Raw genomic sequence first — 70,076 nt, 5'->3', positions numbered from 1 at the left:
AGAGCTGCTAAGATATGCTACTCTTTACTTTCACTCACAGAAACACCAGTCAGTATCTCTGTATGGATAGGACTCGAACATACTCAGGGGCTTCTTGGGGATGAGAAGTGGAGTTGGGGAGCAGACGCTCTGTATGGCATGTTCCCTTCAGATTTCAGCTAGCATACACGTAAATTAATGCTGTTCCAGTCAGCATCAATTTCTGCTCCATAGGGAACAGGCACATAGGAACGAGCTGTGCTGCCTGTGAGAAATGGGGCCTAACGAGCAATACAGAGCTTCAGGTGCCAGAGGGAAGAGCCTGCAAAATGGATAGACTCCACCTCACACCCTCTCCAGAAATCAGCAAACTTTTTCCCATTACATGCAGAATTCAACTCAGAGTTTCTCAAGTACTTTCCCCCTCCTGTTGTTTTCTCTTTCATTATAGTTAATATCCCTAGAGATTAAATTCCGTGTGAAGCCTTGTGTAGTTTACTTTGCAAAACAATTTCAGTTGCACTGCTTGCAGCTCCTTCCTTTGGGGTATGGATGAGTGTGCGAGACCATTACTGAGCCACCAGGAGGGCTGCTTCTCATAATCTAACCTGGAGGAGACTACAGGCTGGGGCTGGCAAGAACTCTGTGTCCAGTACATGTCATGCAGCACTGACCACCTGCTTGTGAAATAGAATGTTTTATTAGAACTTTTCTCTCCTACGGTCCAGCCCTCCTGGCTACCCCTGCTCATAGGCGTGCTCAGAGGAGCCACTACTCCCAGATGACGAGCAGGAGTAAGTAATTTCAAAACCTTAATAACTTTAATCCGGTGCTTTCAGAGAGCCAGATCTGCTGCAGCTAGCAGAAATCCTTCACAGTTCCACTGAAAGCAGTGACATTATGCCAGTTTACACCAGCTGACCCATAATTTGCATTCACTGAATTGCACTGATCCAACTCTGCCCCCTGCCATTGCAGAGGCTGCGCAAGCCAATTTGTTGCCCTCAGCAATGCTTCAGTGTGCTGCCCCCCACTCCATTCAAATATGGTCCAGCTACCTCCGCCAGGCCAAATGTGAGCGAGTCGCATTGCAACCTGCTGCACAGAGTCACAGCACCAACTTTGTCAGCTTTGGCCCAACTGCCTCTCCAGCATGGCTGAGAAGTATCTGGGTCAAATCTGCTGCCCAGAAATCTGCCACCCGAGGCAGTTTTCTAGCTTACCTATAGCTAAAGCAGCCTTTGCCGCCATGCCCGCTTTCCCCAACACTCAGCAATGCTTATCTTGAATACAAGAAGAATGGTGTGTTGACACTGCTGTGAACTGGACCTATTTCTCTGCACTATTCAGAAACCACTCTGCATTGGTGCTCAGCAGCCACTCAGTGCTAGCCATTTTGTTCTCTGTGCTTCTTTCAGCTGCACACAGGAGCCCGCAGGGTCAAATATCTGATCTTTTCAATGTCAATTTCTTTTATGCTCACCCTATTCTCTTTTGTTTACGGGGCATCCGTAAACTACAGGAAAAAGTTAGCATAGGCAGACAATCAAAATAATATTTAAAAGTCTTACTGTTTTTCCAAAAGTATATAGAAGAGCTAAGTACTAGTTTAATATCCTTATGAGAAAGTACTGTACAATGATGACACAAAAGGTCTATTTTCATGATAGTGTGTCACAAATAGATATAATGGCCAAACAGTAATATTTCCTATTGATCATTATTGTAAATGGAGTAGAAACAGAGCACATTCTCAATACATTTGAAGATTGCAATCTTGTACTGTCGTAGGATGTGGTGCTATTGAATTGTGGAGAGACGGTGAGTTTGTTCTCGTGGTATTTATAGCAAAGAGGGTGTTCATAGAAGCACTGAAACATTCTAATGTTTTCAATGTGTTTTGATTGTTCCTTTCAGAATTCTGATCTCTCCGTCGGATTTTCCAGTATTAGCTGCTGTTTTAGAGAAATCGTTACTGCTTCTGGTTAAAAAAAACTGTTCACACCCCTTCTAAATTGGATTATCTTGTATCAATACAGTAAGATCTATTATGTTGAAGAAACTACTTAACTTTCCGACTAATTCACAGTTACTGCTGCCCCTAGCTATCTCAATAACTAATTTCGTAATTATTTTGCCATGGTGACGCACACTAATGAAGTAGTTATGGAGAGATAATTAACACATCTCTGAAAACTCCAACCATCACTCAGCACTGGTTTGACGGAGCACAGCTTATTACTAGATTTTGCAAGAAACTATGGGTCTGATCCAAAGGGCATTGAAACCAATGGAGATTTTTCCATTAGCTACAATGGGTTTTGGATCAGGCTTGTATAGTCTGATTCAATTCCCCTTGAAGCTGTTGAGAAGATTCTATTGATTTCAGTGGGCACTGGATCCAGGCTTAAATGGAGAAAACCTCACTGGAAAATATGTCACCCATGTAAAAAGGGTCCTTTTTATTATGGAGAGTTTTGCCAGGATATAACTATGTAAAATGTAGTAGCTTGTAGGCTCTTCCATGGGGTTCTGCAAAAAGTAAAACATTAAAAATACTGCAGTCATTCCAACGTACAGCAGAATGTAAACATTGCAACAAATTTTGCAGTTGCCTAATCAGAGGTTGCTAGAGACCTTGTTATAGGATACATTCTATCTCATCCAGCATGGATAAAAAACACAGTACTATGTCACGTATGGTGAATTAAACCTCACTTCATGGATATTAGAACCATTTTCATTGATGTTTTGCAAAGACATTAATTCCATTGTCTGATTTCCCAAAGGGCAGGTGGGACTAGAGAAAAGTCCGTTTTGCTTTTGCTGGCCCTCCATCTGTGAGGATGGAACGTTGAATTGACCCTTCCATCATTTGCCATTAGTAATGACTGAAACCAAGATCTGATAAACGAAAGCAGAACACAAGTGATTAACTTCCATTTCTGCCCGAACCACAGAGTTCACTGTTGATTAGTACACCTGCAGAGATGTCAGCACAGCAGATAATTAAGATAATGAACAGCAATCCTAAATGTTTTTCTTACAGTTATATCAGATAAGGATTCCAGCTCATTATCCTGGCTCAGGTCCTAGCTTCTGTTGCAGCATATTGCATCCCAGCCTCATCTCCTGCATCCACGTGGACACATTTTACTTATGAAGTATAGATTAAAATTTTATTTTAATGAAATCTTTATGTCTGGGGAACTAAAATCTCCCCCAGACTTTCCAGAATAAAATGAGACCTATGTAGTTTTTGACCAATATAAAAGAGTAACAAGCCAAAAATATAATTTAGAAAAATGAATACATTTTGTCTCTGGAGAGATTCAAAATGACATGATGAAGAGTTCTGGAAAGACACAGAAGACAGATGAACAATAGGTGTGTCATTCAAATCTGAGTAATGAGCAACTCAGAGATACTTGATGAGTTTTATTTATGCCGACATGTTGGAAGGCGGTACCCAGTGCTTGTGACATGCACGAATGTATTTCTCATCTCAAGGTCTCACAATAGATACATGGCAGCATGTCTTATCACAATTATCCATTTAATCTAGTGGAAATTGCAAGCCTTGGAGTTTACACTAAGAACAGTTATGCAAAGGGCAATGAGAGCTCTGTTAATTAAGGTTGAAATAGACCTGTATTATCATAGGAATTTTAGCCTACATACAGTGCTGGCTCTAACAGAACTTTATCTATAAGTCTTCTTAGATGCACTCATTCATTAGTTAAGGAATCTTTCAAAAGTGCCCCTCACTGCTCCACTGTGACTGCTAAGCAGCTCAGTGAAAGGCTGGCACCTTTGCGAATGGGTTGGGTCCTTAGAGCCTTTTTTGGAATGTGCTGAGGCAGGCTAGGATTAGCCATTGCCTATTCATCGTGGAGTGCTACGCTGCCAGCAGGACACAAGAAGTAGCATACACGTGGGAAACGTTATGTGGCGGGGCAGATAAGTGCCCCGGGGAACCAAGCAGTGGGCCTCTAGAGGCAATATGGACATATACTACAAAGCCACGTCATGGGCAAAATGCATATTGAGAGGCACGAAAAGGACATTAGAAAGACAGAAATGTAGCTAACCAGTGTAAATGGTCAAGTGTAGACTATACAACGGAGTAGCTAAGCAGGAGTTCTGCTCCCCTGCTCTATAAACATTAACAAAAAGACACAAATACACTCCATACATTTATTGAAAAGGACAGAGATTTGAACCTGGGAACACACATTACAATAGAACCTCAGAGTTACGAACACCTTGGGAATGGACGTTGGTCATAACTCTGAAGTGTTTGTAACTCTGAACAAAACATTATGGTTGTTCTTGCAAAAGTTCACAACTGAACATTGACTTAATACAGCTTTGAAACTTTACTATGCAGAAGACAAATGCTGCTTTTAACCATCTTAATGCAAATGAAACAAGCACAGAAACAGTTTCCTTACCTGGTCAAATCTTATTTTTATCTTTCCCTTTATTTTTTTAGTAGTTTACGTTTAACGCAGTTCTGTGCTGTATTTGCTTTTATTTTGGTCTCTGCCGCTGCCTGATTGCGTACTCCCGGTTCCAAATGAGGTGTGTAGTTGACTGGTCAGTTCATAACTCTGAGGTTCGACTGTTGTGAGCTGGCTAGAGAGCCTAGTTACTAAGAGGAAGCTGCAGCTTCTGGAGCAAGAGAGGGGATGCAGCATGAGAAAGAGGACGATGGGGGGGTGGAGGTGAGGGGTGGGGGGTGGGGAGAGACTGCAAGGGGAGGTGTTAGACCAGGAAGACAGATAATCCCCAGAACAGCCAGGAGGAGGCGCCGCCTGTGTTGAGTGAGTACCCCATGAGACAGCACTTTCCCTTCTTCACATCTTCACATCACAGATCTTCACATCTTTATATGTGGCACCTTCAAGAAATCAGCCAACCATTGACTGATGATAGACTGACAAGCAGCCAGGGATAGCTGATATTTTTATTTTAAGATAAACTTTCAAATGATTTGGAGCGATCAAACTGTACACATATGGAACCTCTTGACCTTATTGTGCTCATTTTCCCTTGCCTGTTTCCTGTCATTATTTGTTATTCACTTGTTTCAAATTAGATCGGAAGCTCTACGTGGTAGGTACAATATCTACTTGTGTGTTTGGACAGTTCAGAGCACAAAGGGGCCCTGCTCTACAAAGTAAGCATAAAATAATAAAATGAATAATAATTGGACCACTGTAGGCTCCTGGGCCCAGCTCTTCAAAGATATTTAGGTGCCTAACTGCCACTGAACTCAAAGGGAGTTAGGCTCCTAAATGCCTTTGAGGATCGGGGCCCTAACCTGTTGCCAAGTGTGGGCCCAGCTCCAATTGACTCTACTGGGAAAAGAATCAGAGCCTATGTGAGCAATGCAATGGCATTGGTTAGTGCTTCCATTTATGTTTTTACTCAGATTTTTGTCCTATTTTACATTGAACTGAAAAATAATTAAGTGCATTGTTCCTTTCCAAAGTCTTTTAATCACTGGTCTGCTGCTGCAGCCCTGGACTTGACAAGAAGGTGATTGATGGGTTATTTTAAATGAGATTACATTTAGTTATTGTTGGAGGTATTTTTTCATTAGCTCTTTTTAAGAGTGAATGTTCCTTACCTAAGACATTTGAAATGTAATCACTCATGTACTGGTACACTGCAACTAGCTGTAGTGACAGTAATTTAGTCATTGTCATTTAACCAACTACTTTGTTGGTTAAAGGAAAGTAGTATTTATAAGTCAGTCTTTGTGCAATTTTATTATAAACCCTATTTGCAGAGACTAAAATAACATCTTTCTGGGCTGAAAAATTGAATGCAGAGAAAATTTCTAGTGATATCTGTTAAAAATTGATTTAATAATTTTGGCTAGAAACAGCTAATTTCCTGTTTCTAAAATAATAATTATTTTAACCAAAATGTTACTGGATAATGGGGGTTAACTCATTTCTATGCATCTAATCTACTTTAGGTATTTCTAGATTGCCTGTCACCACAATGTCTAAGTGCTAAATCCAATGGTTTTGTTTGGTGCAGGAAGATGTTGGTGGATTCTGCTTTTTGCTCCTCTCATGTTCTCGGAAGCTTTGATTTTCATAAGGAGCTTATTTTATTTTTGTGTGCAATGGCTTCTTTCCAAAAGTTTTTACTTTCAATGGATAAAAGACCCAATTCCAGTTTTACTGGAGTTGCTCATGGGATTTCAATAGTTTTAGACACAGTCTCTGTTAATAAATTCATATTTTTGGGAGGAAAATAATCTGTCTAGGTAGAAGCCGAGTTTTGCAAGCTGTCAAGTGCTCTCCTCTCAGCTCACACAGAATTCAACAGGAGTTGAGGGCACACAGTATTTTGCAGGACCACACCTTATAATAAAGGGGATTTAGGAAAACATAAGAATCCGACCTAGATCGTATTCATGAAATAGAATTGATTAACTAGCCTGAAGCATCGTAGTATAACTCCTAGGAAAAAATTAATGCAGCCATTATTTAAATAGCCATGAATCAGGGCCCTGTTAGTACTAATTAATGGAGAGCTTAATGCAGATCATGTTGAAAAATAAATATCACTAGATCTAGACTCTATTTAATATTTGTTTTAAGCTTCTGGCAGAAATCTAATCTGAGGACTGCTAGATTGACATTTTAAATATCAAATCCAAATCCCATCATACTAAAATCATAATATACCCCAAATTTTGTTGCAGAAAATACCTACATTTAACAAATTATTTTAGCTTTGAATCCAGGCCTTGTTACCTGGAAAGAGTTCACAACACCTATCATACAGAAATAAATGGATGTGTACTACTAACTAATGTTAACTGAACTCCAACATATTCCTCAGTAGATCAGTTGCACATCAAGATTCAGTTATGCTTAGTGAATAAGTTATTAAGTGTTCTGCTTTTAGGGTCAGTTCCCTAGCTTTTGTGCATTTCTAGTGTCACAAAGTAATTTAACCTGAGCTCAGGCAATTCTTATTTTATTTATTATCTCTATAGATATATTAATTCCAGAATAGTTTACCTATGTTATGGATCAAAGACTTTTCATAAGATTGTTCAATAGTCAATCTAATTTTATCTGCTGTAATCTATCAGGATATTTCTAATGGACCAATCATCACAGTATCTAGGGGCCAGCTTTCAATGACTTCAAAAGATGTTAGCTACCTAGATGCTTTTAAAAATCCCACTAGGCACCTATCTGCACCTTTAGGCATCTAAATACCTGTTTAAAAATCTAGCCGTAGGTGACTGTTCATTTAATTCCAAGAAGATAGTTGTTCACAAGATCACCAAAACACTATCATAATGACACAACTTTTGCTTGTCTCAGTAGAAAGGAACAGGATGGAATAAGCTTAGAATCTAATCTTCCTCTACAGTTCCAAAGATTGACCTTCTTCAAGTGCTGTGCTATGAGGAAGCTTGCAACACCTCTGTGCAGAAAGTAAGTGTTCCATGGAGTAAAAGGGGCTTTCTGTTTTGTGCAATCCACTGAATTAAATTTGCGTTTAAAAAGATACTGGAATCTGTGACTATCAAGTTTCATATTCCCTCACATCACACACACATTGAAATATCTTAGTTTGGGTGCATATGCTGACTGAAAACTCCACTCCAAATATAGTACTCTTCTTATATATTATAGCACTTATTAATTTGAAAGCACCCCTGATTAGTATCAAAATGCAGTATAAAAGAGTAGCAATACAGCGCACACAACAGTAATGCTCACTGTTCAAAGGTAAAAAATTAGGTAAACTAGCTAGTGTGAATACTGTATTGAAGAGAATGCCTTCAATAAACAAACCTGGTATCTGGATACTGTATATGATACAAATGGAATGACTAGGTTAGAAATGGAACAAAGAGTATGAGCTGGAATATAAACATGAATCATACCATGCCAAAGAGAAGGGACTGAAATTGGCAGGACTTGAACGAACAGTATTGCTACTTTGATACTCTACTGCCATACAGCCTCCTTCACTCTTTATTTCTGAGTCCAGTTGACAGTGTTGTTTTGCATCAAGTGTGGGAAATGTTTAGTGAAGGACATTATTGCATCCTGGATCATCAGGGGTCAACAGGGACTCTCTTAAACACAATCTGCCATTGATTCTACAAAAGCCGAAATTGCTATGCAATGGATGGTCAGTCAAAGCAGAATAAACGTTAAACCAAGGCTGATCGATTTCTTTCAGTAGACCTGATCCAAAGCCCACTGAAGTCAATGGAAAGACTCCCATTGGTGTAGCTGCTGACAATTTCCCTAATGTAGAATGATGCCTTGTCCATTAATCAAGCAGACTAATTCAGTTGAACTCTGCTACCTGAAACTGATTATCATGGAAATTCAATTGTTCTAATGAATGCCATTGTTCTGACTAGATGCCAGCCACAGCTGTCAGAGATTTGGTAGCCAACTGGACCCCACCTAAGGAGCACTTTCCTGCTTAGTTTGCTTAGTTTGCTTACTGCCAGCAAAGTAAAACATTAAGGACCAGATCCTCAGCTGCTATAAACGAGCATCATAGATAAAATGGACACATGGACCAAATTCACCCCAATGTAAGAACTCCCAGTGACAAAGGAAAGCTTAAGGATTTTATGTGATGCCACCTTTAACTTCTACATTTGATCAATATTGGAAAAGCAGCTGAAATGCTTGACAGCTGATGTCAATTGAACAGAATACACACTTAGCAAACAGGAGATTTGTTCTAAACCAAGAAGATACATTTTTATTTCATCTGTCATGCTTTATTAGCTACTGGGGTACTGTTCAGTCAAACCTTCATGTAATTCAATATTTATCTTTTGATAGAGTGCATTTGATTTGAGCCCACATTTACGTACAGGCTGTTCATGAGCATTTAAAAGCACATTTAAAACTAGAAAATATTTCAGAAACATACAGATGAAATTAAGGACACATATTTTAGCATTTGTTTTTCCTAAAAATTGGCTTCTGAGTCTTATTTTAAAGGAGCTGAAACATTACAATCAATGCAAGTTTTCTTTTTATAAGAAAAATAGTTGGTCAACAGATTTCACATCTAACTACACAGCATTCTGGAAAAGAGAAAGCGATGCGTGTTTCAAATAAAATAAATGTCATTATCTCTGTACACAATAACTAAAGTACGGTAATCCTAGCCAGATGGTTTAATAATGCATATATTACTTTATAAGGCAATAAATATTCAAAGTAGATATTAAAATCATACACACCTGGAGATAGGTACGGGTTTTGTTCAGCACTTGTACATCTAAACTCAGAAAATGATACAAAGGATGGCTGTGTCTTTGAACCACCTAAGTGTGAAGTGTTAATAAATCTAGTCTAGAAGGGTTTTAGAGTGGTAGCTGTGTTAGTCTGTATCAGCAAAAATAATGAGGAGTCCTTGTGGCACCTTAGAGACTAACAAATTTACTGATCACCATCATAATACTTCTGTAGAAAAACAAATACTAAATGGTCTTTTTATGAGACAATTTTAAAGTGCATGGGTTGCCATCCATCCAAACCAATTCTATATAGTACCCAACTGGTCCCGAATGCCCATCCAGAGCAGTTATAGTACCACATTTATTTTTCCTCCATGGATGGGAAGGTGGCTCTGGATTACTGTTGGAGTCCTGCTTTCAATCACCATCTCAAGGCCCTGCCTTGTGTCCACTAGATGGAATCCCCTTTGAAGCTTATTGGTGCTGCTTATAAATTGGACAGAGGGGCTGCATTGCTGTTGAACAGTGTGAGGGGACCCCCCCCCAACACAATCTCTGCACCACAAGTAAAATGCAGAGCTTTTGCAGCAATCCCAGTTCCTGCCTGTATCAGGAATATGGCACACAGACTGAGAATAAATTCAGGTTTACCACAGTGCAGAATATTCCTGATAGGCCACCAACCTGGCCCAGCCTCCTTTGTGCATCCACAACTAATATACACCAGATGAAGGGCCATATTTAGTCACTGGCCTAAGGCAAGATGTTGCAGCCTGCTTTTCACCCCCAGCCTTTGGTGCAGAGGTCAAAGATATAAGCACTGTGGGGCTGAGGTAGGAATGAGGTAGAAACCACAGTTGTCTAGCCTCATGTTTCTAATCCCCTCAATGTGTCTGTAGGAATGATGAGTACTCATTCCACAGTTCTCCCCCTACCCAACCTTTTGGCAGCCCTGGCAGAGCGGGGGTGGATCCATAAGCCTTTCATTTCTGTGACCATCGCCCTCCCACAAGGGCCATAGCAAAGGAGTTGCCTCTTTGAGCACAGGCTGCACCTGACAGGCCCTCACATAGACAGTTCAAGGGTGAGGGAAGATCCTTGCTCAACCCCTTCTCCTCACATCTGGGTAAGGGGCAGTCACAAACTGGCCACAACATGGCTTTAGCAGAGTTACAAGGCATAGCTGGCTTAGTAGTTAACAAATTCATTTTACTCATGTGGTCTCTGAACTTTGTTGGTGGCCTCTGAGATCAGTGGTAATCTTAGGCAAGTGATTTCACCTGTCTGTGCCTCAGTTTTACCAAGTGTAAAATGGGAACAATGAAAACTTCCTTTGAGCTCTAAGGAGAAATAGTGCTACATAAGAGCTGAATATTCTCATCATTCTCAGGGCTTATCTACACAGTTGGAAAAGGCGCACTACCTGAGGGGTGATTTCTAAAGCTTATTAACATGTTCCACGTTCGTTGGTCTGTATAAAGCCTCCCGGTGTGCACTAAAGGCTCCCTAGTACGCTTTAATGTAGTCCACTAAAGTGCACTAGGGAATCTTTAGTGTGCACCTGCAGGGTCTACACAGACCAATTAATGCACATCTTGTTAATGAGCTTTAGAAATCACATCCTGATCATGCACATTACCCCACTGTGTAGACAAGCCCTCAGTCTGCCTCTTGGTGCACGGACTTCTCACATTCACTTTCCAGTAAAAAGCAACAACAAGAGAAAACAGGTCCCTGTAACTGGATGCTTATGTCCTGTGATGGTCTGGTTATCAATAGCACTCCTATCTGCCTCCAGGGTGAAAAGTGCTCACAAATATACAAGATTCATTCAAATCAATATACTGTGTGGGCCCTAGAATCTGACTTGTCTTGCAAACAAACAGCAACACGTCTCAGCAAAAGGATATTCATCATTAATTAGCCTGAAGTATAATTAATTCATTTATACTAAAATGGATTTAATCCATAATTCCATAGGAATTCTACTATCGTGGCTCCACTTATTGTAAATATTCAAGCAAACTAATCACATGCATTATATAAAGTAGCTATTTCCAGAAACAAGCAATTATATACTTTAAAAAATGAGAGATTTTGAATGTGGTTTTATAGAGACTTGTAAAAAAGTCTCTTTGATAACTGGGGCACAACACAGACTTATAATTCCCAGTGAACTAATCATTGTGAAATGTAACATAGAAAGATTAACACCGATCTATCAAATTGTTCTACAAATGGTGGTATATGTTTTGATTCAATACAGTATCATTTCTAAAGTCCTGATCCTGCAAACACCTGAGCATGTGCCTTAAGTTAAATGTATGTGAACCTTTGTAGAACTGAGGGCTTAAAACTATACTAAATATCTATAACTCAGATTCCACATCTAGTTCTAGTAATTTAAAGGCCACGTGTTTTCTGTTAGTATGATTGGCACTGATTAATGTAACTGGGGCTGGGACAGTCTTATAAATCCCGGGCCAGCTCAGTTACACTGACAGAACAGAAAGCAAAATCTGGTCTAGAGTTTATAGCCCTGAACTAGCCTTAATTACGTTTGTGTGAATAGTACCCGTGTAACTAAAAGCAGAAACTGACTCATGAACTATACAAACCAAAATACAAATACTTGGCAAACCACATCCTCACAGTAATGGCAAAGTGTGTGTTTTTCTGATCCTAAATACAGATTTAAGTGACCCTCAAATCAACTACCTCTTTAACTGTAATCTCTTATGGCTCCTTGGCTAAGTAATGTGTGTTTTATCATGAGAGATTATATACAGTGGTACCATTAGAAACTGGATGAAGTGTAGGGTTTATCACAAATACTGCCATAAAGGTGTGGTAAGCATTCCATTTTTAAACGATGTCCTCTGTATATTCCACTGCATCCCTGAAAGGTTGCCTCTTTTCTCTTGACCAATACTATATATGGGTTAAACAATGTTTTAAAAAACTATATCGGCACATCTTATGTGACTCCACAGAATCTGTACTCTAAGCTGCACTGTGATAATGATGCATAACACTGGCAATAATAACATTCAGTGGATTGTTTATTGCTCAGTTAGGCAGCAATGAATTTCATGCCTTTAGAGGCCAAACCTGAGCTAGGCTGAAAGACAGTTTTTTCTCATGGAATAAACACAGATTTTCTGCTTTAAAATGGGATTTTTTTTGTCAGTGGGACAGAGGCACAAGCAATAATGGAAGTATCTTTTGCCAAATCATGCATGGAAAATGTCATCTTTCTATTCTATGGCCATAGCTTTACTTCCATACTGATCAAATTAATTATGAAAATTGCCTATATGTTTATCAATATGCCATATTTCCCATTTCCTTGCTTGGTTAAAAAACTTCCTTTAAATGAAAAATTAGAAGTCACTGCTCAGAGTAAAACGGCAGTCTTTTCTGCCCAAAATAAATATTTGGATTCAACAATAATATCACACTTATATTCCACCATGTGCTTGATTAGGTAATTGTTGCCATGCAGCACAAACATTTGAGGGTCAATAATTACATATTTGACCTAATACAATATTTAGAAACACTGGGTTACAGTTGCACTACTGGTGCAGAGCTGCATGGTGAATGAGAGAGCTGGATTTGTACCTTTCAATCACAGAGGTTTTCTTGTCTTTTTAGATTGTTTCTGGTGTTTTTCTTATGAACAATTCTAAAAGAATAATTCTAAGCCAATGCAATTTTAAGATGAAATCTTGGCCCTGGCCCCACTGAAGTCAAAGGCAAAACTCCTCTGCTGTATAAAGCATTGAAGGGAAGGAGGGATGGAGGCATAGCTCAGTGGTTTGAGCATTGGCCTGCTAATCCCTGGGTTGTGAGCTCAATCCTTGAGGGAGCCATTTGGGACAAAAATTGGGGATTGGTCCTGCTTTGAGCAGGGGGTTGGACTAGATGACCTCCTGAGGTTCCTTCCAATCCTGATATTCTATGATTACAGTCTGATTAAGCAATATTTCAGCCTGATGTATACCTTGTGTAACCCCAGGTTGCTCTTTAGTGCTAATTGTTTCTAAAGTCCCATTTGTTTTTAAATAAGCAAAACAAAAAACAAAAAAACCAAATTTCCTGAGACTACATCTTGGGCCAAATCCATGGGCTTACTGAAGTCAATGATAAAATTGCTATTGATTTCAATGAGATCAGGATTCAGACCTCTGCAGTTCTGTAACAAATTGCATCATGTTTTTGAAACTGGGGTAATGAGACAAGTAATAGACTACAAAAAATACAACCCCAAATATTTCATCGTCCTTAAAAACAAACAAACAGACAAACAAACAAAGCCCTCTCAAAGTCCCTGTCCTTCCTTATGTCCCAGGTTGTGTTTTGCTGCTACTTTAGCACAGTGACGGGCCAAAAACAAATGCCAGCTTCACACAGGCAAGAAAGCTGCAGAGAAAATTTGTTCTTTGTCTGATAGAAAAAAAATTCTTTGCAAATTTCAAAGAAAACACATTTGAGAAATCTGTCTGGGCCAGCCCAATTCGATCAAAGCTTTTTTCAGTGGAAAACTGGGGTTTTGATTAAAGGGAGACTATTTTGAGGAAAGTAGACGCTTTCTGAAATATTTTTGGCAGAAAACCAAACCCTGATTTTTTTTCTGCCCCACCGCAAGACCTGTTTTCAGCCAAACTGTTTTCGTTTTCAGTTGCTAAAAACCAAACACTTTTTCAGGTTTTCCACTTTTTGGTGAAAAGTTGAAATTTTCAGCAGAAACACACACACACACCCCCTTGACCAGCTTTAGATGTGAAGAACAAAACTGAGACATCAGGAGAATATAGTAAATTACATACATGAATTTGTAACTAGAAAGAACTCTCTTCTTTCACTGTACTGTCCCATCTATCTTGTGCACCGAAATTAGTGCATTTGCTTTTGAAGAACAAACTGTTACCTGCTGTTTGCATTTTGAGGAAAGCACTTTTAAATCAGAACAGCAAATCTCTCCACTGCCGCCCTCATAGATCTCAGTACCTGTACTTGCAGTAGAAAGGTGAAAACTAACAATAGTCAGTTAGTACCAGAGTCTGATGGGTTATTCACACTCAGGGCTTGTCTACACTTACCGGGGGATCAATGCGCAGCAATTGATGCATCGGCGGTTGATTTAGCAGGTCTAGTGAAGACCCGCTAAATCAAATGCAGATCACTCTCCCATCGACTCCTGTACTCCACCTGAATGAGAGGTGCAAGGGAAGTCAACAGGAGAGCCTCTCCCATCAACATCACGTAGTGTGGACCCCGTGGTGAGTAGATCTAAGCACATCGACTTCAGCTAGTGAGCTGTAGCTCACGAAAGCTCATGCTCAAATAAATTGGTTAGTTTCTAAGGTGCCACAAGTACTCCTTTTCTTTTTACATTATTCACATAGCTGAAGTTGCATAATTTAGATCGATCTCCCCCCTGTAATGTAGACAAGGCCTAAGTAGTACCCTGAGCTACAAGTAGGTCCATCTGACCTCAGTGGGACTACTTACGCTGTAAGGTACTACTCAAAATCGGTTAAGCCCTAAACAGTTTCCTCATTGTGTTCACTAATACACATTAGTTGAATTTACTTAATTACTAGAGCAGTGGTGGGCAACCTGTGGCCTGTGGGCTGCACTCAGCCTGTCAGGGTAATCTGCTGGCGAGCCGCAAGACAGTGTTTACATTGACCGTCCACAGGCACGGCCGCTCGCAGATCCCAGTGGCCCCGGTTTGCTGTTCCTGGCCACTGGGAGCTGCAGGCGGCTGTGCCTGTGGATGGTCAATGTAAACGCTGTCTCGCAGCTCGCCAACGGATTACCCCGATGGGTCGCGTGTGGCCCGTGGGCCTCAGGTTGCCCACCACTGTACTAGATCATGGAAAATATTCATTGCAAAATCCAAAACCACATATGTTCCTCTCATTTGGCATTTCCTGGACTGCTTGAAATGCAACCCAGAGTCTCTCAAAGGTTCCCAGACCTGGGCCCAATCTCATGAGCAGGGCCCTACCAAATTCACAGTTCATTTTGATCAATTTCACAGTCATAGGATTTTGAAAAACATAAATGTCATGATTTCAGCTATTTAAGTCTGAAATTTCACAGTGTTGTCATTGTAGGAGTCCTGACCCAGAAAGGAGTTGGGAGGGTCGTAAGGTTATTGGAGTGGGGGGGGTGCGATACTGCTCCCCTTACTTCTGTACTGCTGCTAGCGGCGGTGCTGCCTTCAGAACTGGGCAGCTGGAGAGCGTCGCCGGCTGGCCGGGAGCCCAGCTCTGAAGGCAGAGCCGCTGTCAGCAGCAGCACAGAAGTAAGGATGACATGGTACGGTATTGCCACCCTTTCTTCTGCACTGCTGCTGGTGGGGCGCTGCCTTCAGAGCTGGGCGCCCGGCCAATAGCCACCGCTCTCTGGCCGCCCAACTCTAAAGGCAGCGCAGAAATATGGGTGGCAATACCACGACCCCCCTAAAATAACCTTGTGACCCCTCTACAACTTCCTTTTGGGTCAGGACCCCCAAATTGAGAAATACTGGTCTCCCCCATGAAATCTGTATAGTATAGGGTTTCACAGGGGAGATCAGATTTCATGGTCCGTGACGTGTTTTTCATGGCCATGAATTTGGTAGGGCCCTAGTCTTGAGATCCCAGGACAATCTATGGTTTCACATCTAAACGAGACAAAAGTCGTTTCTACGGCTGTGAATGCTGAGTTAATATAACCCCCTAACTAAAATTTAGGGGAGATGCACTCCCGTAGACTGAAAGAGAAGGAAACCAACCCTTGTGAACTGCTGAACATCCAATGTCTGCCCCTGGAGGCAGGCAGGCACCTCTTACTGAACTCAATGGGCACTGGAAGGTTTTGCTCTGATTATACCCCAACCATTACATTATGTTTTTGCATTTTCAATCCAAATTTACCACAATGTTTTGCTGGTTTCATTCTCTCTTTGTCTTTGATTCTTCCCCCTCCCCCAACAAGATGCACCATTAACTCAGCATTCACTGCTCCAAGGGTCAAATTCTGCTCTCACTTGCACCAGTTTGCTTTAAGAGGCTTGTAACTGTACAGCTTAATCTGCATCCCACCTGCTTCAATGAGAATTGGATTTTGCCTTATGTTAACGCAGGATTTGCAATCTGCAGTGTCCGTGGCACATTATCTTCCTATTCTGAGAATAATGGATGCCATGGTGCCCCAACCACTTGGCAGTGGAAAATACTGAAGGCCTGATTCTCCACCAGTTTATTAAGATTTCAGTGGAAATACAGGTATAAATCTACTGTAATGGGTTTGAGACCAGGCCCTGAGTTTGTAATGACATTCACTGTACATCCCCATATTAGAATACATCCCAATGAAGAACTTCTGTGCTTCATTTGACATTTGTTGTTCATCCTTAATCAAACACAACTCAAATTCTGTATTATACGTTTAATAATGTAACCCCCATTATTTTGCCCCCTGAAGAGAAGAGCAGAATTGTCAGTGACTCTCAAAGTGCTGTGCTTTTCCCTCTGCAATATGGCAAAATGCACACACTCAAACTGTAAACATCTTCTAACTCACATTTATTCAAATGGTACATTGATAGTGTACAAGATACTACTCATTTCAGATGGGGCCAGCACACCCCAGTAAACACTGTGAAAATCTTTTTACACTATGAATACTGTATTCAAACATTTATAAATATTTGACAGCTCTAGGAAATGATCTACACTTCACTTTTTTTAAAAGGGTTTCTCTCATTTAGATGAATTTACTTCAGCCAAAAAACAAGACAGAGAAAAAAAACTCCATGAAGCTGTTTCCGCAAACAAAGGGACAAATCTTGAGTCCCTTACACAGTTTTTTTATATGACCGTGGTTGGAGTCTGCCTGAGTCAGAACTGAGGCAAAACTATGGATCTCAGGATTTGACTCCAAGCCAGTGAAGGTCTGATCTTATAGGGGCTGAGTACACTCAACTCTTGTTAAATCGGTGGGCACTGAAGGCATTCAGCACATCACACGAGATGTTCACTATGACGGTGTCAGGCCCTAAAGTACCTGGAAGTTCTTGTATGCAGTTGATTTCTCTACGCATGTATGCTACGCACTATCCCCGCAAAGCAGAGCAGGCAGCCATGCTAACTACACTGCACAACAGTTTCCAAAGCTGTCCCCTGCCATGTACCCTATACACAGCCTTCATTACAGATGTGGTTGCCGTTGATGAGGCTGAACATGGCCACTGAATGGTTGGTGCTCTTGAGGGAGGTCATTCGAGTGGTGCTTCTGCCCATGCTTTGGGACCTGATGAGGAGACGGGTTCTGCAGCACAACAGCTGGTTGTTGAACTGTTTCCTAAAACTTTTGCTGAGCAAGTAGAGCGCGAAAGGGTTTACGCAAGAGTTAGCAAAGGCCAGGATTCGAGCACAGATGCTGGTGATGAAGTGCAACACTGATGTGTCTACCTCTGAATAATGGTAGGACCGGTATAAATAGATGATGTGATTAGGAAGCCAGCAAAAAGCAAAGAGGCACACAAACACCAACACTGTCTTGGCCAGACGCTTACGTGAATCGATCTGAAAAGAACAAAGAGAAAAGTAGATTAGCAAATGTTCCTCACTCTGGCAAAAGTTGGTGAAATTGGAAGCTAATTACTTTTCCTGTCACCAGGGCGTGGATGTGGGGGAAATGAGACAGTTATTGCAAGGGAGTCTGGACTGGACAGGACTTTAGCACTGAGCGAGTCAGCTGCCCAAAAAGTAAGAAACCAAACAACTAAAACATCTTTTCTATCCTAAAGATAAAACTCAGGTGAACCTAATGCTCAGTGACAGAGTATCACTAACCCCAGCATGGTCTATAGAAGTCCAAGAATCAGCAACATATTAGCCAGGGTAGGGGCTACCTAGCATACTTCACAGAGTGCAAATACATTACTACTTGGGGCCATGTGGTAAACATACGCGTATACAATGCCGGCAGACCCTGCTCGTCAGGCAGGTGGGATCATTGTTTCTCCTTCATGGAGTCTTCTTCCCCAGCTCCTGTAGCCTTCCTTTCTCCTTCTCCAAGCTTCTTGTATATTTCCTTATTGAAACCCCTCCTAGTCTCCTGGGTTTCTTTGTTCTATGTTTAGTAACTTTTCTCCAGAAAAACCCTCCCCTCAGAGAAGAAGGGTAAAAATGGCTTTCCCTAAGTTGCAGTCACTCTTTAGGATAACTCTTGTATGATCAAACAACCATCATTAACGTTAAGTATTCCCCATTGTCCTTCATCTAGTGAGTACCAGCTGCATGTCCTGTCAGCAATGATGGATCCACATACGTATAGGCTTTCCGTGACACAGAAATTTCATGATACAATTTAATAATATCATCCACCATTCGTAAGTTGCACAGACAGAACCCCCAACTTGTCACAGGGCCATCTCAGAAATGGCTGTGCCAATCTTCCAGTTCAGACCATGATGGGAGAAGGTCGAGGCGCAATGAAAGGACAAACTCCCTGAGGCCTGGCCTACACTAGGAAAAGCTGTAATTTTACCACATGATAGCTAACATGTTACACAGACAGGGCAAGCTGTGGTCTTACATTGATTTAGAGGGCGAAGGGGAAATCCTGAGGGGGGCCTAGGGTTCACCTCGAGCAGCTAAATCTAAGTAAAGCTACAACCTGCCCAGTCTGCACTAGGGTGATACAATGTGTTCTCTCTCTCTCATTGTAAAAACATATTTATGTCCCTAGAGAGGACAAGACCTTAGAGGGGACCCACCATCCAAAAGAGGAAGATATAGCTGCTCCACCCAGGGAACCTCTAGACAGTATTGCATCATGGGAGATGCAATGCCCCCTGGACCTTGCTGGCACAGACAGTGCACTACCACTTGTCTTAAGAGGCTGCTGTATGCATGTCACTTTGTGGTCATGCCCTACCTCCTCCCCACCCTTCCTAGAGTGGCTTTTGCTGCTAGCTCCACTTGCTCTGCATGTAAGTCTTGAAATTGTGAACACCGCTTGGGGCCTCCCTGCTCTTCCATATCCGGGCAGCAGCTGGGCACATTCAGGCCCTTGCAGAGTAATGGGCTCGGTTCTGATTGCTTCAGTTGAGAAGGGTGAGAGCTGAAACTGTGGGTATGACAACATAGCAAAAGCTGTGCACAGGCTCGCTTACCCATGCCTGACTCCAGCTGGCACAGATAACAATAGCAAGGAAGACAGCACAGCAAGCTGGTTACATGCCCAGAGTCTCGCTACGTGCTCTCAAATTCTTGCTGCAGTGTCTTCACTGCTTTTGTTACCTCCTAGCTTGGATAGATCAGGGGTTCTCAATCTTTCTAGACTACCGTACCCCTTTCAGGAGTCTGATTTGTCTTGCGTACCCCCAAGTTGCACCTCACTTAAAAACTACTTGCTCACAAAATCAGACATAAAAATACAAACGTATCACAGTACAATATTACTGAAAACTGTTTACTTTTTCATTTACCATATAATTCTAAAATAAAGCAAGTAGAATATAGATATTGTACTTACATTTCAGTGTATAGTATAGCAAGTCAATGTCTGTGTGAAATTTTAGTTTGTACTGACTTCACCAGTGCTTGTTATGTAGCCTGTTGTAAAACTAGGCAAATATCTAGATGAGTTGATGTACCCGCTGGAAGACCTGTGCGTACCCCCCAAGGGCAGGGGTGGGCAAACATTTTGGCCCGAGGGCCACATCTCGGTGGGGAAATTGTATGCAGGGCCATGAATGTAGGGCTGGGGCAGGGGGTTAGGGTACAGGAGGGAGTGCGGGCTGTGTGTGTAGGGGGGGTGCGGTGTGCAGGAAGGGGCTCAGGGCAGGGGGTTGGGATGTAGGAGGGGTGCAGGGTGCAGGGGGGGCTCAGGGCAGGGGGTTGGGGTGCGGGGTAGAGGGTACAGGGTGCAGGAAGGGTTTGGGGTGTGGCTTTGGCCCGGCACCTCTTACCTCGAGCAGCTCCGGTTGGCAGCGGTGTGCAGCGGCCCTAAGGCAGGCTCCCTGCCTGCCCTGGCCTCGCGCCACTCCCAGAAGTGACCAGCATGTCTGGCAGTGGCTCCTGGGGGTGGGGTGGGGCAGGCGGCTCCGCCGCGCGCTGCTCTCGCCTGCAGGTACCACCCCTGAAGCTCCCATTGGCCGCAGCTCCCCGTTCCCAGCCAATGGGAGCTGTGGAGGGCGGTGCCTGCAGGTGAGGGCAGCGCACGGAGCCCTCTGCCCTCCCCCGCCCCCCCACCAGGGACGTGGTGCTGGCCGCTTCCGGGAGGTGGCACGGGGCCAGGGCAGGCAGGGGGCCTGGCTGCTGGAAATGTTGTGGGCCGGATTGAAAGCCCTGACGGGCCGGATGCGGCCTGTGGGCCATAGTTTGCCCTCCCCTGCCCAAGGGTATATATATCCCTGGTAGAGAAACACTGGTATACACTAGCCTGTCCACAGCTTTTGCTGAGTAGTCGTATTCAGAATCCCAGCTCTCATCCTTGTAAAATTTAAGGAGAGTTAGATGGGTCTCATTTGAGGTATAGATGTTTATAAAGTGTATCAAAGTCTGATCAGCCACTCCTTTACACACTTGTGCTCCTTTTCACACCCCAGTGTATAGCACTGAACAATCATTAGGTACTGCTTGGCACTGCTTGAGGCAAGATTTGAGGCTTTTTGTGCTCTGACCCAATGTGGCAAATGCTATATTCTCATTACTCACATGAAAGTCACATAGTCACATCCCAAAGCACTATAAGTAAATTGAGAATTAAGATGGTCACAACAAGCAGATCTTTTCCCATGATAGAAGCAAGCACGAAGCAGGCAACAGAACACTGCCATAGCACGTCATGACTTTATTTTGTGTTCCTTTAATTGCATAAGCTGAAAATTAGCTATTGAATTCAGAAAAGATTGACATGTACCAGATGACAGTCAAATGTCCCCAAAGATCTAACTGTAAATTAAACCCTGTGGGATAAGTGAACTGTACATATATATTTTTAATGTATCCTTAATTTGATACTGAAGCTATTGTGGCCCACATCTGCACTATGAAGAAAGGAAACAATGCAATAAAGAAATCAATATCACTTATCTAAGACAAAGACCTATCACTGCCGAATGCACTACAGGAGTGAAATCATTGACTGACTTTGCTGGAGCAGACTCACTTTTTGCTATCTTTATAATTCTGTATACAAACCTTTGGGGAAAGGACAGGCGAGAAGTGACTCTTTATACTTCTAGTGCACTTTAGTGGGTAATCAAAGCAGTCACTAAACAGGCAGAAAGGTGGGAGTGGTGGGAGAAAGACTTATAAACATTCAAGAGTAATGTAAGATACGTCCTTTGTGAAATCCCCCCACTTACTATGCTGAAAGCACATCTTTTCACCCACGTGGTGCTACCTGATAACCAGTGATGGGAAAATTTCTAAAGGTTCAAGAAATTCAGTTCAGATCTGTTACTGACAGAGGGTAAAGTCATTGTTTGTACAGCCGACCCCACTGAGGCTAACAGCAGACTTGGAGCCTAAAACACAAAAGCATGAGCCTCTACTGATTGAGCTAAAGTAGCAAGAAAGTTGCTACATGAGAAAGTTGCACCAGCTCAATTTAAGATAAGGATTTAAACTGATTTACTGAAACTGGAGCAAAACCCTGTACTAACACTTATTTCAGTTTAAGCATGGCTTACGTTAGTTTACTTAAAATCAAGTGGGAATTAAGCCAGACTGAAATAATCCACATGTAAACTGAAATAGGAAAGTCCACACAGGGGGCTGTACTAATTTAAAAGTTTAAAAGCAATTCAAGTTAAAGAACTGTAACTTTCTCATTTAGACAAGATCTAAGGGTAGCAGCACACTGGAGCTGGAGGGGTCATTTCCAGCTCAAGGAGACATACCTGTGCTAGCTCTGATCAACCTAGTGTGCTAAAAATACAAGTGGAGCCACACTGGTGCAAGCAACTTGTCCCCCAAGTACATGCCAAGGGTTTCAGACAGGATTGTACTTGGGGCAGCTAGCCCAGCTCACTGTTTGTGCCCCCATGGACACTGTTATTTTTAGTGATCTCTCTTGATCAAAGCTATGAAGGGTATGTCTACCTGAGCTGGAAATAACGCCATCTCCAGTATAAACATACCTTAAGTGCCCTTAGCTGGAAGCAGTAGTAGATTCACAAATCTCCAGCCACTAAATGAGAACAGGTTTCAAAGTGGTAGCTGTGTTAGTCTGTATCAGCAAAAACAATGAGGAGTCCTTGCGGCACCTTAGAAACTAACAAATTTATTTGGGCATAAGCTTTTGTGGGCTAAAACCCACTTCATCAGATGCATGGAGTGAAAAATACAGTAAGCAGTACATTACAGCACCTGAAAAGATGGGAGTTGCCTTACCAAGTGGGAGGTCAGTGCTAATGAGGCCAATTCAATTAAAGTGGAAGTGGCCTATTCTCAACAGTTGACAAGAAGGGGTGAATATCAAGAGAGGGAAAAGTACTTTTGTAGTGCTAACGAGGCCAATGCAATCAAGGTGGATATCGTCCACAAGGGTAATGTACTTTCAAATAAAATAAATTCATACCTGTTTCCTAACATGTATGTTTCCTTCCACAGGTATATTGTAAGCACTCCGGATCAAATTTTTAGCAATGAAATAGTAATACACTGAAATGACCGATAGAGGAATGATGTAAAAGATCAGAAATGATGCCATTGAATGAATTTTTGGATGTAGCCCATCAGAATGGGGGTAAGGAGCACAGCTGGTGAATGTTTTGTTAGTGTCTCGGTCATAGAAAGGGTGCAGGTCAGAAAACACTGCTTCAGGAATGGCCAGCAGCATGGATAAAATCCAGATCATAGCAGCTTTCACACAAATCTTCATCAGCGCGTGGGAGGCTTGGATATCCATCGGTCTCACTATCGCTTTATACCTAAGAGCAAAGGGAAAGAACTGTTACTAACTATGACACTGAAAATAGTCACACTGGGTCAAATGTATCTTTGTCCAATCTTTCACTGAGTCCCCTTTTCATTTTGGAAAATCCCAACAACAGTTTTCAACCGGTGCTGGTTGAAATTTTTAACATTTCTGAAATTTTGCAATCAGCTCAACTTGTCACCAGTTAAGTCAATTTCAGGTGTATTGATTTTGAACATGTACAGATATATTCTGAAATCCACGTATGTGTACAAGTGGCATTAAGAGGAAGTAAAATAAATGAGTGTACTTTTAAAGCATAAACACCGTGACACTACTACTACAAATAGAATAGCACTTCATTCAGTATGGTTCAAGGAAACTAGACTAGATATTGCTTAAAGAGTTTGTAAAAGCTGCTGGTGACTTCTTTTGGAGTTGAGGGTACACAGCACTTCTGAAACTCAGACCTTGTGTTTTCAAAATTGTAACAGATATCCTACCCCTTTAAATTACTTATGTGTGGTCTAGGACGCAGTTTCCATTTGTCCATAATTAATTGTATCCAAATTAACTAGCTTGTGGTGATTTACAGAAGACAAGTTATGAAGAAAGAAATTACATGCTACATTATGTAAATATGCATAATAGATTTTGTGTTTCTGTACACTTTTTCCTTTCAGAATTTCAAACTTTTTTAAAAGTTTGAATTTCCAATTCAGCACAGAAGCAAAATATATTTGAAGCTCGTATGTAGAATGAAAAGCCCATATAACAAAATAGCCACATATAAAAAGAACTCCAGATTGAAATAGGTGCATTTAAAAATTCACAATTCATAAATATATTTAAAGTATAAATTAGAAGTAACAGATGGCATTTAGGAATAATATCTACAGGTTTTATACAGTATTATTAAATTAATCATACTCATGATAATGGAATTTATATCCTATTCTCTACTTAAAATCTAGATATTTTTATTTGCCCAATCCCCTTTTAAAAGAGTATATGGAAAATGAATCCCTATAGAGTTAGGGGTTAAGTGGTCATCATAGAATCATAAAACATAAATGGCGACTCACTTTCTCATAACTGTTCTTCGCGGTGTGTTGAATATGTCCATTACACTTTAGGTGTCTGCACATCACGTGCACCGGTGCTGGAGAGTTTTCCGTAGTGTTACCCATCTGGGTGGCTCTGCCCACTGCTGGGGTCCTCATACTCTGAAGCAAGGATATAAAGGGTGGAGTTGCCCAATCCCCCCTTCAGTTCCTTCACACCGGAACCGATAGTAGGCTCTGATGCATCAGGAAAGGAGGGTGGGTTGTGTAATGGACACATGCCTACGAACATCGTGAAGAACAATGATTATGAGAAGATGAGTAACCATTTTTTCTTCAAGTGCTTGCATATGCCTGTTATACTCTAGGTAACTCCCAAGATATTACCCCAAGAGGCAGGGTAGGGAGTCTCATCAGAAGAGGGACTGCTTCCCAACATTGGCATGCTTCTATGATGCAGCATACAGTGCTTGGTGAGTGTATGAATGGAAACCAGGTCTCTGCTCTACAGATGCCCATAACTGGGATTGTGCCACAAATGCTGCTGAGTTCAAATGAGCTCTTGTTGAGAGCACTGTGTGTTTCTCAGGAGGCATTGCTCCTTTGCCCGCATAGCACATTGTAATGCAGCTGGTGATCCATTTCGAGAGTCTGAGTTGTAATCGGGTGGTCTCTCATATATGCCATAAAAGACGCAAAGCTGGGAAGAGACACAAAAAGGCTTTGTTCTATCTAGGTAAAACACCAATGTTTGCTGAATGTCCAAAGTACGGAGCCTCTGCTTGTCTTTATGTGTATGTGGTTCAGGAAGGAAACTGGCCAGTGAATAAACCAATTAAAATGGAAACTGGCCACCACCTTTGAAAGGAACATGGGGTATATTCTCAGCTGACCCTTGTCTTTGTAGAAGACTGTGGAGGATGGATCTGTGACCAATGCATTCCGTTCTCTCATCCTTGTGATGGAGGTAATGGCCTTTAAGAAGGCTACCTGTGCTGACAGATGTTGAAATGAGCATGATGCTAAAGGCTCACAAGGAGGGTCAATAAGCGCAGACAACAGCAGATTTAAATCCCAAGAAGGTGTTGGGTCTCTGACAAATAAAAACAATCTATCAAGACCCTAAAGGAACCTGGTAGTGATTGCGCAAGTGAAAACAGTCTAATCATCTGTGCAAGGGTGAAATGCCAAGATGGCTGACAGATGCGCCCTGACTAAGGGCTAGATCTGACTCCTTAAGGTACACAAAATGGTCCAGAATTTGGGAGGTGGCCCAGATGGAAAAACACTTCCATTTACTCAGGTAAGTAGCTCTTGTGGGTGGCTTTCTGCTATTAAGGAGTACTTTCTGAACTGCTACTAAGCAATGTGCCTTCTTTACATTCAGCCACTGATGAACCATGCCATAACATGTAGCACCCAGCTGTGGTTCTGTGTCAGGAGATCTCTGACTATTGGTAACAATAAAGGTTCATAGTGGACAATTTGCAGAACTCTGTGTACCACATCTGTCTTAGCCAGGCTGGAGCTATAAGGATCATCTTGCCTTGATCTTGCTTGAGCTTGAGAATGACCTGGGAATCAGGGGTCCTGGCAGGTAGGCAAAGAGGAGCTCTTTGTTCCATGGAAACAGGAAAGTGTCTGACATTGATCCTGAGGTGTGTCCCGCCCTGGAACAGAAGTGGGGATACTTCCTGTTCTGTCAAGTTGTAATCAGATCTACAGATGGGAAACCTTCTACACTGAATATCCATGCTAGAACATTTGTGTTGAGGGACCATTCATGAAGTTTCTTGAAGGCTTTTTCTAAATCTTTCATTGTCACTCAGCATTATAGCATCCTGTTTGTTGGGTCACCTGTTCAACAGGTAAACATTCTTCAGAGCTGAGTACTAGATTCAAAATGGTCTCTACCCAAAAATATCTACAGACACATCCACGTTGACTGTTGTGTAGCCAGTGATATATTGCCCCAAACCACGGTGGGGCTCCTTTTGTCTCTAACTTAATGTACGATTAAGTCAATGGGAGTCTGCCCACTGAAATCAGTGGGAAGACATTGGATCAGACCCATGGATAGGTAAAAGTACAGGAATCTTTGCTTCCCATGGTTACTAATACCACATATTTGGCGGGATGTAGTAGAAAGAGAGAGCCTGAGACATGAGGCCTGGTATAGCGGGTCTGGTGTAAGGCCTAAGGCCTGAACTAAAATAGTCAGGCACTGCTGATATAAAGCAAAGTTAGCAAAAGTTTGGCTATGAGCAAAAGTCAGGCCCTGTTACAAAGCAGATGCTTGCTTGCAGGTTCACGGTCCGATATATGAACTTGGCGAGAACAGAGCTGTCATTGCAAAAACACAAGCATTCCCAGGCACTAAGAATTTCTGTAAACATATTCCAGAAGGCTCGTACCAGAACACCCCGAAGTTTGTTATGGTATACAAGGTTATGGTATAAACACGCTCCCCGAAGATGATACATGGACACACTGTATCCCCCTTAAAGATAAGGTCAGGCTGACAGGGTGATGGCTAGAGACGTTTTGATCAAATCAACAGGTACAAGGTAAAGGGTGGCAACTAGCCACGTCAGCGGGGCAATGCGTAATTTGTTTGTATCGGCGTATAAAAGAGGGGTCAAAAAGGGGGTGTCTTTGGCTGGTCGAGGGGGGAACTGAAAGTCCCGCCATTCACTGAGCTGATCCATTGTCATGGGCATACATGTATTAAGTGTACTTGTAGCACGTATAGGGCATTAATACTGTGCTTTCTTGGCAATAAACCTGGCCAAGCGCCTCTGCCACTGAATGAAGTCTGTGGTCTTTTGGGGCAGTTTGATTGGAGCCTGCTGTACGGACTATCTGGCCAGAACCAGTGCAGCATGCAGCGAGAACACATACGCAGCACATAACTGACCATAGGGGATAATGAGGATCTGCGCTTCTCCTACTCTCTATGTTAGACAGCGAGGTACTTGAGCACATGCCTAACTTTAAGCATGGGCGTAATTGTGACACTCCCCAGTGTACCCAGCGGGGTGAGGCCCCTCACCATTCCCACCACCTGCCTTTAGCATGGAGCAGTCTTTTCTGTGCCTGCTGTGGATAAGCTCTCTGACAGCACAAGCACTGCCTACCAGCCTCCACAGGCCTCGCCTCCTCTGTACAGGTAGCAATAGGCACACACCAACCTCTGGGTCCTCAGAGCATTCCCTGCAGTGCTCTGTTCCTGATCCACTGGAGACTCGCCTAATTACCAGGTCAGCTGTTCCCGAAGTCACAATACACTCAGGATCGCCAGCTGGTTTAACACCACAGCACTTACGCTTACTCTTGTTTTCACTATATCTATCAATCAATCAATCAATCAATCAATCAAAGAATAGAGATTCAAATGGTTTATTGTAAAATAAAATCATAACATGCTTTCTTTTTAGACCTAACTAACAGGTTAACTTCCTGTCTAAAGAAGTTTCTCACCCAAAGGTCTCTCCAGCATTTTCAGCCAAGCCTGGCTGAGATCAATTTTCCCTCTAATTTTTTACGTCCATGTGCGGAATGAATTTTGTTATGTGCACCAATATGGAGGTGATGTATACAGGGGTGGGGCTGGGGGGGTTTGGAGTGTAGGAGGGAGCTCAGAGCTGTGGTAGAGGGTTGGGGTGCAGGGGGTGAGGGCTCTGGCTGGGGGTGAGGGATCTGGGGTGGGGCTGGGGATGAGGGGTTTGGAATGTAGGAGGGAGCTCAGGGCTGGGGCAGAGGGTTGGGGTGTGGGGGGTGATGGCTCTGGCTGGGTGTGCAGGCTCTGGGGTGGGGCCGGGGATGAGGGTTTGGGGTACAGGAGGGGGCTCAGGGCTGGGGCAGAAGATTCCTGTAACCCATGTACACCCCCTCTGTGTCCCTTGACAGATGGCACTGAGAGATTCCTGGGTCACCGTAGTCTCATTCATTTCAAATAGAACTTCGGTGGTAATATTGACAGTTAGCCATGAGCTTACGTACCCTGCTGAAGCAGGGCCTAATTGAAGCTCTTAATATAATGTGCTCTCTGCTATCCATGCAGTGAGACTAAGGGCCTGATCTTGTCATCACACACACACACACACACTCAGGGCCTGATCCTGCCATTATATACATACATACATACACAAGCACACAAACCCCCTAAACTCAATGGCAGCTTGAGGTGTGCATCGTACGGCACCATTCAGCTCTCAGTAACAAACCTAGCCACCACCTTCCTGCTGCTGCTACCCCAGTTTGCTCTCAAATTCAATATCTCTAATTATTGTGTGATACTGACATTTTTCAGTTGAAAAACGCCTAAAGGAATTCCCACAAAGGATTAAAAAGCAAGAGATGATTCAGGGGCCGTAATAAAGGCCAACATTTGGAAAGGAGAACATGCCTTTTGAAGACTCAATCACATAAAATTTGATGCTAGTCAAGAAACACCGTCAGTGCCAAGCATTCCAAGTTGTCTATCTGCACAGAGGAAAAAGCCTGATTGCTGATTCAATTGGAAATATGAATGAGACTGACCTATGCTTCTGTTCAGACTTTGAACTGTTCTGTACCCATTGTACGCATTAGACAGAGAATCACACAGAAGCCACTAATGACCTCATATGCAGGATGGTTGCCTGAGTGCTATGTGCCTTGGGATCCTATTATTACCAGGACAAAGAAATCATAGATGAGGCTTTAAACAAAATCAATTACTCTTTTAAAACCCATTCTTAAGGCACCATACGTAGCAGGAAAGCAGTCAATCATAAAAACATAGGGCTGGATGCTCAGCCAGTGCTGCAGCAGTACAAAGCTGCCCTAAAGCCAGCTCAGCTAGCCCATTTCACAATTCCCCCTCCCTAGGGCACCCCACAGGGTGGCAAAGAGCTGCTACAACAGCTTCAGCGCTAGTCCTTTTTTCTGGACTTTTCAAAGGGGGCCTTGCCAGAATGTCCCTTCCCCTGGCAATTCCTGGCTGCTGAACAGCCTGGGAGAGTCACAGGCAGCCAGCATAGTTTAGAACATGGCTACTCTAATCTGTGCCAGGGGGCTGGTCTAGTGTTGAAGTCGCCACTTGGAAGATCCAAAAGGTCCCTTTTAAATCTTCTCCTGTGAGCTGCACCCAGCTCTCCTCAGCCAAGGCCCAGGAACTGGCCTACTGACTCTAAATGCCAATAAACTTCTGTCTGACTGAATTATGTACGATGAATTTTTCTCAAATTTGAACAAGGCAAGAATCTGCCTAGCAAAACCTGACCCAGTGTAGTCCCTGCCGTTGCCCTAGAAGCAGGATAATAGCTACACATACAATACTCAGTCGTGTTTCACCGAGAGCACTTCCTAGCCTCACCCCTTTTCGTGAGCCGTGGCTAACTGACTCCCTCCAATATGTGGTCTGATTTATTTAATTTTTGCTCTTTTGAATTTGTTATAACTGCCAGAACTAAAAACCACGCTGGGAGAAGAATAGAAGACAGGCTGTTGAGGACACGACAGTACTTAGATCTCTCTAAGTATGTGTCTCTAGACTAGGGTTGTCAGTTTTGGTTGGACATATTCCTGGAGGTTTCATATCATGACATCATCTGTAATTAGAGATGAATCTTTTATTCCTGGAGACTCCAGGGCAATCCTGGAGGGTTGGCCACTCTACTAGTCTAGACTGACTCCCAGCAGGCCTCTGTTTACGTGCATCTGGCTGGATCTGTATTGTGATGATTAGATAATTATTTCCTGCTTCTCCAATCATTGAAACTGCCTTACCTTTCTAATAAATGCCATAGACAAGGGATCTGTATGGTTAGGTTTTTTCCTACTGAGGTTAATATGTCACTGAAAATGTTGGGAAATTGCGTTATCACTCCGATATGTAATAATACTGCCAATAATAATACCACCACTGATGTACTTTCCAGCTTCAGCTACACAAACATTAGTCAGTGCAATGCAAACAGCACTAATGCAGCACCTACAGACATAAACAGACTAATATGTGTGCCATAAGAAAAAAAAACTGCACACCTATTCTCTAAAAGCACTCATTATAACAAATCTCCACACCGGGAACTCTGTTCCTTGCCAGCTGGTGTAAATTGGCTTAGCTCCATTGTGCTCCTCTACAAAGTTAAGACAATTTACACCAGCCGAGGATCTGCCCCCAATGTATTATTGCTCAGTCACCCCTAACTGTAGAGATTTGAGGGGCGGTTTTTATTCCACAGCAATGAGAGAGATGTTCTGTCCCTGCTGCCGCAGTCTAAGTCCCTAGTGTTTTTTTCCTCACTGAGGAGCGACCTATGGATGTTGCATCCATTGCAAAATAACTTAAAAATGACTAAATCTGGGGAAAGACATGTGATGTTTTCTCTCAGGGTTTAAATCCATTTAGCCATGTTTGTCTCCGTTTCCATCATTTGTTTAAAGGAGGTAATTCTGCGCTGTGTGAGGAAGCTGGTGCCCCTGGCAGCCTTACCTTTCTTTTCTGTTTCATGCCTCTTTTGAATTGATGACTCACATTCTCTTTTTTTTTTCCTCCCTCTTTCAGGTCATCAGCTGAAACAAGTGTAGGAGAAGTTTGAATCACTGCATCCCTGCTCTGCCACAAGGCCCTTTGATGGGGGTCCCTGTATTATTTCTGATTGTCCCACTCCTTGAAGGAGATGATATAGATGGGGCAGACAACAGAGCTGGGTGAATAACTGACTTTTTCAGTTTTCTGGCGGTTCTGAAAAAAAATCTGTTTTGATCTGAACTGAAACCGACATTTTCCCAAATTTTGGGTAAATCAAAAGATTTAAAAAAATTGTTTTGGGTCAGATGAAACATTTTGGTTTTGGTCTGTTTTCACCTCTTTAAACAGAGGCAAAGGAAATGAAGGGCTAGAGTTACAAAAACGGAGGAGTTCCCCTCCTCATATCTAGTAGTCCAGCAGTCCGGGCACTTACTCGGGACACGGGGGAGACCAGGTCAAATGCCTGTTCTGGGGCAGGGATCTGAACACAGCTCTTCCCCAGCCCAGGTGAACACTCTAGCCAATGAGCTATTAGGTATAAGGGGACCACTACTACCTTCTCCTTGGTTTTTGTGAAGCTAGCTCCAAACAATCAAAATGTTTTGTTTTCGCTAATGTTGAAAGAAAAATTCATTTCAACCCAGCTAATTTGCTGAAATGGATATGAATTTGTGAAATGTTTCTGTTGATCTGAAAATGCATTTTTTGGGGGCAAAAACTAAATTTTGTCCAAAATATTTTGATTCAGCTCTCACAGAGAATGATTGCCCACTGATCTAGAAGTGGATATCTGGGCTACGTGCACAGAATAACAGAACAAACCATGGGAACCCTTGACTAAACAATGTCAGCTCTTTGAAGAGTCTGGCTGCCTCATCTCAGAGAAGCTGAAGTCATTAGTGTCCATATTAAACTACCCAAAGTCTCTGTCCATTGGGACACTGCTCTCCATTTCTGAGTGTGCACATAACTGAAGGTGTAATTTTGTACTGCAATTATTTTTGCTCACAATTTAGGTCTGAAGTTCTTATTTGTGGATGCAACCAAAGACACAGACTTCCAAGCAACCTAAATTGTGGGTACAAATGAGCATGGCAACAAAAGGGGGCCTGCAACTATTTACACACCTACTTACAAAAATGGAGGCCTGAGCAGGGCCTAGTTTAAAAACTCAGAGTGCATAGGAGCCATACAGCCATTCCAAAGTCTCCTTTCCAATACAGATGTATAAGATATCATGGATTCACAAATCTCAAATTACCCATAGCCCTGGCTTATCCCCATAAACAACTGGAGCCTACAGTTTCCCTGATAAATATGACTTGTCATGAAGCTTTATATGAATTTATAACAGCACGTTTCCCAAAGTCAGTAGTTTCCAGTAAAGAACATGCAATGGAAGGTGAGCCAGATGTTCAACAGCATATCTCAGAATGATGCCTTTTTAGTGTACTAAAAACTCATCTTACTGATCAGAAGTCACACTTACTTTCAGTCTGACAATTAGACAGAGATCTCCCTTTAACATGCACTGACTTGGTGGCAACCAGAAAAATTTCCTCATTACGCTTATTCAAAGGGCAGTATCTAAGATTGCATCTGCCCTCTGATATGATAGGCGTTTGGAGATCTAGCTCAGGAAATGATCTTTACTCAGAATATAAAAACAAACATCTTCTGTATTTTCCACAGTATGCATCTGATGAAGTGAGCTGTAGCTCACGAAAGCTTATGCTCAAATAAATTGGTTAGTCTCTAAGGTGGCACAAGTACTCCTTTTCTTTTTACTCAGAATAGATGATCAGAACATGTAGTGTACTGTCCCCTAGCCTGCTGCATTTCACAGACCCCTCCCAGAACCTCTGTTCCACCTACTTCCTGCACCAGTCCCCTATCAGCCATGCATAGTAATGTCCCCCTTCTCAGGCATTACATATCTGCCTTATTGAGTGTGACTGCTAGGTCAGACTGCACTTGTTCCAACACTCCACCAGATTTTGGGTACACATGTGCCCTTACAGACTCCTGGTCTCTTGTCTCCCAATGCCTCCAGAGATCCTTGGTTTTCCCATCAGAGCACCATTCCGCTGGCCTTTCCCCTCCCACCGCGGACAGGGTTGAAGCCTTACTCCAATATGGCAGAACTCTGAGACTCTGCATGCATCTTGGGGAGAGACATAAGGAGAAAACTCTGCATCACATCTGCTAGACAGAGCATTCCTCTGGGCTTAGAACAAGGCCCAAATATTACCAGCTAAAAAGAATCCTATTGCTGCTGGGTTTTGGACAGTCTATAAAACAAAACCGTAGACCATCCTCTACAATTTATAAATTGGTCAGAAAACTCGGGTATATTGGGGCGGGGGGGAAGTCCGGACGCCTGGGCAAAAGGTTTACAACAAAATTCCAGAAAATTTGCCTGGCCTCTGTTTGAATACAAACCCAACATTCAGACTGTACCAGGTTTGCTGAATACTTTGTGAACCTTTCAGGCTGAGTTGGAGCCAACTGTGTGCTAGTATCAGGTTTTACACTGAAATCATGAGTCTTTTTATTTTTTAATGTTAACTCACACAGTTTGAGTTTTACTTTGAGATGCTGGGTTCATTTCATCCTGAAACTTAAAGAAAAAACTCAGGGGGTAGGGTATTAATTCAGGTGGACTGAAGTGTTCACAGATGTTGAGGTGAATTTCTGAGAAGTGAAACTGCTGAGTTTTGCACAGATCTAGAAAACAAAACTCCCATGAAGTATCTAGTGTGTCCTGCTGTAATGAAGCAAAAAACAACTCTTATTACTGTCTTCCCATATTTGAGCTCCCAGCTGAAAAGAACAGAAAAACATGAACAATTTTTAAAAAGTCAACTTTTCCAAAGGTCAAAAAGTTCAATGTATTTTTAAAATTTCACCTGAACTGGTTCCTCTGTCCCTTTTGCTAAACATAATATGTGCACCTCAAGCTCAGCTCCGGCATATAAAGGGAAAATTTGAAAATTATTAAAGATATGTAACTACAGTTTTCTATTGTCACAGTGCAAGAGTTGCCTCGAAAACATGAAATGTAACGTATGGGCATTATTCAAGCTAACTTAATTTATATATAAAAGGCCGTGAGCAGTCGGGAAAGTAGTTTAATCTTAATACATGTGTGAATTACTATATTAATTAAATATAAGAAGGAGTCTTGTTGATAGTAAAGTAGCATTTCACAGGAGAAATTAAAAAGAAATCTGACTGGACATCTGCAGCAGCAGCGAGCGGAACAATACCATAAACATTGGGTTGTTTTGTTTTTTTTTCAGGATTGAACCGTATGAATATTTATACATCTGTAGATCAGTAAATCAGCAAATCTATTAAATAGATATATTTCCACACATGGTTGCTAGACTGTGCAACTCATCAAGACACTTCTGACAGCTGCCTAGCAATTCATAGAGGGCCTGTTTTTCGTGGGGCTTTGCTACAGATTGTGGTTAGAATGTTTGATTCCAGGGTGGACTTTTGTTGTTGTTGAAATCCGTATTTGAAGCTTGTTGATTTTAATAAATTGTACATCTATACTGGGACAAGCGAATACATAGGCAGCTAGTGTTTGGAATGTCAGTCACTTCCTCTTCCTTTTCCACTGACTTGACATTTCAATGGCAGAGTTAGCATAGTAGGTACTGTTCACTTCTTGAGACTTGAATTCAAATCCTACTCCTCACTGGTGCGCATTACAAAATCACCGTACAATCTGAATGAATTGCAATTTCAAGTCAGGAATGGCTCAGGACTGATACAGCAAAGGGGATTAGAGCAGAATTACATTTCATTGGTATTTTGGGAAGGAGAGCTTAATAGTGACTATTAACAGTGACTGCACTATTCCTGGCTAACATCATTGCTATAGATCCTTCCTGTCATGAGCACTCAAATCTATCCCAAATTAATTTAAAAAATAGAAAACAAATCTGTGGAAGAGGTGAAGTAGTTTACTGCACTGAAATAATGGCAGCCCTAGGGACAGTCTATTCCTTAGCAAACACTTCAGTAGTTTTCTACCAAGGCACCATTTCAGATTTTGGTAGTGGGGGGCAACTCTAACCGTGATTCCAGTGGCTACTTTCTAATAACTTAGATATTAGCAGACAGGAGCACAGTATGTAATTCCTATATAAAGAAAGAAAATGTACTAAATATTAGACCCACGCAGCTCTAATACTAGCATGTTCTGACATCTTGTTTCAAGTAACTTAAGGGACACTGGTTAGGTTTAAAATTTTAATGTATATTCTTACTTTGTTACTAACTTGAATTCAACAATTGAAACAATTGTAGAAAAATCCAGATTACTTTCTATCACTTTTTTGCAGTTCACCAAGCTTGGAATAGATTATTTAACTTTTGGAAACATCCTACTAGTGCAAGAGCCTGTGAGTTTATATTGCAACTGCCTGGGGCTCTAAGGGTGTTACCCCCCTACAAATAATACTCAAGATACTGACTTTAAACAGAAGTGAAACTGACCCTTTCAAGTCACTTTCACAGTATTGCCAACCCCAAATGTTCAAAAATCTTTAATCAGGCTCGCCAACAATCAAGAGATTGGTTTTAAAAACATGAGATTATGTAAAAATAATCAATTCAGTGTTCTTTTTATTTCCCTTCTGCTTTTTGAGCTTTTAGGATGCACTAGGGTCACATTTTGAAGCTTTCTCTGCAGCCACAAGAGCTAGAAACTTCATTTTTCTTTAAGAATGAAGGCTGAAATCATCACATCTCCACTTGACTCCAGGAGCTGGGGCTTTAAGGAAAACAATAATTATCATGAGACTCATGAAAAAATCATGAGTTGGCAACACTGCTTTCACTTCTGTTTAAAGACTAATTACTTTCCAGGAGGCTCTTAAACACAGCACTACAGTGATTGAGATGCAGTTCTCACAGGAGGAGATTTAAAACCAAACATCAAGAACATTCCACATTTTAAAGATGAGAAAAAAATTGAGACTTCTGAGGTATATCAGGGCCACTGCAGGCAGGAAAGGGAAATACACAGGCACAGGACCTCTGAGCAGCTCTTCTTCTTGAAAGAAAGTTGGACGGTCAAATCTTCTAATCCTTAATTAAATAAAACTTCTACTGCCATCAGTGCCTCCACTCATAGATATTAACATGTGCTCAATAACTATACATTTCAGAGTTAAATATCTGAGCCATCATATCCAGAGTTATGCATCTTATATGCATTGGCTCAGGGACTACATTTTCTGGCATATGCTGAACAGTGCTGAGCACACAGATGGTGCCCTGCAAATAATACAAACCATGAAAATAATTTTTGACTTTATGGACTCTGTGGACGCAATTTCTGTTCTTTGTTCTGGAAGTGGCCTGGGTACAGCTGAAACCCTAAGAATTTCAGACATAAACACATCTGATACTCATATGACGTTCTCATTCCTTCCTTTTCTCAAACTCAGAACAAAAAATGACAAAATGTTAAAATCTAAAATTGCACAGCAACCATTGCTCTACAACCCAGCCTGGGGCAGAACCTGCCACCCCTTGGGGGTTGTGATCTCCTTTCATCTGACTCTTGTTCTCTTTCTTTCTTCATCCTTCCTGACCTCTGTGCTGCTTTTCATGGTGTCAACCATGACATCCTTCCCAATTGCCTGGGACCGATTGCTGGAGTCTCAGAGAACTGGCCTTCTTGGTTTTGCTCCCATCTATCAGTCTTCTTTTTTTGCAGCCTACAGCAGAAAGATAGGCTGATCCAGTGTATAGGGAGCTACATAGGTGCCAACTCCATGGGTGCTCTGGGGCTGGAGCAGCCACGGAAAAAAAATAGTTTTGAGCACCCACCAGTCACCCGCCAATCAGCTGTTCAGTGGTGTGTGGGAGGTGTTGGGGGGAGGGGGCAGAGCGGAGATGGGAAGAGGTGGAGGAAGGGTGGAGCCTTGGGGGAAGGGGTGGAGTGAGGGTAGAGTCCCCCCTTACCCCCCCCCCCCGAAAGAAGAAAGCACATGTGCAGAGTTAGCCTTGAGAGACCTGGGTTGTGTTCTACTTCCCCTAGGGACTTCCTGAATGACCTCAGGCTGGTGCCTTAGGGACAGAGTTTCAAAGGTTTTTAGGCACCCAAAAATGCAGCTAAACATCTAGTGGGGTTTACAAAGCACCAAACCTTCTAAGTGCTTTTGAAAATCCTGTTAGCTGCCTAAATACCTTTGAAAATCTGGGCCTTAGTCTCTCTGTGCCTCAGTGGCCCATTTGAACAACAGGGATAACAGCACTGCTCTACCTCAGAGGGGCTGTGAGGAGAAATAGGTTAGATATTGTGAGGCTTTCAGACCGTATGGTGATGGGGCCACATATGTACCACAGGTAGAGTAGGAACTTCCCTGGGTTTTGGCTGTTCCCTGGTTTTGGCTCACACACCTCAAATCTCCCTCTTTTCTGAATGTAACCTTGGCTCAGAGGGCTTGGCTGCATTTCTTCCTTTGGAGTGCCCTGCATTCTCTCTTCAACACTTCCCACCTCCTGCAGAGGGATTCCTGTTTTACAGGCTCATCTAAGGACTTCCAGATCCTTAATTTAATTACCAGCCCTTTCTTATTGTAATCACTCTGCCTCTGTTTGTAAAGGAAACACCGACTCCCTGCCTCAGGGGCACAAGCTGGGAGCAGCACCTCTCCGCAGAACTCACATTCCACATGCATGCAGTGCTGTTGTTAAGAGTTCCACCTGGGAGCACACCTCCTGTAGGAAACTCGTGGGGGCTGGGGAGGTGCAGAAGCCCCTCCCTGTCCCACCTAAATAGTGCCCCTGTTCTCTACTTGTGATTATCAGTCAAAAGTTCTTGCATGAAATCCTGGTCCCACTGAAGTACATGGTAAAACTCTACTGACTTCAAAGAAGCCAGGGTTTCATGGTTTGTCTTTTAATGGCTTTTTGTTGCCTTTTGTGAAATGAGATATGTGGTCTCAGTCCAGGTCCTAGTAGGTGTTGTAGCCGTATATTTAAAAGCATTATAAAATTTGGAAGTCTTAGCAATTATGGCAGTCTTAGCACTGAGGCCAGGAACTGAATGAGCATGGAGACAAAAATGGCCTGCCGATCTTGGAAGTGATCTGCTCTAGAACAGTTCTTAGGCATCGGTGGCGTGGTGGAGAAGCTTACACTGCCCTTGTTCTTGCTCTTCCTAATTTATGGAGGCCTGTACTATGTTTTAGTCTGACCATATGGTATCTTGCACACACATCACAAGTCACTCAGATGAAGATTAACAATCCATTCCACATCGTGAAACCCCAGATCCTGCATTCTTCATGGATAAAAATGGGTACGAGAGTATATAAAAATAACTGTAAAATGAAAAAAAAAAAGAAAGAAAGAAAAGAAGAGAAAAGAGCTTCTTGTTTAGCTAACAGCCTAATTAAACCTGAAGAATCTTTGTTAGTGGTGGTGATAAATGAGAAGGAAAATACAGGTTAATTTAAAATCCCAGACTGAATTTGCAAGGATCACATTTAGAAAGAGCCCATCATTTTACTTGTAAAATAAGCACATCTGATATGGAACCAGTGAAAAGCAGCCCAAAGGAACCCGCACAATACCATGTTTAAAGTCACTTTTCAGAAAGAAAACACAATTTAAAACAATGGTGCCTATCCATTGTTCAGGATGTGTCAATATGTTTGATGCAAGTCCATTTTTCATGATTGCATGCTTATGATTTTCTGCTAAACTCTGTTCTATTTCAGGTAGGTTCTTATGCCTCCCTCATCGTAGTAGTATTTAAGGCTCTGATCCACAAGTCTCATTTTTAGGTTCCTACGTCCAAGTTTTACGGTTCTACTGTGAGCTACAAAACTCCCACTGAGCCGAGTAGGCACCTACACTCACTCAGCATTTAAGTTTTCACATGTGAAAGCTCCCTCAGCACCAAACTTTCTGTCTCTGGGAATGTGCACTGGTGCTTCACGCTAGGCGTCTGGATGCCTACCTCCTGCCTAAGCCCTAGAGTTATGTTATCCATGAACCAGGGGAAGATATATGCTCATCTACCTAACTCCTCTGCTTTAGGTGTACTCCGAGGCTGCGGGCTGGATTGGGTCTCATTCAAAATCTGTCTGGAAAAGGCAGAATCCCATTCACAATCCAGCTGGAGGAGGTGGTGCCCATCTTGTAACTTTTAGCCCAGGGGTTAGAGCCATCCCTGGGAATGCGGGAGACCCAGATTCAGTTCCCCCCCTCTCTGGAAGTGGGGGAAGAAAGGATTTAAACAAGGGGGTCTCCCACCTTGCAGGGGACTGCTCTAATCACTGAACTATAAGATATTCCAATGTTGGAGCTTCCTCAGTCTCTTCTTTTGAAGCTGTTCCGCTGGATAAATAATGAAAGAGTGATTGGCGCAGAGGGACTGGATCCTATGTGGGTGCTCTAACCACAAGGCTATGGAATCACTCACTCTCTCGCTCCCTGTCAAGGTTCCTTCCCCACTCTGAACTCTAGGGTACATATGTGGGGACCTGCATGAAAACCTCCTAAGCTCATTTTTACCAGCTTAGGTTAAAATTTCCCCAAGGTACAAACTATTTTCCTTTTTTCCTTGGACTTTATTGCTGCCACCACCAAGTGTCTAACAGATATATAACCAGGAAAGAGCCCGCTTGGAAACGTCTTTCCTTCCAAAATCCTCCCCAAACCCTACACCCCCTTTCCTGGGGAAGGGTTGATAAAAATCCTCACCAATTTACATAGGTGAACACAGACCCAAACCCTTGGATCTTAAGAACAATGAAAAAAGCAATCAGGTTCTTAAAAGAAGAATTTTAATAGAAGAAAAAGTAAAAGAATCACCTCTGTAAAATCAGGATGGTAAATACCTTATAGGGTAATTAGATTCAAAACATAGAGAATCCCTCTAGGCAAAACCTTAAGTTACAAAAAGACACAAAAACAGGAATATCCATTCCATTCAGCACAGCTTATTTTCTCAGCCATTTAAAGGAATCAGAATCTAACGCATATCTAGCTAGATTACTTTCTAAGTTCTAAGACTCCATTCCTTTCTGTTCCCTGCAAATGCATCAAACACACCGACAGAGCCTTTGTTTCCCCCACCCTCCAGCTTTTGAAAGTATCTTGTCTCCTCATTGGTCATGTTGGTCAGGTGCCAGCGAGGTTTTCCTAGCTTCTTAACCCTTTACAGGTGAAAGAGTTTTTCCTCTGGCCAGGAGGGATTTTAAAGGTGTTTATATTTATGACACTCCCACTCTTTCTGGCCCACAGACTATTGTAAATGTTTATCCACCATGGAGCAGTTGTTTTGTGCAGTACGAAGCAGCCACCTAAGTCATTCCTACAAGAAACTACTTAGGTGCTGAAACTGTCTGACTCCAGGAGAGTGGTTCTGGTTTATGGAACACTAAGCAGAGATAGGCTCCTCCCTGAAGCCTGGACTTAGGCACCTCAGTCCGAGAGAGGTGCAGGGTTTAGGACACACCCTTTCTCTTGGCATCTCTCATTGGCTAGCTTAGGTAACTCCTTGCTTTCTATGCTGGCTTTTGTGGATCTCATTCTACAGTGCCTCTCTCTCGCCATTTGTTGTATAGGGAACCTAGCTCAGACTTTGTGGATTGTAATGTTGTCCCTGGATTTTCTAGGTGCCGCGATGCTGAGCGTTGCAATGTCTCCATCCCTTTGTGGATCCAGGCATAAGTGCCTTCCAGTAGTAAATTGATGGCCATGACTAATATCTGTCACAAACACTTGTTCCCTTTACAGAAAGCTCACCCTCCCAATTCACTTACATCCTATTTTTCTGTTTTATCCCTTGTTGTGTTCCATCTGATGTATAGACTGTGAGATCCCTGGGACAGAAACAGGGCTCTTTTTGGTAATTGTCTGGACAGTGCCTAGCAGAATGGAGCCAGGGTTCCTGACTGTGTTACAGTAATGCCTAAAAACATCAAATATTAAACAATAACCCACCCATAATCTGCTGTTGCTTAAATATTGACACACACTGGCCCATTAGCACCAATTCTGCCCTCAGATTTCATCCACAAGTCCCATTGTATGTGTTTCTGATAATGGAATTGGGTCCACCATGCTTAGGCCATCTGGTGTAACTGGAAGTGTAATCAAAATATTAAGAAAGCTCATGCTGTTTGTGCTGTTTTTCTTGGTGCAGATGGACAAGGGAGCTGAGCTAATGCAAACTAAAACCACGGCTGTTATAAGGGTTTGTATTGTGTTGACACAGTGGAAATCAACACAGGATGTAAGATTTTGTACATCAAGCAAAAGAGATACGCATATCTACATGTATACGGTGCATGCAGCACAATAAGAACTATTCAAAAGCAATCACGAGGAAACAATTCATTAAGGGCCCAATGCAACTCCCACTGTAGTCAAGGGAGACTTTCCACTGAATTCAATAGGAGTTGGATCAAACCCTATGCCATTCAGCAGGTTCAGATTTTCTTATCTGAACCGGAAGTGTTAACGTTCAGGTTCAGAGCTCTCATATCTGAATCCAGAAAGTAATTGTGAGGGAACCATTCAGCAAATTTTCATAGCTTTGAACAGGCAATCTTTTGCTATTCCGGAAAATGATTTACTCAGACTTTACTCAAAAGCTTCCCGTTACTACACAGAAAATTATAGCACAACAAGCAGATTATCTGAAAACAGTGCTTTAGTGCCCTGGAAGCAATACAGAATTTATGAAGTGTTATTGCTAGATTGCCTGGAATACATTCATAACCCAGATGCACATTGAAGTTTTATAACCCATGCTAAAAATGATTTCAAGCTTTTTTCACGCACAGAAGATCAAACCTTTAAAACAATAGCATGGAAATCCAATCTGAGTCGAAAAGCAAGCCACATTGTGGTATTATTTCCCTGTGGCATGTTTTATTTAATCCCACTGTAGACACTATAGTCCACTAGTAATAAAATTGGACAGCTGAATGGATCTACAGGCATTACCCTTTCTTCTGGTATTATACATATAGTTACTAAAGTATGCTGTATGCCTACAGGGAGCAGGAGAGGTTAATTCAACAGGTAAGGAGACAGCTTCTCTAATTTTCAGTCCTTGGATATATCTTCCCAAAGGATGTGGATTTCTTTTCCTTCCATGGTTTTCTTGAGATCAATAAACTGCTATAACAGTACATAGGAGAAGCACACATTGTTTGTATAGTCACACTTACTGTAAGGGACACAACATAGTCTAAGCACAGGACAGAGAGTCAGGTGTGTCTGAGTTTTAATTCCGTTTCTGCTGCTGCCCAAGACAACACAAAGCCAAGTGTTAGGGCCAACGTTTTCAAAAGTAGCCTCAATTTTTGAGTACCCAACTTTAGACACCTCAAGCCTGATTTTCAAAGCCCTCAACTACTGCAGCTACCACTGTCTTCAACTGTAAACAACCAAGGTCTGGATTCACAAAGGGATTTAGGTGCCTAACTACCACTTTAGGCACCTAAGTCCAAAATTCTGATCCTCAAAACTTCCACTCAGCTACCGCCTAATCCAGTAGGCACCTAAACTCCCATCGCTGACTGAGTTTCCACCAAGAAAAGTCCTCTAGGTACCTACATTTCTGCCAGTGTTGCACAGCTACTTAAGGTCTGATGCCTTGTGCATGCCCAAGTCCCAGCAGGCTCCTCAAACTAGGCATTTCCCCACCTATCTTGCCTGCAGAGCCCAATATGGGAAGACTGCTCAGGGGCCACCATAGAGCATGCCTACCAGATCAGACACGCCACCACAAAATACAGGTACTCAGTGGGAGAACCAGTTTCAAATCCCCTCTTTGTCTGACATGGAGCAAGAATTTGACCCCAGACCTCTTAGGAGAGTACCTGAACCTCTGGGCTCTGGGTATCTTGAGGTCTCCTGCTGAAGCTGTTCCATTTTGTATAAATAATTAAATATAAAAATTGGAGGAGAGCCTTGAACCTGACTCTCCCCCATCACAGGTGGATGCCCTCACCATTGGAGCATAGCATCGCTCTCATGCTCAATCAATAGTTATACTAAGTGGAACAGCTTCAACAGGAGAGAGCCCCATCCCACAATACCTAATAGTCTGGTGGATATGGCACACAACTAGGAAATGGGAGAGTTGTGTTCAGCTCTCTGCTCTGAATCAGGCAGAGTAGGGACTTGAACCCAGGTCTCCTACAGCCTGAGAGAGTGTTCAAACATTAGGCTATGGGGATGGGGGTCTACCTCCTCACTTTTTTATGAAAAAGGGCTGATATGGCTTAGGCACCTCACTTCAGGAGAGCGCTCACAGCTGAGAATCCCAAGCAAAGGAAGCTGCCCAAGTCCTTTTGAGGGGTGTAGCTTGGGCCACACCCCTCACCTTCCTATTGGTTAGCTTAGACAGCTCCGCACTTAGCATGCTGGGCTTTGTGAATTTGGAGTCTCAGGTGCCTAACTCTCCCAGGCATTGTATAGAGAACCTGGGCACCTAACTCTGGGCCGTGGAGTCCATCAGGTGTCAGGGCACCTAAAGTTAGACATTGCAGTGGTGACCCTGAGTCCCATTTGTAGATCTAGCACATCACTGTATGCTTGCAACTCCTGCACATAAATTTATCAAATGCTGTTGTATTCTATAACGATGCAGTTTTCTGAAAGAGCTGAGTGGCACACAACCCTGCACTCTGCCAGTATTAACACCTTGATAATCTAGAACAGTGTTTTTCAACCTGTGGTCTGTGGACCCCTTGGGGACTGTAGACTACGTCTAAGATTTCCAAAGGGGTCCGCACCTCCATTTGAAATTGTCCTAGAATGCTTAAAATAAATATGCCATTTGCAAACTCACTGCAACTACACTTCTTCCTCCTGTGTTTTGTGAAAACAAGATTATGTTGGGAAGATGAAAGGCTTGTAACTCACTGCATGAAAACCTTGACATTTGTTTTAACAATCTCTGTGAAAAACTGAGAGTGCGTGTTCAGTGCATGGTAGCCCAGCTCATTTAAATAAAAAAAAAGTGAAATGCCTGTCATGCTCTGAGGGAAAACTCTTACAAACCAACAGAGAAATCTCCGGTGACAGGGACGATAAAATGAATTGCCTTTTTTCTTAGCTCACAGAGCATCACCTACACAGACAGTTTTGACTTTTCTGGGTGGGCCAGTGTCACACGTGTGAGCTCTCACCACATAGCTGTGTCCAGCATACACCCAAGCAGACAAAGTCAGTCCTTGTGTGGGATTTAATAAACACTATTACAAAAACTCCTGTCCTTTGCCAAGACAGGACAATAACCCTGATGAACGGCCTTCCTCCAGCGGGGTTCACTCACAGATTTTAGAAAACATACACACTCTCTCTCCAAGGACTCACCAAGCCTCTTTTAGCCTGATCTCTCTCCCACCACACAGCCACGACTTATTTTCCTGTTCTTTTGTACCCAGCAATGGTGCCTGATAGGCCATGGAGCACAGCTTCAAATACCCCACACCCTTTAGCGCTTTCCTATCTGCCCCTACACTCCTGAAGTGCTCAAAGGAAACCAGAAGCCACCCAGGTGGATACAAAGCCAAACTGCACAGGATACAACCTTCCTTGCTCATACCCAACACAGCTGTACAGATGTGTGCACAATGTAGCCAACCTGACAACACATTCATATTATTGTTACCTCTTCCTTGTGCCCCCTCCCTTACTTGTTGTCTCATTCAAATGTTGTGTCTTTTCTTTAAACAGTCTATGTGCTAAATAATTTATTATTGGTTTGTACAGACCTAGCACAGTGGGGATGTGACCCTGATTGGGGCCTCTGGGCTTTACTGGAACACAAAGAGTAAATAAACAGTAAAGAGTCAGTAGCATGCCCCATCTCATCTAGCAAAACAGTTTCCCCACATCCTATAATTTAACTGATTCCTGTTTATTATGATCACACTATTATTCACAGGTTGGGCTTAAGGGTTTAGCAGATAGTTTGTGAGATGATTCTTTAGGGCAGGGTTCTTAACCAGGGCTCCACGGCCCACTGGGAGACTGCAAGCCCTTTTACGGGGTCCACCCCGCAGGGCTGCTTGGAGTCCTGAGACCTGACGGCTGTCACTCGGAGTCCTGAGCCCCAGCACCCTCCGGGGTTGAAGCCCTGAGCCCCCACTTGTGGAGTTAAAGCCCAGAGTCCCAAGCCCCAGCACCCTGTGGGTCTGAAGCCCGGAGCCCCAGCACCCCGAGCCCTGAGAGAAGCTGCCCCACAGGGCAGAAGCCCCAAGCCCTGGCGCCCCACGGGGCAGAATCCCTGAGCCCGGAGACCTGAGCCTCGGCAGAAGCTCCCCACAGGATAGAAACCCCGAGCCCTCAACCCCATGGGGATAAAGCCCCAAGCCCCCCACCTTGCAGGCCTAAAGCCCTGAGCTCCCCACAGCCCAATGGGGCGTAAGCCCCCTTTCCCCAACTGAATCCCAAAGTGCCCTCCCTCCCTCGGGGCCATGGAGTTTTTATAGCATGTTGGGGGGGGGCTCCAAAAGAAAAAGGTTGAGAACCCTTGTTTCAGGGTACACCCACATTTAACCGATTCAATTTGGGGGGAGGGGGAGGGGCTTTTCAGCTCCCATCCTAGTCTCCTACTCTAGGAGAAATAGAGCTCAGAACTTTGTCCTGGTGTTTGTGCATAGCTGCTAACAATGCCAGAAGTTTTGCAAGTGACAGTTCAATTGTCTAAATAAATTGTAGGTCCCTGGAGGGCAGGTCACTGGAGGAGTTTGTGTGTATGTTAGTGAAGTTTAGCATTCATACAGTAGTTTGCAAACACTCTGTGTGGTAGGATCCCTATTGTATAGATGGGAAAACTACAACAGAAAGATTAAGTGACATAGTTATGTCAACAGAGGAAGTCCACCTCAGATCTACCCTTAGAAAGCAAGAATTCATTGCTCCTAGTCCTGTGCTTGTTCCTCTAGAGCAGAGATGGGCAAACTCCGGAACCGGAACCGGCCCACGGAACCGTCCTGCCCAGACCTTGAGCTCCCAGCCAGGGAGGCTTGCCCCAGCCCCTCCCATTGTCCCCTCTTCCCCACCGCCCCTCTCCCCCACCTCCTCAGCTCACTGCACCACCAGCGCTCTGGCTTACTGCTCCTGCTGGGCATCGCGGCAGTGTGGTTCGCTCTACCCGGGTGGCGGGGCTGCAAGTTCCTGCCACTTTGAGCGGCCTGGTAAGGGGGCGGGGAGCTTGGATAAGGGGCAGAGGGTTCTGGGGGGCAGTCAGGGGCCAGGGAGCAGGGGGGGTTAGGTAGAGGGTGGGGTCCTGGGGGGCAGTTAAGGGTGGGGGTGTGGATAGGGGTCAGGGCAGTCAGGGGACAGGGAGCGGGGGGACGGGGGAGGGTTGGATAGGCATGGGAGTCCCGGGGGGTGGATAGCGGTTGGGGGGGTTGGATGGGGATGGGATCCGGGGGGCTGTTAGGGGCAGGGGTCCCGGGAGGGGGCGGTCAGGGGACAAGGAGCAGGGGGGTTGGATGGGTCACGGGTTCTGAAGGGGACAGTCAGGGGGATGGGAGCCAGGCTGTTTGGAGAGGCACAGCCTTCCCTACCCGGACCTCCATACAGTTTCGCAACCCCAATGTGGCCCTCGGGCCAAAAAGTTTGCCCACCCCTGCTTTAAAACATTCTGTTTCTTACACTGCTGAACTGCGTCTCTTTGTGGCCTGAGATCACAACTGGTCGCTCATCAGAGAAGTTCTGTTCATCCTTTCTAGAGAACACTAAACAAACTGCTTAAAGATCACAAACTTCATGCCGCTGTCCTAGTGAATTCATTCTTCCTTATGACAGGCTCAAAAGGAAGAATGAGCCTAAAGAAAATATAAAACTAATGGTGCTACCAAGCCAAAAGGAAATACAAATATCTCCAAGCCAGTCAAAATGACCTTTCACGGAAGAACACTTCATTGAAAGATTATCATGACTGGCATTTTTTTGAGTGGGCTGTTTCTTAAAGATTCCAGATCTAACTGGAGACTGGTGGAATGGATTTTTCAACAGAGTGGAAAGACATGAGAGCGATCACATGAGGTGATGAAACCATGGATTAATTGATGTTAAAATTAACTTCAGAAAACCAGAGAAGTATGAACATTTGCCCATAAAATACAAACTTTAATTTTTCATTAATGAAAAAAAGTTAAGAAAAGTCACATTTCATTCCTGCAGTTTCCATCATTCTTACTGTCATTAAATAACAATTTCACTTTTCACTTAGCAAAAAAATCTGTGTATGTGTGTAGTGCTGTCAAGGTTAAAGGGTTATTTATTGCCATGTGCTGCAGTGAGCTTGTCATGGACTCTGCTAATTGGGATGCTCTCTTCCTCTGAGCACAGGGTATGTTAAATTGACTTGAATCAACTCATTCAATTATTTTATCTTGAGCTTAAAAATTGCATTCCTTCTACATTGTACTTTCATTAAATTTTTCCTGCCTGATAAATTCAGTTCATTTGGCAATTAAAAGAAAATCAGTAAAGTAAATAAATATATAAAGTTCTCTGTGGCACTAGGGTGACCAGATAGCAAATGTGAAAAATCGGGACGGGGGTGGGGGGTAATTGGTGCCTATGTGAGAAAAAGTCCCAAATAGAGGGACTGTCCCTATAAGATTGGGACATCTGGTCACCCTATGTGGCACTCAATCTGATTATGGTTTTTGTAACTCTTCTGGTTTCTCTACTAAAAGGAACTTAAAATAATGTGGTGGCTCAGTGGTTAAAGAGTCATTATGGTCAAACATCTGGGTTTTCCTATTTATTCCTTATCCCTGATTTCCATATCAAATTAGCTTAATGTAAATACCAGAGCAAGATTGCAAGGCAGCAGCTCCCCAATCACTTCACCCTCCTCTCTCCAATCTCCTTAAAACTCACCTCTGCCATGATGCCTACACAAAGGGGTGCTGTGGCTACTGCTTATTATACTATCATACTCATCTCACTGCTAACTTGTGACTCCTGCCCCCCCCAAATCTGTTTGTTGATTCTACCTGTTGTTTCTCATTGTGTGCTTAGGTTGTAAGATACGACTGTAAGCTGTCTGGGCATGGGACTCTATTTTTACTATATGTTCTTACAGCAGCTAATACACTGGAGCTCTGATCCCTAATTGGAACCTCTAGGGACCACTTCAATAAACAATAATAATAGTATTTTTTCTAACTGTCAACACACTGTGCAACTTTGCCAATGGCGCCTGAGGTACACTAGAATTGAGTTTACTCTTATGCAAAAGATGAACCGGGGAAAAAAGTTTGCGATGCTATGACAAACCCCCTCCACTGGAGACATAAAAGCAGGCTGTGCAGATGTTCATGCTCTCCTGGCTCCACAGCTTTGGTATAACAGGGCAGTGGAGTTCAGATTCTCCTGAGTTCCCCTTAGTGACCATCAGATGCCCTACTGGGCCCCTCAGACTTGGTTACCCTTCGTGTGGATGGCATACCCTGCTGGAATCCTTGGGCTATGCTCCTCCTTGGTGAGGCTCAGATGCCCAGCTGAGTTCTGTGGACTAAGCTCACTTTTAGTGGGGCTTGGATGCCGCTCAAAGTAGATTGAGCAGCTCCTCAGAAATATGACCCTCCTTGTCCTTCCTAACATACTTGGATCAACTCTGAAATAGTAAACAATGAAATTGTAATCACTGGGTTTAAGTGTCAACACTTTACTGAGATGAATGACAAAGTTCATACACATCAAAGCTACCATCTCAGTCTGGCTGCTGATTCAGGCAGAGATCACTGCATTGGTTTACAGGTGGTTCACACTTGGACAGCTTTCTTTGCTCCCATGAGGGTTAGAGTCTAGAGAGATGGGTTTTTTTTTTTAAAAACCATTCTGTAAATTTTAATTGGATTCTGGAACATAAGCTGACAGTCTCCAGAAAATAAACATTATATTACTGAGCATCTGCAAACTGGCCAATGTGAACCCCTGTTCTTTTGCAACTTTATTGTCTCAGCAGCACTGACAATAACCAAAATAAAAATCTTAGTAAACTAAACAGAAAAGGCCCTTAAAGGAACAGTGTCAGTATGATGCACAGGATTTAAGTTTCTTCACTCTAATTAAGGTTAATAGTAGTTCCATGGATACAGCCTCATACAGTGAGTTCAAAATCTACCTCAGAGAGTGGGCAGATTGTGCCAGAAAGAAGGGTGCCTTAGTTCCTTAAGTCATTTTCCCAAAGTGACATTTCAGTGTGGTGCAATTTTCAACTATCAGCACAGTATGATGGGCAAATGGCTTTGAGTTCAAATGGGGCTGAAATTAAAAGTTTCAATCTCTGGAAAACAGCTTGCTACAGCTGCAGTTTTCTGTTCAGCTCCCTTGTTCCAGCAGTAGCTTGTGTTCACTGATTGTTCAGTAAAAAACATCTGCACTGTTTGCTTTTACTGTCAAGTGATTAGGTAGCAACAAATCTTTCCCTTGGTGTAATTTGTTCTTTACAGTGAACTCTTCTTTTCCTGACATGTTTTGAGTGATTTATATTAAACCCATAGAAAGGATACTAGTTTTCAATAGTTTCTCGAGAAAAAAATACTATCATGACAGATCCCTGCTTTTCGGTAACCTCTCAAATGAGCTGTGCTAGGTGAAGAGCCCTGTTGCCTGTCACACAGAAATGAAGAGCACAGGTGGATCACAGGATCCTGTTCTGGTGTATTGGTATAGCTTTGCTCATTTTCTCGCCTCTCTTACAGCGAGAGTATTGGCTTCATTAAGGTGTATGTTTTATCTAGGACTGACACTGATAATGGTGTCTTTATGTGTGCATTAATATACAGTCGTCGAATCACTGTGACTACAAAACTGTATTCCATTCCCACTGACATCTAACCATGCTCTGAAGTGTCATGGACTGGGTTTTTTTGTTTGTTTGTTTTAAAGCCACGGAGCATATGTAGGAGTCGATGTGTAAACTCCCTTTACAATGAAATGAAAATATTTGAAGTGATTTTTGAAGGAAAGCCCAACCAGACTGGCACATGGTTGATTCTATCTTCGCACAGCAGTTTATATTTGATTTCCTTATGAATAGGAAAATACCACCCATAATGTCTTTCTGTGCAGAACAAAACGGACACCATTTTTCTTACTGGCAGAGTTGGTACCTTTGTGAGGTTTCAGAACTTAAAGCAGGCATAGCACTATTCATTAATCTGTTACTTCAATTCTGCAGCCCAGAGTGCAAATGAGACAGTCTGGGCTGTTTGACATAGGCATGCATTTATGTAAGAGCTGTACTGCAAGTGAATTCTTGTAATATATCAGAAAAGTAGGCTGTATCCTTACAAGTAATATTACAATTCAAATGTCTGTTGACTTTTGAAAACTAAAGTTTGTAAAATTGGTTCAAAAAGCTTTACATAAATCTAAAACAGCTTGATTCCTACACTCACAGCAGTTTTAGGAAGTCAAATATAGATAGATAGATAGATAGATAGATAACCTGAACACTAACTGGAAAAACATGTTTGCCAGAAATTATAGCACAGATCAGTTTTGGTTAGATAATGACAAATCAGTGAACCAGGGCAAATCTTTTGAGGGCAGGATCTCTGAAAATCAGACCACTTAGGTGTCTGATACAGATTTAGGTCCCTAACGTCAGGCACCTAATTTTGAATATTTTGAACATACGTGATAAACTGTTGCCTCAGATGAAATCAGCTGTGTGAAAGCTGAGCCATCAGAGAGAAATGATTTCACCTATAGTAAATTGCTACTTCAGTCTCTTCATACTTCTTGAAATATGACCTGGTGAAGACCTGTGACTAAATCATCTTATTTAAAAAACTTGTAATACTGCCTTAGGACAAATAATCCTTCACTAATGGATACTTTTCTCACCAGGCTTTAACTTTATCTTAATCTGCTATCATTTTTCTTTGCATTAAATTAAACTGACCATGTTAACTAATCTGTACAAAGACTCAGTGTAGCCTCAGAAAACTTCCCCACTAACATTTGTGTTTGGAGGCATGAACACCAGAAATAAACTGAAACTGCATTAATCTACTATATTAGATTGGCAACAGTATATATTCTACCTATCTGCATTTGTACCTTTTATGGCCTGTGGGTCCATAAAAGTCTAGATCACATTTCAGGCTTTCAGTAGGAAGCTCACCTGTCTGCTGAGAGAGCTGTAAGTGTGAAGACTGACACCCCCACTGAAGTGAGTTGTATAAAGGGGATAAGTTTACATCCAACCCGACCAAAGAGCCATTCATCAGCTAGGTACCTGCTGGCATCCACAGGGACACAGGTCACTAAGAGGAGTAGATCTCCTAAAGCCAGACTGGAGATGAACAAATTAGGAACATTTCTCATGGACTTCACAGTACAAAATATCTTAATCAAAGTGATATTGCCAATAAGTCCTATCAAAATGATGATTCCATAAATAGTTGGAATAGCATACAGGAAACCTGGGTAGAACCAATCATCACTCAGGATGGAAAGATTTGCACTTTGATTGATGGAGATGTTGCAAAGAATAAAGTTATCCACTTCCAAGTCTAGAAGAAAACACTCTTCAGAAGCCATTGTCTGAATTCAGTTCTACTGGAAGATAATGTTCTTGTTCAAAAATCCTCACATAAAGCTGCTTGAGTTGAGTTTTCTTGCTGTATGCTTGTTTTAAATAGACAGAAGAGACTGAACTTCATACATCACTGTGTGATTTTTTTTAAAAAAGTCACTGAACAGAACTATTTCCATAATCTGGAATCAGTTTGATCCTTGAACTTTTCTCCCTCTCATTCATTTGGCTTGCGAATACGTATTACTGAGTTCTAAAAGGACATTTACCAAATTAAGAGACAAATAGACGCAAGGCATTTTCAGAATCCAGGCTAGTTAAATTCTCAGCATCAGCACACTGTTTCTGAGCAGAGTTCAGTCTGAATTACATGAATTACATTTTGCAAAAACTTTTGATTGTGGCTGTCAAACTGCATTTCCCAGTCTCTTCCGGTACTCAGAACCTGCAGCTGTAGGCTGGGTTTAAATGTGAGGGAAGGGAACAGCTCTTTTAAAGACTCTGATCCTATAGGCAGGAACCTCTGGACGTCAACACTCTCCCTGCTTTGTAGGAGGATAGCAAGCTTGCTTAAATGATTACAGTAATAGTATGGAAGCTGCAGGCTTCTGCTGGAGAATGCCAGCCACCTGCTGGACAATTCAATCACTGCCTGATCACAAAAGAAGTCGCTGTTAACTCTTTAGACCAATAAAACTGTTATTGTTACTGCTTGTTTTTTTCAGTATTATAAGCGAAAAGAGCTTCATTGTCTCATTTAATTCACTCTTGAATGTGGTTCAGGGAATGCCTTAAAAAATGACTGTTTTATTAGCCTGCAAATACCATGATTTGCCCAGCAATTATACCTTTGCAACTGAGAGTGCTGGCATTCTAATATTCAATCTGCTTCAATAAAATAAAATAAAATCATCCCCCAGGACAACTCCACTGAACTTGACCAATTAAGACAAAATCAATATTACAGTTAGCCTAGGTAGACACTTATGAAAACTAAGCAACTGCCATAAGCCTGAAATCTGCACATTATTGGAAACATCGCTATAATTCAGGAATTCCATGGCAATCATGAGGAGTGGTAAATTTTACTGTTTAACTCAGGAATTTCTATTTCTGAGGTGCCTTTCATGCTAGTGATCCAAACACTTCTCTTCAATGTAATTGTATACACAGAACACTAATACACATTTAGATGAAGCATGGGGATGATGTATCTAGGTCACTCCAAGTACTGCAGGTGATCTTTCTTATAAATTAATCAAGGGACCATTATGACTAATTCCTCACTGCTTTATAACAGAAATGCAACTCACAGTATGAGGACTCTGACTTCTGAAGGAATGAGGGTAAATTTAAATCACACTACAAAATTCAATGATGTTATGTAATTTGAAAGTTACCCTTGCAACTGGTTTTGACCGAAAGCACCCCTATATTCACTCCTTACCCACTATTGTAATAACTTTTGTATAAAATATGCCTTGGGAGGTATCATTTGAAAACTAATAACTTGGTGGTCAATAATATCATGGTGAAATATATGTAGGAACATTATTTGTAAAGTTATGACTTCTCCTTGCATGCTGTTGTTAGCACATGTTCAAACCCACAAAGCCCTGACTAGGAGAAAGGTGTTAAACAGGTCTATCCTAAACAAAGGAATGTGTGTTTACCTCAATTTACATATAAGTAGTAAACAGGGTCCTTGAGACAGCAAGAGGGGTGAAATGGGAGAAGACAATGAAATCTGCATTTCAGCATTCATAGGGGAGAAGAAAGAGCATGGATCCATTTTCTCCATGAGACTCCCTATTGCCTTCTTTACTGTTTGAATACACTTTGATTTGAGGGTAATCCTCAGAAGAATCCACGTCAGAGGGTGACTGGACTACAAAACTGAGGAGCAAAAACATCCCAAGGCGTCTCTCTTTCTCTTTCACCTAAGAAGACAAAGGAACCACCCTGTGACTCTGGGGGAGATCCTGTCCTGAGAATTTGGTCAGCTATGTTGCTGGGAACCTGTGGTAAAGATTTTACCTTGAATCAAGTCTAGCTTGTTAAGTTTTAGCTACTAGGAACCGTTTTATCTTTATTTCTCCTGTGACCATTTCTGACTTTAATACCTTGTACCTGTACTCACTTAAAATCTATCTCTTTGTAGTGAAATAAACTTGTTTTATTTTTAATATAAACTAAGCCAGTGTTGCAGTTAAACTGGGCTGTGTGGAAACTCCAATTAAAGTAGCAAAATGTTGAATATTGACCCTTTACAAGGGCAGTGGACCTCTAATATCCAAACTGCCCAGGAGAACGCTGGACAGTGCATAACACACATTTTGGGAAAAATCAGAGCTCGGAGTGGATTGGGTTCGCCCTGCAGGTAGTAATCAAGGCTGCTGGAAGCCAGAATGCGGCTGGTGTTTGCTGACAGGCTCCTGGGGTCAGAGATGTTGGACCAGGGCTATAGCTATACCCAGACACTCAGGGTGTGACCTGCATGCTGTCAGGCTGTTTGTGAGTGGCCCAGGTTGGGAGCTATAGCAGCAAAGCATTGTGAGGGTTATGGGGCATGTGGTGATACAGTCCCTGACTGGTCTGGATTGCACCCTGGTAATTCTGCAAGTAAAACAATAAGCTATCAATTACCAGAATTATTCACAAGAAGGGATGGGTGAATCAAATAACACATTTGCTAAAAAGCATAAATACTGACCATTAGATTGAGCTGAATATTTCCAGATATAATTGGACCAACTTTAATTGCCAGATACTCATGAGTTGTATGCTAAAATGAGGTTAAGGGTCAGGTGGACCATTGTAGCGTATTGGTAACTGGGTTTTGACTCAACCATGTGATCTACGCTTTGCTGCTATCCATTCAGGCCCCGATTCAGAAATGAACTTAAATACATGCTTCACTTTAACCAGGACTACTTACATGATTAAAGTTAAGCACATGAATGACTGCTTTGCCAAAGCGGGGCTCCAGTGCCTACCGGAAGAGAGTAGGAAAAGAAATAAATCTCACTGTTCCCATTTGAAACAAAAAGGTATGACAAAAGTTAAAGTTTACTCTTAAGAACATACCATGCATTTGGCCCAGAAAAATGAACACACACACAATCTCTATCAGACTCTGTTGTTAGTTACTGTAGCAGCCTTTATTTCCTTTCAGGGTAATGGGGAGCCAAATCATGGGAGTCCAACAGAAATGGGATCATGTGGTTATGCAGAAAAGAAGAGAGGCTCTAATAATAGCACCTACTGCATGGGAGAGGGGACATTGCTGGAGAAAAGGATGATTTAGTTGGGGATTGGTCCTGCTTTGAGCAGGGGGTTGGACTAGATGACCTCCTGAGGTCCTTTCCAACCCTGATATTCTATGATTCTATGAAAAGGAGAATGGACAACAGCCATGCAGCATGGTATGTTTTCAATGAGCACCAATGTATACTACTTTAGAAACTTCTGCCTGGATCTGTAATAACTTCTCTTCTGATAATAGGCCATTTTAAAAAATCTAAACAACAAATACAGTCAAATCACAGCACTTGCCAGTCTCATTTCTTTGAATACACAAGTCCGCAACCCATCACAATTTAGGATGTAAAGTCTCCTTCATTCAAACTATTTGGGACAAACAAATAAAAGGAAAATAAGTAAAGATGGGACAATTATTTGAACTCTGTCTTTGTCAAGCGGGTTCCTTTATTTGCCATCCCTCTCTGTCACCTCTTCTTGGAGATCATCTTGCAGTGCCTTTGTCAGCTGTAGCCAGACAGGCAAATCCAGTCAGCTCATCATGTTCAGTGATGTCCAAGAAATGACACTAGGCACTGATAAATGATTGAAAAGTTCTTTAGTTCGTAAAAGTTCTGGGAGCACTGACCTAGTTTGTCAAAAGGAAAAGATGAAGATTAGAAATGGAGATCCAGAGAATGGAAAGTTCAAGAAACAAAGCAAGAGAAGGAAAAGCCAAATACTGTGAAGCTTGAAACAGTATTTATGTTACAAAAATGTTGCGTTGTTTACATCAAACTTAGCCCTGGTCTACACTACGAGGTTAGGTCGAATTTAGCTGCGTTAGGTCGATTTTATAAGCAATGTGTCTACACAACCAACCCTGTTCCGTCAACCTAAAGGGCTCTTAAAATCGACTGCTGTACTCCTCCCCGGTGAGGGGAGTAGCGCTAAAATTGACCTTGCTGGGTCAAATTTGGGGTAGTGCAGATGCAATTCAACAGTATTGGCCTCTGGGAGCTATCCCAGAGTGCTCCAATGTGACCGCTCTGGACAGCACTTTCAACTCTGATGCACAAGCCAAGTACACAGGAAAAGCCCCGGGAAATTTTGAATTTCATTTCCTGTTTGGTCAGCGTGGCGAGCTCAACAGCACAGGTGACCATGCAGTCCCAGAATCGCAAACGAGCTCCAGCATGGACTGAGCGGGAGACACTGGATCTGATTGCTGTATGGGGAGAAGAATCTGTGCAGGCTGAAGTCCGATCAAAAAGAAGAAATGCTAATATATATATATACCAAAATCGCACAGGGCATGGTGGAGAGAGGCTATAACAGGGACACACAGCAGTGCCGTGTGAAAGTCAAGGAGCTCAGGCAAGCCTACCAAAAGACAAAGGAGGCAAACGGTTGCTCCAGGTCAGAGTCCCATACATGCCGCTTCTATGATCAGCTGAATGGCATTCTTGGGGGGGACCCTACCACTACCCCACCACTGTCCGTTGACACCTGCAAGGGGGGTGTCTCACGCAACAGGGAGGAGGATTTTGTGGATGAGGAAGAGGAAGAGGAGGAGGAGGAGGAGGAGAATGCGCAGCAGACAAGCGGAGAATCCGTTCTCCCCGGCAGCCAGGACCTTTTCATCACCTGGAGCCAATACCCTCCCAGGTGGGTTCCCGGACCCTGAAGCTGAAGAAGGCACTGCTGGTGAGTGCACATTTGTAACTACACTGCAGGGTTTAAAAGCAATAGTGTTTAATGTTTGATATGCCCTGAAGAAGCGGGATGCATTCACGGCCAGTACAGCTACTGGAAAAGTCTGTTAACATGTCTGGGGATGGAGCAGGAATCCTTCAGGGACATCTCCATGAAGCTCTCCTGGAGGTACTCTGAAAGCCTTTGCAGAAGGTTTCTGGGGAGGGCTGCCTTATTTCGTCCTCCACAGTAGGACACTTTACCACGCCAAGCCAGTAGCAAGTAGTCTGGAATCCTTGCAGCACAAAGCATGGCAGCGAATGGTCCTGGGTTTTGGTCGCATTCAAGCAATATTCGGTCTATATCTTTCTGTGTTAGCCTCAGGAGAGTGATATCATTTATGGTCACCTGGTTGAAATAGGGGAATTTTTGTAAGGGAACAGTAAAAGAACCCCGTTCATGCTGGGCTGTTTGCGCTTGGTTAAAAGGGATCATCCCTGAGAATAAGCAAGTGGTGGGGGGAGGGGTGTGCTGCACATCCACCCGAAAATTGCAGCCCCTCCTTTTAAATGGCAAACCCAACTGGCATTGCTTGCTATGGGAAAGGAGGGTGCTGCAGTTTGAAACCATTCCCACACGTTATGAAGGCGTAAAAGGCCAACCCTGCATACCCTTTAGCTTACCATGGCTGCCTGGAAACTGAATTTTGTTGCCCAGCTGTGTGTGATGTGTCACCATATTAGCAGGAGCTCAATATAAAAGGCAAAATGAGACCTTGTACATAAAGCACATGTGCTGTCTGCTGTGAATTGCTTGATTCACTGTGAAAGAGTCTCCTTTTTGTTCTCAGAAATGTATCTTCTTAAATTCTACTCTTCCTTTTTATCCCACCGCAGGCGCAAATGTTTCTATGCTCCCCCTATCATCTCCATCCCTGAGGTTATCGCAGATTAGAAGGCGAAAAAAACGTACTCGCGATGACATGTTTTCTGAGCTCATGCAGTCCTCCTGCACTGATAGGGCACAGCTGAATGCATGGAGGCATTCAGTGGCAGAGGCCAGGAAAGCAGTAAGTGAGTGTGATGAGAAGAGGCAGGAGGCGATGCTGAGGCTAATGGAGGAGCAAACGGACATCCTCAGGCATCTGGTGGAGTTGCAGGAAAGGCAACAAGAGCACAGACCGCCACTGCATCCACTGTATAACCACCTTTCCTCCTCCCCAAGTTCCATGTCCTCCTCACCCAGACACCCAAGAACGCAGGGGAGGCTCCGGGCACCCAGCCACTCCACTCCAGAGGATGGCCCAAGCAACAGAAGGCTGTCATTCAAACAGTTTTCATTTGTATTGTGGCTACAATAAGCAATGTGGCCTTGTCCTTCCCTCCTCCCCCACCCCACCCAGGCTACCTTGTCAGTTATGCTCACTTTTTTTTCAATTAATAAAGAAAGAATGCATGGTTTCTGTGACTTTATTTCCTTTGCCAGCTGTGATCGAAGTGGGGATGGTGGTTGGCTTACAGGGAATTAAAATCAACGAAGGGGGTGGGTTTGCATCAAGGAGAAACACACACAACTGTCACACCATAGCCTGGCCAGTCATGAAACTGGTTTTCAAAGCCTCTCTGATGCGCAGCACACATAGCTGTGCTCTTCTAATTGCCCTGGTGTCTGGCTGCTCAAAATTGGCCGCCAGGAGATTTGCCTCAACCTCCCATCCCACCATAAACATCTCCCCCTTACTCTCACAGATATTATGGAGCACACAGCAAACAGCAATAACAATGGGAATATTGGTTGCACTGAGGTCTAACCTAGTCAGCAAACAGTGCCAGCGAGCTTTTAAACGTCCAAAGGCACATTCTACCGCCATTCTGCACTTGCTCGGCCTATAGTTGAACTGCTCCTTACTACTATCCAGGCTGCCTGTGTACGGCTTCATGAGCCATGAGAGCAAGGGATAGGCTGGGTCCCCAAGGATAACTATTGGCATTTCAACAACCCCAACAGTAATTTTCTGGTCTGGGAAGTAAGTCCCTTCTTGCAGCTGCTTGAACAGCCCTGAGTTCCTAAAGATGCGAGCGTCATGCACCTTTCCCGGCCATCCCACGTTGATGTCAGTGAAATGTCCCTTGTGATCCACCAATGCTTGCAGAACCATTGAGAAGTACCCCTTGCGGTTTATGTATGGGTTGGCAAGGTGGTCTGGTGCCAAGATAGGGATATGTGTTCCATCTATTGCCCCACCACAGTTAGGGAACCCCATTGCAGCAAAGCCATCCACTATGACCTGCACATTTCCTAGAGTCACTACCCTTGTTAGCAGAAGGTCAGTGATTGAATTGGGTAGTTGGATCACAGCAATCCCCACAGTAGATTTGCCCACTCTGAACTGATTCCCGAATGACTGGTAGCAGTCAGGCATTGCAAACTTCCACAGGGCTATAGGCACTCACTTCTCAACTGTCAGGGCAGCTCTCATCTTGGTATTCCTGTGCTTCAGGGCAGGGGAAAGCAACTCACAAAGTTCCAGGAAAGTGGCCTTATGCATGCAAAAGTTTTGCAGCCACTGGGAATCATCCCATACCTTCAACACTATGCAGTCCCACCAGTCTGTCCTTTTTGCCAGGCCCAGTATCGGCATTCCACTGTATCAACCTGCCCCACTGGCACCATGATGTCCAAATTGCCACATCCCGTGCTTTCAGGAATGTCTGTGTCCATGTCCTCCTCACAGTCGTCCTCGTGCTGGTGGCTCCTAGCCAGGTTCTGCACATACTACAGGAAAATGCGCGAGGTGTTTACAATGGTCACAACAGCAGCGGTGAGCTGAGCGGGCTCCATGCTTGCCATGCTATGGTGTCTGCGTAGGTAACCCAGGAAAAAAGGCATGAAACGATTGTCTGCCGTTGCTTTCACGGAGGGAGGGAGGGAGGGGAGACTGATGACATGTACCCAAAACCTCCCGCGACAATGTTTTTGCCCCATCAGGCATTGGGAGCTTAACCCAGAATTGTAATGGGCAGTTGAGACTGTGGGAACTGTGGGATAGCTACCCACAGTGCACCACTCCGTGAGTCGATGCTAGCCATGGTATTGAGGATGCACTCCACCGACTTAATGTGCTTAGTAGGGACATACACAATTGACTGTATAAAATCGCTTTCTAAAGATCGACTTATATAAAATTGACCTAATTTCATAGTGTAGACATACCCTTAGTTTGCCATTTCACTGTACCAAAGCATATAACATTCACTGATAGACCTTATCGAAACTTCAACATCTGGCCTTTGTAAATTCAGAACAATAATTTTGAAACAATGAAGATATTTCCCAGAGGTCTTTTCATTCTTACCATAAATTGTATATGGTTGGGATATTTCCTTTAATCATGCACAACACTCACTCTTTGTAGTATTTACACACAATGGGCAGGTAAAGGGATTGCAAATTTATACAAAAGCTAGGTGCTAGATAGCATTTTTCATCTTTCGATGCCAAGTCTCCTTACAAAGGAAGGGAAGTACCTTTACCTCTGTTATATAGATGGGGAAACTCAGGCACAGAAAAGTGAAGTGACTTGGACAAAGTTACCCAGCAGGCCATTGGCAGAGCTGGGAATAGAATCCGGGTCTCCTGCAGCCTAACCCTGTTCCTATCAACTGCATTACAGTGTCTCTCTGACAGATAATGGGACTAGCCAAAGTCACATATAGGACTTTTTCTTAAAAAGGGTCATAAAGCCAACCACTAATAGACAGCTATAAGGAACAAACTCATCCTTATTCCATGAATGGCCACAATGGCCCAGCTTTTCAGAAGAGCTCAGGGCTAGATAGTCAAGAACTCAGTGAATAGAATTTTCAAAAGTGTCTAAATCCCATTGAAAGGCAACAAGACTTAGGGACCTAATTCACGTAGGCCCTTTTAAAAACTTCCACAAACGGAGACAGATTTTCATATGAACTCAGCAGACCCACTGAGACAGCTATGGTCAGCACAACACCCCTGGCAGAGCCCCATAGTGGATGATCACCAGACTCATAATCATACCAATCTTTGGATCGTATGTGCATCCGAGCCAACTGGGTCTGGGCAGAGTTCAAGTACTATCTTTGGCTCAAAGTCTCTAGAGCATACTACTGAGTGCCAGTTCCCTGTCTGAAATCCTTCCTTGGGACATGACACTCCGCAGTCCAATTGTCCTAAGCCCCGAGACCAGTGGTGAATCTCCCAAGCCTCTCCAGTTGCTTAGGCACACTCCCCCAGAGCTCCACCCTTGTAGGCTCTATGGTTTATAGTTTAACTCTTCAGAGACACACAGCAGGTAAAGTAGGGAACACAGGCTTTGCACAGAGAGTTCTTAAACAAACACATACTTCACTATTAGACAGCATAAGAAAGTTACAGATCTAGGCAAGACAATAAAACCTGAATGCAAGTCCTTAGTCCTTCCCACTCCTGAGAGTCCCTGGGTCTTCATCATTGTCTCTGTGGTAAGGCAAAGCTCCCTTCTCTCCTCCTACCCACCTCTCCAGCTGTCTCCTGTGTTTCTGCATTGGGATGGCTGTCCTTACTCAGAGAGCACATCTCTTTTTAAAAGCAGTCTGAGACACCTTGACTGTTGCTCCTTTATGCTGGGATTTTCCATGCACCCATGTGGGACTGCTGGCAGAGAGCCCTTACAACTCATTGGTTCTGCTGACAGAAACTCAATTGTTCTAGTAGGGTAGAGCTATTCAACTGTTGACGGTTCTTGATGGCCCTGTTTCAGCTCCCCAGGCATAGTCTGTTCTGTTCACTATGTGCCAGGTCACTGCTACCAAATGGATGAGCTAATTCACGAGTATTACAACCATAAATTGTATTTCACATACAAAAATAGATTTCATGAGTTGACAGAGACATATTCCCGAAACTGTCACAGCCGGATTTTCAAAAAGAGCTCAATACCTAACATGCTGAGCTCTTTTGAAAATGTGGCCTCATGGGATTTCTCATACCTTCCTCTTGGACGTGAGATGGAAGCCTACACTAGATGGACTTATTGGTCAGATCCAGTATGTGATCCCTGTGTTCTTAGCCATGAGCCACTGGTACTGGGGTGTGAGCCAGAGTCCATATTCGTAGAAAGCCAGGCATTTGAGGTTTGTCCTCTGTTAATCCTGTGGATCCTAGAATCTTCTTATTTTACACTCTTTCTTCTCCTAGAACCTTATCACTCAAGCCCCAGTTTCCAGAGGGGACAAAGTGACTAAAAGAATCCTGAAGAGTTCAGGATCTGAACTACTTTCATGTATGTTCTTAGAATCATAGAATCATAGAAAATCAGGGTTGGAAGGGACCTCAGGGGGTCATCTAGGCCAACCCCCTGCTCAAAGCAGGACCAATCCCCAACTAAATCAACATGTCTTTTTACACAGAAAGGGAAGGATCTGAGCCTAGATGTAGAGGAAGTAGGGGAGAGCAGTGTTGGTGAGGGTTAGGAAAACGCACACTTCAGATGGGCTCATTACTTCACAAGGAGCATGCTTGAGACCTTGCATTTTAATCAATTCAATCCTGCTACTGCTCTTGGGCAGAGCAGCAAAACTTAACAATTGTTGGCTGCTGGTGTAGGATTTAAATTTGAATGTATTTAATTGAAGATGCTACCAGCCAAGCCCAGTACAATGTGACATGTAGCATACACGTCCTAATGTTATGGGGCTTAGGAGTGTAAAAATAACCTCTAGGCTCTTTGGAACCAGGACTTTATCCTCTTAAGTCTGTGCAGTGCTTAGCACAATGGAGCCATGAAATTGACTGGGGCCTGTAGGGACTACCTCCATGCTAATTAACAATATTAATAAGTGAGGAGGGAAAACTGGTGGGGGGGGGTCACCGGAAGTATTGTTTCACTTGCTAGCTATGTTAATGGCAGCCGGGTGTGTGACCTTTTGAGTGCATAAGACCAGAAGAAGCTGTTAAATATAACAAGGTCAGAGCAGCATCAATCTAGGTGAGACGACAGAGACTGCGTTTCAAGTAGCACTATCCCCCTCCCCCATGTCCCTGGCATGCAGAGGGAGTGCACAGGGTACACGATTCCTTGAGATGGCACAGCCTGCTCCTGCTCCTGCACATGATCAGCTCTGTGGCCCAATAAAAATCATGGCCTCAGGTTTTCGCTGTCCCATCTCATCTTCTTCAGCATGGAACACAAGGGCACAGAGGTCAGAGTGATTCCTGTGCCCTGTCAAACAGAGACGATGTCTGAACTGGAATGCATACCCAATTACTTGACTGTGTACATGCTCACGTGTGTTCCCCATACCCACACCGAGTGTCTACACATGGTGTACTGGATATGGGTTTAATGTGGAGGATGCTGTACTCCAACCACACATTGATCAGCACCCAGGTGCGGTTAGCAGGCCAGTCGGCTGCTCTCAGAGCAGGATCCACATTCCCCTGGATTGATCAAAAGAGTGCAGCAGAAAGCTGTTCTGACTCTCGCTACTACCGGTGAAAAACAGGGGGACTGGAAACTTTATAGACTGGGTAAGGGTCAGGCAGAAAAGGGTTCAGTGCATTGTGGGAATGCAGGGTGCAGGACTACTGCAACTTGAGACTTGGTACATAAACTTTTCTCCTGATCACACTTCATGCTGGCATGAGCACGGGGCCATGCCACAGCCTGAGGCGTGTCCTTACCCACACACACCTGCCCTCTCAGCTTACTCCCTCTATCACTTCAGACACATGCTTTCAGGATTTAGATGTGGACAATAAGGAGCTTATAGCACAACCCTGCTTAAGGGCACCCGGACAGTTGCTAGTGTAGTCCTTGCCAGAGACTGTGGGGTGTTCAGTGAGGACACAGAAGCAGGCTGAGCTCTGTCCAGTCTCTGGTGGTGCTGATACCTTTGTTGTCAGATATTTGTCCCTTCCATGAGATTGCAGTATATTCCTGCAGGTGCCAGTTTTTCCAAGGCTGGAACTGTTTCTCTCCTGGCTGCCAGTGACAGACAATTGTTGCAGTAAAATGTTGCAGAAATAAGTTTATAAATCCTTTTCTTCAGCATTAAACTTACTTTTTCTTCTTCAGAGTCAATCATCATGGCCCTCCACAATTCCCCAAGTAATGCAAAGGCAGATAAAAATGGCAATATTATTAATAATAATGATAACACTTAAATTGGGGGGGAAACAAGGCAGTTACATACATTCATTTGTCAAATAGGTATATTTTAAGAAAAATAAACGTATGGTACATTGTCAGCTGGGCTGTTTAACCCATTTTTAACTAAAAATACGAGATTACAAAACGAGGTGACACAAGTCACAGAGAAATGCGCTAAAGAAACACCATGATGTCACATTAGCCTTTATAGTTTTTCATATTGTTTTTGAGGGGGCGGGAGTCATGTAATATAGCAGAGGTTTTCAATAGTACTAATTTTGAACAAATCATTTTGTACTACACCTACTATCACAGTTTGTTTTCTATTATTTTCTCTTCTGTTTGAGTGAGAACAAATCCTGTATAAAGGAAACAATTTGTCTTATGAGTGCAGAAACACTTGCAGTGTGTAACAGTTGCCTTCTGAATTACCCATGTGTTGCTGTCCCAGTAAAGTGCAACAGACTGCTGCACTAACGAAGAGAGGGAAGAGCATCTTTGCGAGCAGGCTGGCTGACCTAGTGAGGAGGGCTTTAAACTAGGTTCACCGGGGGAAGGAGACCAAAGCCCTGAGGTAAGTGGGCAAGCAGGATACCGGGAGGAAGCACAGGCAGGAACGTCTGTGAGGGGAGGGCTCCTACCTCATACGGAGAATGAGGGGTGATCAGCAGGTTATCTCAAGTGCCTATATACAAATGCACAAAGCCTTGGAAACAAGCAGGGAGAACTGGAGGTCCTGGTGAAGGCAAGGAATTATGACGTGATTGGAATAACAGAGACTTGGTGGGATAACTCACATGATTGGAGTACTGTCATGGATGGTTATAAACTGTTCAGGAAGGACAGGCAGGGCAGAAAAGGTGGGGGAGTAGCACTGTATGTAAGGGAGCAGTATGACTGCTCAGAGCTCCGGTATGCAACTGCAGAAAAACCTGAGTGTCTCTGGATTAAGTTTAGAAGTGTGAGCAACAAGAGTGATGTAGTGGTGGGAGTCTGCTATAGACCACCGGACCAGGGGGATGAGGTGGATGAGGCTTTCTTCCGGGAACTCATGGAAGCTACTAGATCGCACACCCTGGTTCTCCTGGACGACTTTAATCATCCTGATATCTGCTGGGAGAGCACTACAGCGGTGCACAGACAATCCAGGAAGTTTTTGGAAAATGTAGGGGACAATTTCCTGGTGCAAGTGCTGGAGGAGCCAACTAGGGGGAGAACTTTTCTTGACCTGCTGCTCACAAACCGGGAAGAATTAGTAGGGGAAGCAAAAGTGGATGGGAATCTGGGAGGCAGTGACCATGATTTGGTCGAGTTCAGGATCCTGACACAGGGAAGAAAGGTAAGCAGCAGAATACGGACCCTGGACTTCAGGAAAGCAGACTTCGACTCCCTCAGGGAACGGATGGGTAGGATCCCCTGGGGGAGTAACATGAGGGGGAAAGGAGTCCAGGAGAGCTGGCTGTATTTCAAAGAATCCCTATTGAGGTTACAGGGACAAACCATCCCAATGTGTCGAAAGAATAGTAAATATGGCAGGTGACCAGCTTGGCTTAACAGTGACATCCTTGCGGATCTGAAACATAAAAAAGAAGCTTACAAGAAGTGGAAGATTGGACAAATGACCAGGGAAAAGTATAAAATTGTTGCTCGGGCATGTAGGAATGAAATCAGGAGGGCCAAATCGCACCTGGAGCTGCAGCTAGCAAGAGATGTTAAGAGTAACAAGAAGGGTTTCTTCAGGTATGCTGGCAACAAGAAGAAAGCCAAGGAAAGTGTGGGCCCCTTACTGAATGAGGGAGGCAACCTAGTGACAGAGGATGTGGAAAAAGCTAATGTACTCAATGCTTTTTTTGCCTCTGTCTTCACGAACAAGGTCAGCTCCCAGACTGCTGCGCTGGGCAGCACAGCATGGGGAGGAGGTGACCAGCCCTCTGTGGAGAAAGAAGTGGTTAAGAACTATCTAGAAAAGCTGGACGTGCACAAGTCCATGGGGCCGGATGCGCTGCATCCGAGAGTGCTAAAGCAGTTGGCAGCTGTGATTGCAGAGCCATTGTCCATTATCTTTGAAAACTCATGGCGATCGGGGGAAGTCCCAGATGACTGGAAAAAGGCTAATGTAGTGCCCACCTTTAAAAAAGGGAAAAAGGAGGATCCTGGGAACTACAGGCCAGTCAGCCTCACCTCAGTCCCCGGAAAAATCATGGAGTGGATCCTCAAGGAATCAATCCTGAAGCACTTACACGAGAGGAAAGTGATCGGGAACAGTCAGCATGGATTCACCAAGGGAAGGTCATGCCTGACTAATCTAATCGCCTTCTATGATGAGATTACTGGTTCTGTGGATGAAGGGAAAGCAGTGGATGTATTGTTTCTTGACTTTAGCAAAGCTTTTGACATGGTCTCCCACAGTATTCTTGTCAGCTAGTTAAAGAAGTATGGGCTGGATGAATGCACTATAAGGTGGGTAGAAAGTTGGCTAGATTGTCGGGCTCAACGGGTAGTGATCAATGGCTCCATGTCTAGTTGGCAGCCGGTGTCAAGTGGAGTGCCCCAAGGGTCGGTCCTGGGGCCGGTTTTGTTCAGTATCTTCATAAATGATCTGGAGGATGGTGTGGATTGCATTCTCAGCAAATTTGCGGATGATACTAAACTAGGAGGAGTGGTAGATACAGTGGCAGGTAGGGATAGGATACAGAGGGACCTAGACAAATTGGAGGATTGGGCCAAAAGAAATCTGATGAGGTTCAGCAAGGATAAGTGCAGGGTCCTGCACTTAGGACGGAAGAATCCCATGCATTGCTACAGACTAGGGACCGAATGGCTAGGCAGCAGTTCTGCGGAAAAGGACCTAGGGGTGACAGTGGACGAGAAGCTGGATATGAGTCAACAGTGTGCCCTTGTTGCCAAGAAGGCCAATGGCATTTTGGGATGTATATGTAGGGGCATAGCCAGCAGATCGAGGGACGTGATCGTTCCCCTCTATTCGACATTGGTGAGGCCTCATCTGGAGTACTGTGTCCAGTTTTGGGCCCCACACTACAAGAAGAATGTGGATAAATTGGAGAGAGTCCAGCGAAGGGCAACAAAAATGATTAGGGGTCTGGAACACATGAGTTATGAGGAGAGGCTGAGGGAACTGGGATTGTTTAGTCTGCAGAAGAGAAGAATGAGGGGGGATTTGATAGCTACTTTCAACTACCTGAGAGGTGGTTCCAAAGAGGATGGTTCTAGACTATTCTCAGTGGTAGAAGATGACAGAACAAGGAGTAATGGTCTCAAGTTGCAGTGGGGGAGGTTTAGGTTGGATATTAGGAAAAACTTTTTCACTAGGAGGGTGGTGAAACACTGGAATGCGTTACCTAGGGAGGTGGTAGAATCTCCTTCCTTAGAAGTTTTTAAGGTCAGGCTTGACAAAGCCCTGGCTGGGATGATTTAATTGGGGATTGGTCCTGCTTTGAGCAGGGGGTTGGACTAGATGACCTCCTGAGGTCCCTTCCAACCCTGATATTCTATGATTCTACCACCTATTAATAATTTGGCATAAATTCCCAGGAGCAGGGATGGTGTCCCTAGCCTCTGTTTGCTAGAAGCTGGGAATGAGCGACAGGCAATGGATCACTTGATGATTACCTGTTCTGTTCATTCCCTCTGGGGCACCTGGCATTGGCCACTGTCGGAAGACAGGATACTCGGCTAGATGGACCTTTGGTCTGACCCAGTATGGCCATTCTTATGTCTTAGTAGACACTGGGTGTCAGCCGTGTTTTGAGTCCTTACGTAATTCCATCTACCTATGCTAAACAATCTATTCCACCTTGTATTTAGCTGTTACACTCTGAATACCTTTCCCAGACTCGAAGAAGAGCTCTGTGTGCCTCAAAACCTTGTCTCTCTCACCAACAGAAGTTCTCTCTGGTGTTCACTGGGGCAGGCTCCAGCCCACCAGCTAATTGTCTCTTCAGTCTTAGCCCCTTCTGGGGGTTTTGAGGCGCTCAGCTCTGAAATGTTCTACAAAAAAAAGCAAATGTAACTCAGTGGTGGGCTGTCCCCAAGTCTTCCGGAGGCATTCCTATCCTTCCCTTCAGGCTTGTTCTCAATCAGTCTCTGATTCGTGCGTTGCTCCCTCCTTGGGGTTTAACTGTTCCTCTCCAGTGGCTGCTCCGGCTAGCAGGCCCATCTCTCTGCAGCTCAGCAGGTGAAGCTCCCTTCAGGCTGAGAGGCAGAGCTCTGGCCAGTCAGCCCTGAACTGAGCCCTCCTCTTTCTTTTTATTCCCTCTTCAGGCTTGGCACTGGGTGCAGATATAGTGGAGCAAGTCTAGCTGGGCCCATAGGCTTTCCTTAACCCTAGCATGGGACTTCTCTGTCTCATCACAGGGACCCTCACACATGAAGTTCCTCCAGGTCCTAACTTGTCGTTCCTCTTTATCAGGGTGTACATAGGCCCAGTAGGGGGTGTTAGTGAGATGCTTTGGTTTGTGGCATGGCACTCAACTTTACATCTCCTTTTCCTCAAATACTGAGGCCACTATGCTTTCAAAAGATCTAAAAGAGGCACAAGAGGTAGAAATACATACACATTGACCAAGGATGTGGTATAACCAGGTAGAGATTAGGTTTAAGAAAGAGTTACGGGTTGGCTTTGATGATGTTTCAGACATTTAAGTTAATAACAGTGGAAATCTCATGAGTTCAGCTCTTCTTGTGAGAGCTGAGCCAATCTGAACCAGAAAATAGGATCCCCCCAGTTCTGAATTCAAACTCCTTAGAAATCAAAGGCTCCAGTTTTGGCCCATCATCTAAAAGTGTTCAGGATTTACAGTCTATTATAACGCACAACACACGTGTGTGCACCGCATTTTCATTATGTTTCTGGGTTATTTTAATATTCTATATGTTGTTCTATTTCAAAATATAAGAGACCACATGCTTGCCAACTGTACTTAAGAGGGTACATTTTCAGCTTATCCAGGAAGGAAATTTATCTGATTGATTTTAATTAATGTGAATTAATAAATTAATTTTATAATGAGGTGACATCACACAGTTGAAACTGCCTGCTGGATGGTACATGCTAGTACCAAAGAAACATTTGAAAGGCTAATAAAATACAATAATAATTATCCTAAGATGCACATGCAAAAAGTACAAAAGTGGCAAAACATTTACTGCAGACTTACAGATCTCTTCATTTCTAGAAGCTGAAGGTTTCCAGAAACTCGTGGACTATGCAGTCTGAATGAAACAAATATCTAGCAGTTAAATTGAAAGAGTACATCTTTTCTTAAAATCCTGGCAAATTCTGCTAATGATATAAATAAAGAAGAAGGCTTCTGGTGAAGTAGTGGACATCTCTGTTCTCATATAATGCCATATACTATGAAAACATAAATCTCTAGATATATCCTGCAAAGCATTTAATGTTTGGATCAAGGTTTATAACTAAAACAAACAAACAAGCCAAAAGCATTATTCAAAGATCCTTTATAGTTTCAAAAGCTTTTGCTAAAAACAAACCTGCACAGTGATCAGGTTATGCTGCTGCAAAAGTACATGTCTACAGGTTATAAATACGGAATGAAATATCACACTACAAACAGAAAAATATTTGTATTGTATCAAAGGCACCATAATATTTATCACAGTTGGCAGCCAGTCTCAGATTATTTGTTTTGATTCAGTTCAGTTCAGTTCTAGCCGTCCTCTTGTATTTATGTTGGAATACATTTCTCCTTGTTTGCACAAACATTAACTCTATATAAAAATGCCATATTTATCAAGAATTGTTACTGAACATGTGGAGAGAGTGTTCTATTTAAGGTGAAGCATCAGAAATGTCTATATCAACAGTATTAACCCTCTATAGAACAAAACTTTAGTTGACCAATGATTATATTTATATTGCTAAATCTAGCAATATATTGTACACTATTTTCATTTAAGTGATATTCTTAACAGCACAGAGATATGCAGTAATGCCTAAACTTACATATTGTATGCATTAAAATATTGCTGAGGTTTTATGGTCTAGCTAAAGAGTTTTTGTTTTCAGCAAAACTAAAAAAGGGAAACTATATTGAATAATAACCATAAACTCTTTTTCAGACAATGAATTACTTCTTGCATAATCACTGTAACTCACTTCCTGTGAACTAAGTTTCCCTGAATAGGTCTAAAGAGATCAAAGAAGCATACTCCACAAACTGAAATATTATGTTATCTATGGAAGCAAAATACAATAACCCCAAAATAATCACACAGGATATCCTTCTAGCAGCATGGGATTTATACCACCCATATCAGCACGAGCAACTAGAAAGCATGTTTTTCAATAGAGGAAGTTAATTAAATCATTTGCATTTTGTTCATGTGTGGGTCTAGGTTTTCTGACTCTCAGAGACTGCAATGATGTCTACTCTTAGCAACAGGAACTGGCTACGCTATTCTGCGTTCAGTGCTACCATCAGCATTAGTCACCTGTTATCACACAGAGGTCACCACAGGTTCTCAGAATCCTTACCAGTGCAATGGAAGATACCTGTGATAATGGTGTATTAACGATTGACAAATCTTAATTTTTAAAGGGCTTCTACTGTAAATACAATTTTTGCTACAGTATTGTATCATGCGCAGCAGTCAGGTGG

At 43.1% G+C, this 70,076-nt stretch overlaps 1 protein-coding gene across 1 annotated transcript; it reads right to left on the bottom strand.

Moving 5' to 3' along the window:
• Positions 1 to 16,203: 16,203 nt before the first annotated feature.
• On the bottom strand, positions 16,204 to 51,369 carry GRPR (gastrin releasing peptide receptor). The gene is made up of 3 exons (XM_074946035.1): positions 50,922 to 51,369; positions 22,835 to 23,186; positions 16,204 to 17,823 (listed from the first exon to the last, which is right to left on the bottom strand). The coding sequence occupies exons 1-3, from the start codon at positions 51,338 to 51,340 to the stop codon at positions 17,431 to 17,433; spliced, it is 1,164 nt and encodes a 387-aa protein (XP_074802136.1). The 5' UTR covers positions 51,341 to 51,369; the 3' UTR covers positions 16,204 to 17,430.
• Between the last annotated feature and the right edge of the window lie 18,707 nt (positions 51,370 to 70,076).

The sequence above is a fragment of the Natator depressus genome, chromosome 1, assembly GCF_965152275.1.
Source record: "Natator depressus isolate rNatDep1 chromosome 1, rNatDep2.hap1, whole genome shotgun sequence".
In the NCBI taxonomy this organism is placed as follows: Eukaryota; Metazoa; Chordata; order Testudines; family Cheloniidae; genus Natator; species Natator depressus.
Note: the sequence above shows the minus strand (reverse complement) of the source record. Positions and strands in the feature narration are given on the sequence as shown.

What these genes read in the sequence shown, in the direction of transcription:
- GRPR (XM_074946035.1), bottom strand. Translation starts at nt 51,340, where the DNA reads ATGGCTTCTGAAGAGTGTTTTCTTCTAGACTTGGAAGTGGATAACTTT. An exon ending in ACAGCTCTCTCAGCAGACAG is followed by an intron (nt 23,187 to 50,921) that starts GTGAGCTTCCTA and finishes CTTTGCTCTTAG; the next exon opens with GTATAAAGCGATAGTGAGAC. An exon ending in ACATACATGTTAGGAAACAG is followed by an intron (nt 17,824 to 22,834) that starts GTATGAATTTAT and finishes TGTTCTTTTCAG; the next exon opens with ATCGATTCACGTAAGCGTCT.